Raw genomic sequence first — 72,089 nt, forward strand, 5'->3', positions numbered from 1 at the left:
TTCTCCTCACAGGAGTAGCATAATGGTAAAAAGTTGAGATCATGACTTAAGATCCAAGTTATTATCAAAACAAGATGTAAGAAAGAGGAGTGAGACATAGCTTGGATTAAGATTTAGAATTTAACCCCTCTAAGTCCAAAAGGCAGCAACAGCTCCTGCTCAACTGTTGTTACACAACCACACCTGAGAAGAGTTCTTCCAGAAACAACGCTGCACCTGGAAAAACGCTTGGTTATCTTCACCCTTTTTAATATTTCTGAAACAAATGCACCTGTATTTTTTTACTTCATTGTTCTAAAAACAGTGCTTTATGTTACATTATACACTAAAACGAGTACTGATGCAAACCACATTAATAATTCACTCTAGCAGCTTTCTTATTGTTTTTATCACAGTCTTTTAATTTTTCATGATTGTTATCATAGTCTTCATTAAACAGGGAAAAACAATGAAGTACTACCATTTTATGCACCTCAAGTTACAGTGTGAGTATCTTCTGACTGGGGTACTCCAACATGTTGCACACCACCCTGAATTTCCTGATGCAAGTTACATGTAGCCATCTTTTCTTCCTTGCAACACCAGCCATTTAATAACCTTTCAGAGGGTGAACTTTCTTAACAGAAAGCAGTTTCTGATATTTAGCCTAATGAATCTGCTCTTTAAATTCTGAATGACGATACTGGACTGTATAGAGAAGGAGTCCAGAGCGCAGTGTTTTCTTTCTAGGTTTTCCTCTTTTATGATACACCTTACTTCCAGTGCAATCATAATCAACTGGAATCTCAAAGCCATCATGCCTGATCAGCAGCAGTCAAAAAATACACAACCTGGAGCATGAAGGAAAGATGCTTTAACAAAGCGTACTTATACAGACCAGTGCTGTGTCACTGACTTCACAACGTGAACTATATCAACATAAAGCAAATTTCATATTCATTTTCAAATCAGTGACAACTTCAAAAATGTAAACGTATAAAAAAATCATAGAATTCAAGTGCAATAAGGTGTACAGAGCTACCAGTCATGACCATACTGGACCAGTCACCAAAGCATTGCAGTGAATTCTTAATTTGGATATTGTCAAATATAAATTTTGACTTTACAGAAAACAGTTGTTAAGTGTGTGCCATTTAAAGTATTATTTCTTAAAATACAAGAGTTCTGAGGATTGGAATGAAGTTTTATTTGCATGTTACACTATAAAGGTGGAATTAATTTAAGTGGTTAAGTGTGTAAAAACTTTATACTTTAGTGGTGTTATACCAAAATAGCTCTTGCACACAACAACCACTTTAATTCAGCATCTGATTCGGCTTACTTTGATTCTGTGGCTAACAGTGACAGATGGTTAAGGATGAGCTTCTACCAGCCTTGCTTTGAGCAGGGCCTTCAGGTCCGTCTACTCAGACATCTTCCATGGCATGACCTCACCAGTCAAGGGTGGGTTTTGAGTCTGCCACAGCATGCCTGCAGAATGTCTGTCACATCAGCATTGTTTTCCTGTCTGTATGGTTTATTTTATTTTGAGATCTCAAATCCCACTGGGGAAAAGCATTGCTAGAATTAACTACTTCCATACTAAAAGCCTTTTCAGGAAACAGCACAGCTGTACCAACAGGACTACACTGCTACAGCCTTGAAATGACAGATTAGCTCTACTCTGCACTGTCTGATGGGCTTCAATGGGAGTACCTGCAAAGAGCAGGACTATACCACACATAGCTGGCTTTTAACATTTTTCACACAAGTTCCATGGCTGGAAGACTTCCATGTTTACTGCACTCTGTTTAATGTTGACTGAAACATTTCTGCCTGCCTACATGTGGGTGTTAAACATTCTCAGACTGCTGGAGACAAGGATCATAGTTAAAGATCAAGTCTAACAGTGGCACAGAAGGTATTAAGTTAGCATTTCAGAGAGTAAAATGAAACAGGTACCAAGGCCTGAATGCATGCCTGATCCCTGCTACCTACCTACCAAGCACAGGTGCCAAGCTCCTTTGCAAAATCACATTTTCCCTAACTTGCAGAAATACTCGTTTGGTCATACAGTGTATTTGCATGCCATTTTAAAATGAAACCTTGTGGGCCACTGCACCAGACATTCCCACACTCTTTCATCAAACGTTGAAGTAAACTTACTTTTATAGAGAAAAATACAATACAGTAAATGGACTGTACTGGTAGGAATTCAATGTGTATTGTAATTGCTTGAACTAAGGAGCCAATATCACAAAATAAGCATCATCAATTCCACTAAAGTAATGATTGCAGAGTTACTGCACAACCAACTCTCTTTATATCTCTTGTTTGTACTACCTTCTTTGCATTCCTGGCTCCTCTCCATATTACCATTATAAACCGATTACAGCATGGCTTATTTTGAATTCCCTATAGTAACTGTCTTTTTCATTACATTTAGCCTCTGTATGTTTCCTAACCTCCCCTACACACCTTTCTCCATTCTTCCCCTCTGTGCACAGCTCAGACATTTCAGTGTTACCAATCTATTGCCCCAAAGGTGCTGAGAATTTTGCTAGACATAAAACTAATCCTAAACAAAACATTAGTAGTAGACTAAGCCACCCTCTAGGCAAAGGCAATCAATTCTCTCATCGGGTCATTCTAAGATAGTGTTACTTAGCTTTTACTACGTATCTTTCCAACTTGCTCCCACGCCTAAATCCAGTGCCATTTTTTTTCAGTAGGAATTTCAGATTTTTTTTGCTGCTGTGTAGAGCTCCTCAGACTAAGCAATATAAGCCTAACCTGATGGCTGTGAGTTGCACATCTACCAAAGAGATTCAACAAGCGTACCCACTGACAAATCCTTGGTTGGTAGGTGCTCACTCTGATATACAATACTTAAGAAAACATGACAAGAAGCAAAACAGGATTTAATAACTCCCCGATTTGTCTGCAAGGCACATTTGCTATAGTTAAAGTGACTCCAAGTTCTTTACATCCACAAAGACTGGAAATAATTTCAGATTCTGCAGACAGTAAGACTTACAATAACATTTTAGAACTACCCTGAGAGCTGATTTTAAGTACTGCAACAGACTAATAACATATAGCCATTTCTTCCCTACTGAGTAATTTATAAAATGTAAAACATTTTGCAGAATGTTCAGTGGATATACAGTAATTATACCAACTGTTCTATTTTCTTGGTTCCTCACATCAATTCTTCAAAAGGTAGGAAGGAGACTTAAAACAGCTGTCCCATAATTGCACGTGTGGTGTGGGCAGGCTATAATATGTTCACAAGAATGCTGTCACTAGCCTACCAAACTACCTTGTTCACTTAAAATACATTTCAATTTAGATGCAAAGTAATTTCAATAGCTTGGAGCCATTAGAAGTTTACTGGAAGCTGGCTGTAAGCACTCTCACGGGCGTGGGGAGTTCCCAGAACACACAAGGCATGTGATCAGCGACTTACTCCCTGGGCTACTATATCCTATAGCACTTATTGGGTTGGCAAAACAAACAAATCTAATCACAAAGTTCCAAGATTTCTCTCATACAATTATTTCTTCTTCAATTGTGAAACTGCAGGGAAAATAATGCTGTTAGCAATTAGCTGACATGCAGTTGCCTAAACAACTTTTTACGTAACATGACACTGTACCTACGTTAATCTTTGATACCGGAGACTGCCATACATCAGTTTCTAAGGCAGCACCATCCTTTGCCTAAGCAATTATTTTCTTCCAAGTAAGATGCACTTGAAATTTAACAGGAGTAATAGCTCACCTCAGACAGAACACCCCTGTTTCAGGGTAATCCCATAGAAAAAGCATAGGCAGGGATGTCTGTGCATGACTCCACTGAGGTTAAGAACACAACTGCTCTTACGGAAGTCAGTCTGAATACAGAAGACACGTGGACCACTGCAAGGTTAAGTGTCTTGTGTTCCTCGTTGGTTGCTTTCAGCCAGCACTGCCTTATCCTCACAGGCACATCAGTCCCTGCCTCCCTACCCCGACTCCCCTGCCAATAGCCTACTACTCCTAAGGATTATTTATGTAAAGAGTACATGCTCACAGGTGACACAGGTAACAACAAATGAACAGCTAGTGGATATTCTAGCTTTCTCTTTCATGGTTAAAGTTCTTCTCTTGAAGGTCTTAAAAAAAAATTACATTATTTCATCGTTGGCAAAGTGCATGCAACTCAAAATACTGACTTCACCTTAAAATGGTTATATTTTTCCCCTTTCCCCAAATTCAGAAGAGCATGACAAAGCAAAGACTGAGATCAAGGAATTTGCTATAGTAAAGGAGTACATTCCCTATTTAGTATCACAGCTTATTTAACCCCACAGTTGACCTCTCATGCAGTGGACTGAAGGCTTTTTCTGATCTTTTTGTGCAACCGTATGTCACATTCTCCCATTTTTACGTAAAAGAAAAAAAAGGGTAAACATTATTAGCACTGGTAATCCCTATAACTTCTACCATTTGGAGGCTTCCACAAAAAATGTTTGATAAGGTGTCTCACAAGAACAGACTGAAGGGTTTAAATCTGCATTAGAGGTTTACATATGACACATTGTTCTTCATTCTATGAAGGACGCTCAAAATTTACCATGATTTCAGTGTTGAGGTACATGCTATTGGATGAATAAGTCATCTGAAAGGAAGAGGATTTTTAATTAAGAATCCAGTTACAATCACTACTAATTATCCTGATAACCAATAGAATGCCAATATCTTCTCCCAGTCCACACAGCCCCTCTCCCAGGAGCTCCTCTGTTTTCAGTTTAACTTTCATTGGAAAGGACAAAGAACAACTGGTAGCTTTTTGTGCAGACTCCCCCCAACCCCTCTCCAGACAGTGAAAGGCCAGCAGTATGTATCGCTTCCAACTCGTGGAAGTGTAATGGTTTGCACTGCAGAATGCAAAGTCTCTTTCCAATGAGAATTGGAAATGCAAGCTTGAAACAAAACACTAGCGTCATTCTGAGCCTGAAAATAAACGTTTAGGCAGTCTTTCTGGCCAGTTCAGTGATGCTACAAAGCAGACACACAGACCGTAGATAAAAATCTCTTTCCAGGTGACTCTTGGGATAGGTACGGCCCTCTTAACATCTTCATTTCTAAAGAGACTCAATTAAGGGGAAGGAGCTAAAGCTATTAGCTTCCATTTAAGAGAAATCCAAAAGCAAACACCAAGTTATTTACCTAACCAAATACGTGCGCATTGAAAGGCTCTTTCATTCAGGGAACTTACCAGGCATACCCTGTACCTCTTCCTTTTGTTGCAGGCAAGCACAAGCTATAGTTAGCAGCAACGCCTTTTAACGCGTACCACTAGCGAAAGGAGCAGCACACGAACGCGAGCAGCAGCAATTAGGCGTTACAGAAGCGCGGCTCCTACTCATCCGCAAACTGCGAGGCACGCACCGGGGCTCCGGCACCCGGCCGCGGCCGCCGCCGAGGCAGCCGCTCCGTCCAGCCGGGCCCGGGCAGGCTCGGCCGGAGATGAAGCCTCGGCGCCCTCCCCCGCCAGCCCCGAGGCGCGGCCCCTTTGTTCGGGGTGCAGGCGCTGCCGTGCTCCGCCCTCCGCAGGTGCGGGCGTTGGCCGCCCTCACCCCGCGCCCTGGGGACGCGGCCGCGGCGGGGACGCCGCACCTGCCTCACGCCGCCGCCGCCGCTCCCCCTCCGGGCGGCAACAGGAGGCGGCCAGACCCCGCCGCCTCCCCACCCTGGTGGCTCCGCCGTCCCCGCCCGGCTCCCCGCAGAGCCCGGGCAGGCAGCAGCAGGCCCAGGGCCGGAGACCCCCGAGGTGGACGCCCGTAACCTTCAGGGAGCGGCCGGCTGCCGGGCCCCCGCGGGAGGCTCCGGGCTCCGCCCGCGGGCGCGCCCGCCTCTCCCCACACCCCGGGGTGGGGCCGGCAGGCACGAACCGCCAGCCAGCGGCGGCGGGGCGGCAGTCGCAGCTCAACGCCGACCCCGGGCCAGGGAAGAGCGGCGAGGGCGGCGGGCGCCCCAGGGAGCCCCAAGCCTCCCGCACGCCCGCTTCCAACGCACCGGAGCCCTCCCCCAGCGACGGGCAAGGAGGGGTCCCCGCCCCAGCGCTCTCCCCCGGCCCGCCCCCCACCGCGCTGCCCCCGGCTCACCCGCGGCGGCGGGGCGAGCTCCGCTGCCCGCTGGAGGCGCGAGTGGGGAGGGCGGGGCGGGCGAGGGGAGCCCTGGTGCCGCCTGGCACCGCCCCCGCGCGCAGAGCCGGCGGCGCGCGCGGCCCGCGGCGGATGGGCGGGGTCGGGGCGGGCTTACGCCTCACCCGCGCCGGCGGCCGCCGCAGAGGCAGGAGCGTCATCCAGCGCGGCCCCGCCCCCCTCACCGCGCGGGGGAGGGAGTCAGGCGCCGGGACACGCACGCGCAGTGCTTGTGCGGCCGCGCGCGGCGGAGGCCGGGCGGGGGAGGGCGTTAGAGGGGCGGGCGCGCGCGGCGGAGCAGGGGCCAGGCCTCCGGCGCGCGCGGGCGGAACCCGCTTCCGGAAGGAGGCGGGGCAGTCGGCAGGCAGCTGCTTCCGGCAGAGCGCGCGTGCGGGGCGCCGCGTGGGGTGGTGGCGCGGGGCCCAACCCAGGAGGGGCGCGGGGCGGGGCCGCGGGGGTGGGGCTGTGGCAGTTGCGGGAGCTGTTGGGCCGTGGCGGCGGCGGTGCGTGACGGCCTGGGGCGGAAAGCTGCCTCTGAGTCACCCTCCGAGAGCAGCTCGGGCTCTGTGTCTGGCAGCGGCCGCTCTCCCAAGCGGGGAGCGGGCCCCCCTGCCTAGGTCATCGCGGTTTGGGGGCTGTGTCTCGCTCATCCCAGCGGTACGTTAACTCGGGAGCCTAATGGTGGCAGAGTGCCTACTTCTCCACCTTTGTTTCAGATGAATCTTTTAAGCGAGACAGTGAGACAAACATCGTAGCTTCATGTGCGCTCCTCCTTCCCCCCAGCTAATCCCGAATCTGGCAAATAGATGAGGCATGTTCTGCCATGGTAAGGAGATAAGTTCCTGACATCTGTTGCTAGATTTATAAACACAATTCTTCTTAGAGGTGAAAGCAGAACATGAGCGTTCCTCAAGGGACAGGTACAAGCTGAGGAAACATTTAATATACTGAATTTATCTCTGGCAGATGGGAGCATGAAGCATTGAGATTTTTAGGGTTGGGTTTTTTTTATAGTCATGGGCCAATCTATGTGTGAAGGGTTTTAGAGATGCCGAACAAAACAGGGAGACATGAGAGGAGAGTTTCCATGTTAATAATTCAAATAATGATATTGTTGCCTTAATAACGGTATCTTTCACTCTTAAATAATTTACTTAAATGAGAGCTTTGTGTAAACACAGTATGATTTAGACTCATAACTTAAGTGATGTCATGTAAGCTTAGCATAATATAGAACTTGACAGCTCAGTTTGTGTTTTTGTTTCATCAGGCTGTAACCATTCAGGAAGGACACATTGTTTTGACCCCTCTCCTCCTCCTCACAATTACTTGGCTGAAGGTGGTTTCTAAGTTTTAATTTTCATTTTTTATCACCTCAGCTGGAAACCTTTGACCTCAATGTTCTCATCATGCAGCCATTGTGCTTTATATGCAAAGCAAGTGCACTTTAAAATCTTCTTTGTTGTTCTCTGTGCTCAGTTTTCTGCAACTTTTAACATCCTGGACATTTATCCAGTGTTTCGCCCATCGCCCTCTAGGATTTCAGTTTCTTGCCCTCACATTTCAGTATGACACAATTTCTGCGTATTCCACAGAGAAAGTGATAGTAATAAAGGAGCAATCCAGATGCAGTTTGTTCTGATTAAAATACCAAAATATGTCATTTACACAAAGAAATGTTGGATTCTCTAAATGGAGGGGGGAAGAAAGAGGGCAGGGGAAGGAAAGCTGGTAATGTTAAGTCAACAGAACAGCCAAAATAAGACACAAAACATTTTTGATATTTCATGACGGGGAAAAATGTGCATGCTAGCTATGAGTAGCCTTTTCATGAGACCACGAAAATGTTGGAAGAGTCTTAGCATGGCCCTGTACACATACTGATTCAGGGGTCTTCAAGAAATCCTGGCAGAATTTCTGCAGCTCTTTGAGTATCTATATATTGCATTGCTTCGTATTCCATAACACTTCTGTTGGAAGAATGGCTGAGTCATAGTTAAGGTATCATTAATACTGTGGTCTGCAGCCATTCAATGCTTCCTAGTACACAGAGAAGCCAAGAATGATTATTCCCTGTCTTCAACACCCGCATTCAGTCATGCCCTGAAATCACACAGTTGTAAAAATCATTAGTTGCAGAAAAGGTGTCTTCTCCTGACCAGTAATCATACCCCTTCCCTTCACATTATGTGGAAGGGAAGCTCTGTTGTTGAAGTCAGCCAAGTCTGTATTGATTTTAATAGCAGTTTGGATCATGCCTAGAAGGTACCAAAGACATTCTTTTGGTCATTAGTGTTATGGTTCGGATCAGGAGAGTAACTCTGAAACTAAGCTCTCAATTGTCCTGATTTACTCTGCTTTGATTGGCATTGTAGGGGCAGTCTTGGAACTGGCAAACTGGATTTGTAGGATGGGACACGGAGATGCACTGCAGGAGTGCACCTCAGGCACTTCCACTGCTAATGGGCTATCTGTGCGGGACCAGACTAGAGCTCGTCCAGAATTGCCTCCCCCATGTAATACATACAGCGTCATTGCCAGGACCTTGATACCAACCATTTCACTCCATGGAAATGCCCCTTTTGCACCATGCTGTTTGTTAATAGACACAGCCTTTGTCCTTTTGGTCTCCTTTTAGAGCTGTTTTGTTTAAGATGATGAATGTCATTTTATTTTGAATTTTTGTCTGGTGGCCCAAGCTGCATATCATAATGCAATAAAAACCAATTTATAGTATACCACTCATCCTCTGTTTGTGAAATGTGCCCTGGCACCTTGTCTAAACCAAGTGGAAAAAAGGCACGAGCTCTTCAACCCAAAACTAACAGAAATATTTCTATGAAAATGCATTACATTAATAATTCCTCTTCAATTGCTAGCAAGTGACCATAGTGAGAGCATCCCTATAGCACCCAGGACGTTTTGGGGAGTCACTCTGGCTCCTCAGTGTAAGAGAGCAGCTGGTCGGAGTAGAGTAGGTATTGCAACTATTCCACTCCATTGACTGCATAGGAACTTAGGGTTGGGCAGCCCAAGGTAGCAGCCAGTTTGAATTGTTCATTGCTCTCTGGTGTTTAAATGCTACAGCAGGCACCTAAAACCATGTAGACAAGGTAGTAGAGATTTGCAGCATGGCCCTAAGGACATATGTAGTGATTGTCCTTTGTTATGTATTAGCATATGTGCCAGCACAGCTCTGCACATAAAATACTTGCAGAGCAAAATTACAAAGTGTAATTAAGCAGAGATGTAATTAATTGTGTGCTAGTACTATTTGCATTGTGTACCATAATACAGCTAAGAAATCAACGGACTCTAACAAAAATCTCATTTATTTTAAAAAGCTAAAGATACGGTGGACATGTCAGACAAAACATGTCCGAATCTTTGGGAGAAACATTGATATGCAATTTCCTTTCCCAGGGAACAAAAAAACGCTTGTTCCCTTTACTTTAGCACACATTTTACATCATACAATATATATCTAAAGTATGCATAATTTAATACTGTAATTTTATCTTAGATTTCTGTTGACGTGAATGAATGAACCACGTTCTTTGGAAAACCACCTTATCAGGCATAAAACATGTATTCTTCCTTCAAGATTTCAATAAATCTTCCAGGGTGAGAAAGACTTCATTTTTCTAAGGGACAAAGTAGAAGGGGAACAAAATCATTATTGGTTTTTGAGGGCACCCTCCTATTTCAGCCCAGAATCGATTAGCCTGGCATCTGCTGGGTCTATGGGTGTGTGGGCCTTTGTGTTGTGAAGTATTGCTGAACTGAAATCAATACAGGGAGGTAGGATTTCCTGGTATTACATGTAATTTCTTCTCTTTTTTTGCTGGTGGCACAACTGTACTAGAATTTATTAGACAATGTTTTCTTACCAATGCATAAGGACACATGAAATGTATGTGATTTAATAGAGTTTCTAAGTAGCAGGACTGAAGGAAAGAAGCCACCCAACTCAAATCCACCATGTATTCTAGGGACAATCACCCCTGCAACAAAAGGAAAGAGCTAGAAGCTTTTACCTGCCCCCAGTTTGTGAGGAATCATAAGTAACAATGAGTGAATATGGTAAACTACTGCTTGGCTAGTTATCAACATACTTCCACATCCCAAGTTTGTAACTCTGTGCTTTTATGTGTGTGTGTGTAAGGGACAGTCAGGTTTGGGGGCCATACTCCGCTTGAGGTATATAACTGGCATGCCCAAGTGCAGACTTGCTACGTAGCTCCCACTTTCTGCACCAGAGTGATGGCTGCCTTGAGAGGGTGGAGCATGTATTGGGGAGATTGAATCTCTCTCTGCTGGTGCCTGTTTCTCTCCAATAACTAGCAGGAGAATCTGATGTGACAAAGCTTATTCTGGTGCCTGCGGTTAGGCAGTACAACTCCAGGTCTTCGGGACAGCCTACTGGACTGGGATTCAGGTAATCTTAATTCTACTCTGTGCTGGTTTGGGCTGGGATAGAGTTAATTTTCTTCATAGTAGCTGTTATGGGGCTATGTTTTGGATTTGTGCTGAAAACAGTGTTGATAACACAGGGATGTTTTCGTTATTGCTAGGCAGTGCTTACACAGCATCAAGGCCTTTTCTGCTTCTCACCCCACCCCACCGAGTAGGCTGGGGGTTCACAAGAAATTGGGAGGGGACACAGCTGGGACAGCTAACCCCAACCAACCAAAGGGATATTCCATATCACACAACGTCATGCTCAGCATAGAAAGCTGGGGGAAGAAGAAGGAAGGGGGGGAATGTTTGGAGTGATGGAAAGACAAACACCAAGAAACCATTACTTGTGATGGAGCCCTGCTTTCCTGGAGATGGCTGAACACCTGCCTGCCCATGGGAAGTGGTGAATGAATTCCTTGTTTTGCTTTGCTTACGTGCGCAGCTTTTGCTTTACCTATTAAATTGTCTTTATCTCAACCCCTGAATTTTCCTCACTTTTACCCTTCCGATTCTCTGCCTCATGCCACCGGGGGGCAGTGAGCGAGTGGCTGTCTGGTGCCTAGTTGCCGGCTAGGGTTAAATCACGACATGCTCTCACAGTGTCACTAATCTGCTCTGATCTTGGCCAGTCCACTGCCCGTCTATTTCCCATCCCAACTTTCTTCTGCCTTTTATATTTAGCGATAAAGCTCTACAAGGTAGGAATAGTCTTTCTTTCTCTGTTTTTGCAGCATATACAACCCAGGGAATATTTTTGCACAAAAAAAACATCAGGTATTCTCAAAATGAAGCCATCCAGTCCAGATTCTAAACACTACAAATCAACACACAAACACACAAAGGTTGTGTGAGCAGTTGCTCCTACCACTCTTGCTCAATGCAAGGAGATCTTAATTCTTCAGCTGATAGAGGAGCTTCCCGTCATCTGTGACTGCCTCCAAACTTGTCACATATGTCCCCCTACACTTGCAAAGAGATACATATTCCTTAAAAACAAGATAGTGAGATTACTGCAATAAACTGTTGGGTAATGAGATACTTGCATTTGCTTAGCTCTATTAGCTGTCCAAATGATATTATTCTCAGTACTCCATCTGAGCTAGTCATGGTGCTTAGCACTCACAGCTTTCTTACCATTTTGAAAAGATAATCCATCCCCGAATGCTTTGTGCCTATACAGAAAATGCAGTGAAGTGACTTAAAAAACAATGAATCCAAGAGTAATCATGAGTTTGCAGTCATTCATCTTGTCATTCAACAGAGCTAGGAGAAATTACATCATACTAGTAGGTGACTAGGAATCCAGAAATCTGAGATGTGAGGGTTACAGATGTGCAGTTGGTTTATGAGATATTAGAATAGACAAAAAAACATTATTAGGGACATAGTTCAGAAACCACCAAATGTCTAAAAATATACAGGCACTAGTATGTATAAGACAATGTCTATTGCATATATTTATAACAAGTCTTCATAGTTTAATTAGTTTTTATTTTAAAATATAAGTATGAAAAACAGTATCAAATTGCTTAACCAATACAGAATAATGTAAAATACGTAGTTTATGTGGAGTACCTGACTGGTATTTGTTGTGATTGAGATGCTTTATGGTATTGTCTTTCCTGAAAAATATGTCCTTCCCACATACTATTTTACTGAAATCAGTATTTGTCACTGAGTGCTATTTCTTTTTTTGGTCTGCATGTTATATAACCCATATCCTGATATATATTCAATCAGAACACTTAAGCCTAACAATCATCTCCAAACCCTTATTTGTTTAACATATCTCAAAGTAGACCTGAAGTAATTTCACTTTTCTGTCATGAAAATAACACAAAAAATACTGTAAGAATGTTTTTTCTAATGTTACAGTTGTCTATATAATTATTTCTCTTATCTTTTCCTTTTTATATCTTTTCTGCTTTCTATATCATTCCTTTTCTATTGCTCCATTTTTTTCACACTTTATATGGTTTCATACTTACTTCATGGTTTTGCATGTCTTTTTACAGCCTTTCCTCTTGTGTTTCTCTAGTCTCCTTCCTCGTCTCTTTCTTTCTTTCTTTGAAGGTTTCCTTCTTACTTCTGAAGTAGGGATGTGCTGTAGTGGAGCCTGGTAAACTGCGGTTTGGTTTCTAGTGTGGCAGATGCGGCCAGCTTCAGGAATCACTTCCTCTTTTTTTCCCAATCTGGAAAGAAAGCTGGACATCTCTTTCTTTCACAGTCTGGAAAAACAAGATAATTAAACTAGCCTCCCATGTGGTTAGCTTTGAGACAATACTGGTGGAAAGCTCCTTTAAGCACCATTATTCTCTTTCTCTGTTTCACCTCATCTCTACCTCAGTTACCACATCAATACTCATCTTGATTTTCAGCTCATCAACTAATTCTTAGCTCTCATTCTTCCCCCTCCCTGCTTCTAACAGTAACATTGTCACTGTGGACCTTCAACATATTATGGTTATTACTAATTCTGCAGATTATGTGCCAGCTGTACTCACTTTATCTTGAAGGAGAGCTGTTGCAGCTCTTAGGTGATGGGTTTCATTTATTTCAGCTGACTGATGTCAGTAAAGAACGAATGATGTGCAACACCTGATTCTAGTTATAAAAATGATGAAAAGAGTCTTAGAAAGATGAGATATGTGGGATGAGCAACAAATGTTCAGTTATGAACACCAGTTATGATGTCCTATGGAACCTTGTAAAGGCAAAATGTGCACATGTGAAGCCAGTCCTCCCATGTTTGTTCATGAGGTTATTTAAATCATGGTCACATGTCTCTAGTATCTTTGGGAAAAGACTTAGACAAGGAGGAATTGAATGTTAGCCATATCTTGTGTATGCTCCAAGGAAAAGATATACCCTGTCAGTGTGAATGCATTTCTACATCCATGGCCATTTGCCATGAACCTGTGAACAGACAACACCAAGCTGAGTGGTGCGGTTGACACACCTGAGGGATTGGGAAGTGGGCTTATGTGAACCTCATGAGGTTCAACAAGGCCAAGTGCAGGGTCCTGCACCTGGTTTGGGGCAACCCCCAGTATCCCCCCAAGCTGGGGGATGAAGAGATTGAGAGCAGCCCTGCCCATGAAGGATTTGAGGGTACTGGTGGATGAAATGCTGGACGTGAGCCAGCAATGTGTGCTTGTAATCCAGAAGGCCAATCACATTCTGGGCTGCATCACAAGAAGTGTGGCCAGCAGGTCCAGGGAGGTGATTCTGCCCCTCTACTGTGCTCTAGTGAGACCCCAGCTGGCGTCCTGTGTCCAGCTCTGGAGCCCTCAGCACAGGAAGGACATGGACCTGTTGGAGAGGGTCCAGAGGAGAGCCGCAGAAATGATCAGAGGGATGGAACACCTCTCCTATGAAGAAAGGCTGAGAGAGTTGGGGTTGTTCAGCCTGGAGCGGAGAGGGCTCCGGGGAGACCTTACTGCAGCCTTCCAGTACTTAAAGGGGGTTTCTAAGAAAGATGGGAGCAGACTTTTTAGCAGGGCCTGTTGGGATAGGGCAAGGGGTGATGGTTTTAAACTAAAAGAGAGTAGATTCAGACTAGATATATGGAAGACTTCTTCACCATGATTGTGGTGAAACACTGGCACAGGTTGCTCAGAGTTGGTAGACACCCCATCCCCAGAAGCATTCAAAGTCAGGTTGGACGGTGCTCTGAGCAACCTGATCTAGTGGAAGATGTCCCTGTTCACTGCAGGGGGGTTGGACTAGATGACCTTAAAAGGTTCCTTCCAACCCAAACTAAGATTCTCTTTTATGTCTGTCTACACAGCCTTTGGCTTTGAAGGATCTTAATCACTTTCAGTGAAGGAGTAGGAAACAGTCAAAGCCTGCCAATGTTAAGTGCCTCAGACTACAGTGCCAGAAGTGCTATTCAGTAAGTTGTGAAGTAAAACTGGTTCAGTCTATATGGCTGTATTGAAATAAAATGCAGACACCAACATTCTGATGTTACTCTCAATAACAAAATATTTACAGTCAGTAACTGTGGAGGTGATATAGAGAGTGAACAATAGATGACAAAATATATTGTAGTATTTATGGGTTGTAAAGCCATAAACTGTAGACCGTATCAGACTAAGCTATGGTTCATAAAAGCTAAGCAGCACTGGGTTTGGCCTACCTTAGATGGAAGAGCACCTAGGATAGATAAAGGAATTGTTTGAGTTCTCACCATTTTTGATACATGTTGATTCATGTTCCAATTACATGCCCATTTTATATCTCTATCACTGCTGATCACTCTAAAATCCCATGCCACTTTGTGAAAGAACACAATATTACCTCTCAACTCCTGAACGGGTATCAATTCAGATAATGACAGCGACACCTCTTACACAGCCTGCAGTTCTAACTAGAACCACTGTTTTTCACTGACTGCCCCAGGCCCCAGTTCTGTGTTTAGACTTACTATGGGCTGTTATATAGCTGCAGTTTCCTCTGATCATCAGTTCAGCCGAGGGCTTCTGGAAAGATGCAATTCCAAGAAAGTGCTGGAAGTAGGCCAGAGAAGGTACTGCTCATGATTTATTTTGATTTTTATTCTTCAGATGAAAAAAAAAAAAGATTGGGTATAAGGTTAATAGAAAAAAACAACTCACAGCCCCCCAAAAAGAAACCAGAAACCAAGTAGTACACCAATATTGCACTGAATATGGAATCTTTTCCATATTATTCAATTATTATTCCATTTTAAAATGTATCAACAGTATGCAAAGTTTTCCTTTGTTCTGTATTAAGTCTAGAGTATCTTCACTGAAACAGTTTACTTGAATTCATGCAAGAATATGAATGGAAAATATGTTGATCCTTCCTCAGAAAAGCAAAGTACCATTCAATGAAATGGAAAAATCATCAGAAATGGAAGAACTATGAAATTACAAAATCTTATTTTCATATGAATCACAATGTTCTCAGGGCATGCATTGTAAAGCATATTATGGAGACAGGAATTTAGCAAGATGCAGAAAACCATGACAAAAATAAACAAAGTAGTAATAATAATGAATTTCTCCAGAGGTCCCTAAAGAAGCATACTGGTTATAACCCTTTAAAAGAGGATAAGATAACTTCCAATTACTTGAGAGTAAGAGAAGATTTTCTCTGGGGACAACTTATTTTGTAACTGTGCACATGAAAGTTTCTTTCCGCAGCAGTTTTTGCTGAACACACAAAGAGAGAGTAATCTACAGCAGGTGGGCATGCAGGATTCATGCGGTAATTCCTATTATCCTTTACACTGATGACAATGCTTGGCCAGTTGCACTTTTTTTTTCATTAACTGACCCAGTTAAACATTTGTGTATCTAATATGCCTGAGATGCTATAATTAGAACATTTTTAATTATGCAACACACTTAACTCTTCTCTTGAGTGTGGTAATTCGATACGACAGTTCTGAATACTGGAATACCACCTTGATCCGAGGAGCTTTCTGACAATGTTTAAGCTGTTGTTTCTCATGCATGATCTTAGACAATGCTACAATTTTATGCAGGTATGAAGGCTACTACTTGTCTTGGAATATTTGGCTTGTTATGAAAATCTGGCACTATCCCTATCCTGGAAAAAATTATGGACATTCATCTACCTAAATACATACATTTGAGCACAACAGTAAAGGTTATTTTGTGTTTAAAAATTAAAGTGAATTTTAGGCTTATCAGCCATGCTGGACTGTGACTACTTAAACTTCAAATCCTCTGTTTATTTTCATAACAGCTATTGTGCCGACAAGATAATCAGTGGCATGTTTCCCTCCGTTATTTTGGAAGTGTTCTCTTCAAGAGAGTCAGCAAATAATTTACTTTTCTGCTTATTCAGGACATGATCAAACCACCGGAGTCAGTATTGAGATCACAGAGACTCCAGTGAGCTCTGGATCAGGGCAAATATTTATGAAAATTACCATAAAAATATTAAACACTACCAAGTTTTTGTATGTCTCATGTGCACATGCCCATTCACATGATCTGGACTGAGGCAACCTACTTACTTTACATGGGCCATAGAACATGTCCTTCAATACATTGCTCAAGCAATCTGAAGCTAAAATTCGTCTCTGTAAATGCTGAAAACATGTTTTAAATGGATGCACCAAGTCATAGGTAAAGCTCATGATTATACCTATAGTCACTTCCAATGTTGGTTTTAAAAATAAATGAATATTTGATAGCATAAGCCATGCTAATAATTTTAGGGAAGTGTGATCTACCATAAGTGTGGAATTACATCATCAATTTACTTGATCACCTTTCACCTCCTTGGTAAAAGCTGAAATGCAAACATACTTAACTCTTTCAGCTGCATTGACTTTCCCTAAGTAATATGCTTGACATCTGTTTGGAGACAAATACCACTTTTTGCCACATACCTTATACTTCTCCTGGGATTCCTAAGTTTGTACATAGTTTTCTCTGTAATCTTAGTGAGACCACTGGAGTACTTACTTTCTAGTCAGGTACCTACATACAAGTCCAAGATCATGTCCTTTATGTGTTATAAGACTAATTCAGGCACTGCAGCATGACTGATGACAGCTGAAACCAGAAAATATGCTGTAAGACACCCTGAAATGCTGCCACATAGGGTTTATGTAGGAGACATGCTCTTCTTGCTGCAGACCTGGCATTCCCCAGTGACCAAGTTTCAAGCTAGTGCCTGTATAAAGGTCCAGGGTTAAACCTTGAACCTCATACTGCCTTTGTGCACGAATTCCCATGTACAAGGAGACTAGCAACATGAGGTGGCCACAAAAGGATGCACAAATACAATGCAAACATTATAGATAGGTATAATCTTTTTTCTTTTTTCCTTCCCCTGAGCTAGACTAAAAGCTCCCTTATGGAGTGCTTCCCTGTTTTGCTGAGTGATTGTTGCTATCATACCTCCCCCCTGCCTTTCTCCCCCAGTTAAATTCAGCCTTTTCCTGAGACTGCTACACATTCTGAAAAGATGGGGACAGACATTGTGCCTTCTCCTTAGGACATAGATGTGGAAGATCATGACTGACAGGGTGCCTTGCCCCATCTAAAAATTAGCAGGGTGGAGAGCTGATGTCACTGTGCTTATCAAGCTTCTCAAGTTCAAACACTTACCCCTGGGGGCCAGTTTTGTAAGGGAGCAAGCCTTCTGCCTTGCACAGCACCTGTGGGTGCTGTGGTGCAGGTGCTACAAGTAGGAGCCCTGGTTGCTTGTGGTATGGATGGAGATGGAGGGGCAGGGTGGGCTGCAGCCCTCCTGTAGCCATCAAGGTATGGGTGAGTGGGAATGTTAGTAGGGGCCATGTTTCCTGGTAGGGATGCTCGCAAGAGTTGGTTGGGTCTGCTGCTTCCCTTTTCTCCAGCTGGTTGAGGTGGCCTGCTTTATAGGGAACTATGGTTCCTGCGCTCTCATCCTCCCAGCAGGAGGAAGATGCTGCCAGTCCTGACTCGCCAGTCCTGCTTGGTGTATGCAAGGGGTATAAAAGTCCCTCTCCTAGTCTCTCTCTTCCTCTCCCTGCAGTGTTGCTAGCTCAAAGGGGACGATTCTCTGTGGTTGTTGTGCTCTTTAGGTCAAAGACATGCTTTGCAATGTTTCTTCTGGTGCTAAGAGGCAGAGTAGAGTGGGTGGCATGTTGCAGGGACTCAATCTCCTCTTATTAATCAGTCTGGAATCTTCCTGCCTGTCTCAGGCTGATGTATTAGAAAGTTCACTCCAGGTTTCTTTCTGATGGAATTAGTAGTTATGGATGCACCACGTCTCAGCAAAAAAACTTTCTTTGAGCTTCTGGATTCTGTGTAAAGACAGAAAGCATATTTATAAGGAGACTGATGATGAGCTGAAAATGTTCCTTCCCCTGACCCCATTCTCCTTCCTTGCCATCCCAATGAGAAGGGGAAAAAGAAAAAAAAAGAGTTGCAACTCTCCATTGAGATTATCCCTCTGTAAAATCATAGAATAATTTGGGTTGGAAGGGACCTTTAAAGGTCATCTAGTCCAACCCCCCTGCAATGAGCAGGGACATCTTCCACTAGATCAGGTTGCTCAGAGCTCCATCCAGCCTGACCTTGAATGTTGCCAGGGATGGGGCTTCTACTACCTCTCTGGGCAACCCGTGCCAGTGTTTCACCACCCTCATCATAAAAAAAACCCTCTAATTTTTTATGTCTAATCAAAATTATCTCTAATGAGCTCTACGTGGGTGTAGAAATCTGGGTGCCTGAAACCCATGGCAAGGCCTTGGTATTTATTAAGAATACACATATGAGATTGAGCATAGGTAAAGAAATCCTAGTTGTTTAACAAGCTGAAGATTGGGCTGCATCTCTTTCATATTGAGAATACTTGCCTGAACAAAATCTCTCCACACCCTATTTCTGTCAGAAGTCTTACAAAAAATTAAGTATTTGTATGCAAAATTCAACTAAAACAGTTTTTTTTCCTGTTTCCTCTTTTGAAGCATAACACCTATGACCTTAGCAAGTTTTAATATTTTGCCTCCTCCACCTTCTCTGGTTGCCAAGGTAAATACATGCTATTATATTTAGAACATTTTGACATGTTTTTCAGGTGCTGCGACAGCTACTTCTACAAATGCTTTAATGGAACGGTTGCATTTAAAATACCAACAAAAAACATGGGCTGAAACTCTGAAACTTGTCCATTTTTGCATGGTAAGAATCACAGATTAGGTGAGAGAAGGATAAGTAGTGTAAGAGCAGGTTGCCAAGATGGTTCAAAAACTGCTTGACTTTGAAAAAACAAACAAACCCCCAAAACTCGTACCGATTATAACCTGGCTCCTGATTTTTCTTACAAGAGTGGACAAAAAAAAAGTTTCCTGCATTATTTTAATACCTTAAAGGTTGCATCTTGCATTATTTTAACTCTTCAGGAATTAGCGCTGATTGCCTAATACTCAGGTTATTTTTCATTCATTATCATTAGCACATTCAGAGTAGGTAAAGAAAATTTCTTGCCCATACGACTGGGCAGAAACTGGCCTGAAACCTGCTATCTAGACTCTCTCCTGCTGTGATATACCTTAAGTTGTCCATGCTCCCACCCTTCCAGTAGCTAATTATATTTAAGAATCATCTTTGTAAAAAGCAGATTCACACAACTGCTGTGAGCTTAGTATAAAAAGTCCCATTTGTTTCCATGCTGCTTCTTATTAATACTTAACTAAAGCCTTACTCTGAAAACAATGTCCCAAGTTTGAACATAGTGAAAGCTTTTCATCAGTGAATGTTCTTTGTGAATTGAAGTGTGAAGTATGAGAATTTTTCAGACAACAGCTAGAAGAGAAGCTGGGAGAGTTTGCTTGCTACTTAAGTTAATATCTTCAGCTGGAACTCGCACCCTGAGTCTAACCGAGTACACCTGTGGTGGTTACTGATCTCTCCTTTTCACTGGGGAAGATTCCTCCTAAAATAAAAGTCTAAGTATTTTCTTAGTTGATCTCTAGTGTCATGGTGAAATTAGCTGACATAGCTTGTGTTCAGCTCAAAAGAAAAGGGAATGGAAAGCCACTCCCTGCTCCAAAGGCCACTGATGAAATTACTCCACAATAGGGTCTTCGTGAATCCATTCAGTGCTGCCACTTTAGAGATAGCAACAATCATAGGTCACCTATGAAAAGGTTTCACAAAAAGAAATAAGTGGTGTTTTATTTTACTGGGCATTGGTGTTCTGTGTTTTGCGTGCAGTGATATTTCTCTTTGGCTAGTAATTTAAGGAGTCTTTCTCTGTCTCTCGTTTTCACAAATGTGCTAGGATAAGCCACGTCAACAGCCTGTCAGTAATGTTCCAGATGGTCCATTGGTCTCTTGCATGGAGAAGATACAGAGGACTTTAAATGGTAACGAGCTGTCAGATAACTCAAAGTATATTTTTTTTAATATTCTATGGAAACTACCCATCCTTCTCTATTGTTCTGCACAAAGGGGTCAAATGTACAAACACAGAAGTGGATGTGACACAAGAGACTTGTGACTCATCTTTGGGCTAAGCCTTCAGGCTATTACTATTCTCAAAGTCTGAGAATACGCGCTACCCAGCACAGTACTCGTTAATCATAGGGTAATAGTTGTCATTAATAACAAGAAGTCATGCAAGAGATACTATTTCCTCATTACCTAAATCATACCCTTTAAAGCAGGATAATACTGGTTCCACTTGCAGCTTGATTAAATAATGTTTCCATTTTTTGCAGCTAAATCTTTGTTTTCTGTGATGAACAGATTGGAATCTTTATCCAAACAAAAAGGGTAAGTTTGTTTATGAATAAATGCAAATGAACAAGCATGGCCCCAAGTCCAGTGCAGAATACCATCTGGATGGCTTGTCAACAATATTTTTTTTAGCTTGGTGTTCCAGTGGAGTGTATTACTTGGAATGGGCATAGCTGCCTATTTTGATTAGCCCTTTGTGGAGGAGGTTGTTGGGTGAAGAGAGGGCATGCATGCCTAGGTCCCAAAGCTGCAGACTGAGGTAAATAGTTTTCAGCAAATCAGCGTGATAATGCAAAGAGCAGAGCACAAATATATTGCCTGGTTGGATAGTTTTTAGAAGCTGAGCCAAGGAAGAGTTATTTTTGAAGCATTCCTGGCGTCTTTTCCCACAACCAAGCAAACTACACTCATTTCCTTTCTTCATGTGACAGATTTTTTAGATATATAAGCCTTTTTTTTTTTTTCTTTTTCTCTTTCTCCTCTCCTCAGGCTTAATGCTCATGTTGGCCCTAGTGGGACTGCCTGCTACATAACATCAAACATGTTTTATATAGAAGTTCAGCTGGAGAAGGATGGAAACGTGATGGATGTAAAGTTGGCTCACCTTGGAGAAGCTCCTGTGGTAAAATTAATTTTCTCTGTCTCTCACCTCCCTGTAGCCTGCCACCTGGCCTCCAGCTGCCATGTCAGAAAGTCTTCAGCTTCCTTTTAGTCTTGTCACACCTGCCAGCCTGTGCATGACACTACTTCCCTCTTTAGTCATCTGAATCGCTCATCTAAACTTATGACTTGGTCACGGATATTAAGTACTGTAGATACAGATATTAAATACTGTAGAGCTAAATATTAAGGTAAGACTCAGCTGACATGCCCACCTTCCAAGAATTTTATAGTACCCTGCATAAATATTTGTATTCTCATACTATGATATTATCAATATACAGTAAATAAGAGGGTCTTAAAATATTTTCCTGCCAAGATGTAGTGCAATATATATTACCAATGGATGTCTTGGAGCTGTTACCGGAGATTCTGTTTTTCCTTCTGCCTTGAATATTATGTCCAGGACTAGAGGGGCCCTGCCTCCAGCCAGGCGGAGGAAGGGACGGCCGGGTTTACCAGGCTGTGTGGATTTGATGGCCTGGCACGTCAGACCCACAGGAGTATAAGGCTGTAGTAGACACCAGTGCACAGCGTGTGCATTCCTACTAATGGGGATGTTTTTCTTGAAAAATTTCTCATAAAAATGCTGGCAAAATATCACTCTGCAGTTCACACACCATGTTCTGAAGTTGTTCAGTGTTACAGACAATCCTTCAGATCAAAGATATAACAACAAGCTGTTGCAGGGAGTGGGGAGCATAAACTCTGATTGTTATCAGTAAGTATCCAAATTGTTATATTAATTTGGAGTTCATTTAGTCCCTTTTTTCAGTTGCAGTCAGCCAGGAATTTCAAGTTGTTCTGTTTAGCCCGCACAGGGCTGTTAATCAGTGAGTGTTGGACAATATTATTAGGATGGAAATACATGTCTAGAGAATTTTAGCACAGTAACTGCCAAGAAAAGAAAAACTGGCAAAGATGCAATTTTTTTTCTGGAAACAATTTGTCAACAAACTCTTTCTGTTAATTTTATCCTCTTCTACAGGGCCTTTGTTCTTCTAATTATTACATGAATATTATGTTTTAACTATTATAGTGTTAGTCTGGTTTTTGTTGGTTGGATTTTCTTTTAAGCTAAGTGTTCAGCTAATTAAAAGTAATGGGCAACAATCTTATCGCTACCAATTAAATGCTTTTAAGAGATGTTTCATGAAGGATGGTAAGAAACGTGAAACTCCTCTCTCATTCCTGTAGGTTTGTGATGACTTGATGCAGCATCTAAGGTAAAGAATCATGTGCAGAGTCTCTTGTTGAATGGAAAGGAATTCAGAGTCTTGTGTTTCTCTGAATGTTGTGAAGTCAAGGCTAGAATGATTTCAGTGTAAGAATTGAAGAAAAATTAACGAGAAAAAGCAAGAATCAGGAAACAATAATAGGAATCCAGAAAACAATAGAACTGACACCTTTTTGGATTTTATTTCATGTGGGAAGTTGGTTCCAGTGCTCCGTATTGGTGGTGGTTGTAACTGTTATTACCTGCTTCGAATTTGTAAATTCATGGCTAAAACTGCAGCAAATATGAATTTGAAAAGATACTCCAGGCATTACTTACTTCTCAAGTCATTCCACGGAAAACAGCTAAATTGCATCCGCTTCAATGGAGTGAGGGGAAAGAGTAATCCCCAATAGCTGCCCGTTGAACACAGCCTTTGAATACTGGCATTTGTGTTGATTGCAAGAATTGTAGAACTACTTAGACCCATAATTCTTTCAGTGGACTGATGATGACCATTCAGAACTGTCAGATTTACAGATCCAAACCAGGTATTACTTTCCCCTACTCCTTCCATCAAATACTAAATAGCCTTTGTACTGTCCATATGCAAATGTCTTAACTACACCTCCTTCAGGCTTCTGTCACAGCAATGAAAGCAAGCTGATATCACATGGCCTGTTTTCCTTTGCAAATGCGTAGGAGGAGATGTTACTTTAATTTTCTCAGGTAGCAGTAGGGCACCTTTTTTTTTCTTTTTTTTCTTTTTTTTTTTTTTTTATTACCACATTTTGCTCTGTCTGAATAGTTGCTGCTCCAGGTCAGGCCACCACCTTACAAGTTCATTTAGAAGTTCTCCAGCCAATATGATCATGGTTCCAGGTTTTACTAATAATTAGTATATTTAAGAAATTGGATTTTATTTAATCACCTTGGCAGAACAGTTGAAAGGGATGGTAAATGGAGAAAGAACAATCATTGACCTTGCATATTTCATCTCTCTTCTATGTGGACCTGTAATGCATCATCAGTTTTTCCAGCCCTCTCTTTCCTCAGAAATGAAGTTGTATTAGCTTTACGGATGTAAACAGCTATGTCTTAAAGCTTTAACTTGCATTTTCCTAGGTTTTTCTCTCCCAGTGATGTTAACTGCCAGCAATTTGGCTCTGAGTGATAGTGTAATAGTTACCATTGGCACTGTGGGTACTACTTGTTTGCCCTCCTGTTTTTGGTTTGGCATGAAGAGCAAGTATTCCTTCCACACCTCTTGGTGTAGTATTTTATTTGGTCATAAGGCAGTTTTTTATATGTGTAATGTTTCTTGTGAGTCTCCAAGTACCTACAAAATCATGATGAACCAGCCAGCTAATGCATAAGCTGGTGCTAGGTCTGTGCCTGTACCTGCATGCCTACTTCCCTCCCTTTTCGCTGCTTCCCCACTAGTCCAGTTGGAAAGAGTCATGGAAGAGCTGAGTGACTTGTTTAGGTTTCTGTCTGGAAACGATTTGTCCCAGTGTGAAAGTCCAGGCAGGCTTATTTGGTCTCTCTGCTGATCCACATTGCAGCCACATCTGCACGGAAAGGGAAGGGATGTCTCCCTGAGTACAGCGCTCTGTGTGACTGCAAGCACTAGAGCGTTTAGTAAGGCTTGTAAAATCCACTTAAAATCCACTTAAGCAGGTGAGTAAATACCTGGTGGATTAAGCCTGGAGCTCTGCTCAGACATCACAGCTAGCCAGAATCTGCAGGAATTCTGGGTTTTGAGCAGTCTGAACCATTCCTTCACAAACTTATGCAAGCCACTTGTCTCCTGTTCTTTTTTCTGATTGATGTATCTATCAGTTGTATTTAAGATCTGTCTCTCTCACAGGGTTCTGTGAAGTGCAATATTAATACAATCCTTGATATAGCGATGAAAAGAACAATGTACAAGGGCATTGTATTGGGGAAGCGTTACTACATGACTAGCTTTATCGGAACATCAGGAAAAGTGCTTTGCAGCTGATGAGCTGTCAAATTTGTGTATTGTGAACATCCATTGCTTTCAGTAGTGCATATTTAACTAGTGTCAGCTATAATTACATTGCTTTTTGCAACAGAGCCAAGGATTCACATTTCCTGGTATCTTCTAAGAAAATTTTAAAGTGGTACTGCTACTTGCCAGATCTGATAAGGCGGGGGCCTATGTCACTCTGAAATGGTGCTTCTTCTAGCAAGTTAGATATAAAAGATTTATCTATATCTCATTTAGTAGCATGATAGCAATTGTTTCTTTTTGGTAGGATGAAGAACTATGATGCCTTTGGAAAGATTCTAGAAGACCTGTCAAATCTGTATCAAATTCCAGGAAACAGGTTGCAACTAGTTTTTACTTGAAAAATTTTTAAATTCATAGCCTAGTTTTTGTTTACTTACAAAAATAATAATAATACGTCTTCTCTCTCTCCCAGTGAAATGAAAGCTAAGGGATACCTTGCTTTGCAGGCCCTGGAAAAAGATCTTTATTCAATGTCACTTCTAGACAGGTAACTTGAAGTCTACCTCTTTCTCCCTTTTGCTCCACCCCCACCCCTTAAATTCACTAAAAAATAAGTTAACTGATCTAATTATAGAGCAGGATGTGGAAGGCTAATGAGTTTTCTCCCACTGGAAAGCTTGAAGCCTTGCTGCAATTTGCCAACCCCAGGCATGCCAACCAACATGATCTACTGAACCCCACTGCTTTATCTAAGAGACTTGCTGGGAAACTGGTTGGTTTCAGAGCTTGGGTGCATGTGTGCGTGACCACCCACTAGGAGCAAGCAGTGCATCTGAAAGTCAGCTGTCATGTTTAGATCTCCCTGTGGCAGAAGGAAGATATACCTTTTGGGGTCCTGTTCTTTGGGTACCTCATTTTGTGCTCAGGTTTTAGCTCTGGAGTAGTGAATGCTAGCTTTTCTCCTATACTTCCTTTTCTCATTTCTCTTTTCAAAAAGTAGAACTGCAGATAGATGGGGAAGAGATTTTCCTAAACCTTCTGGTAATTGTACAATGATTTTCATTCTTTTCAGAAAATCAGAGTTGAGGGCAGTGCTTTAGTTCTGGATTTTTGAAGCATTTTTTCTGATATCTTGCCTATTAAGTATTCTTGGCAAGCATGACCTTCTGTAACTTGAAACACACTCTTGGCTGCTTTTTGTACAGTGTTCACTTATGAAGCATACTACCTCCATGAACAAATAAACGATATCCTTGCTGATTGCTAATATCTCAGTAAATATTATTTATTAAAATAGATTATTTGTCCCATTCATGATATAAGTTAATGCACTGCACAGTTTTAATACACAGCTATGTAATTGTATAGCTGTATGTGTTCAGCTGTACAACCACATTTGAGGTTAGATGTGTTCTGTTTGAGTTAGTTAATCCACGTTATTTCCTTACTCTTTGCTTAACCCCTCACTCCAATATTTTCATCACCCCTCATTTCTGGTAAATAGCACATCAAATTGCAACATGAAACAACTCGGATACAGGGTTGAAGCTGGAAGCTCAAGTCCTAGGAGTAATGCATGAGTAGAATGATGGTGTTTTGGAAGCTGTCATAACAAATGGAGACACAATCTACTTCCAAGACAGCATCGTCTCCCTTTGATTAAGGGTGCAAATTATCCCTTACATTAGTCTAGCTAGTACTGCAAGTCAGGAAAACACTAATCAAGATGTGTTTTGAACTAGAACACAGGATGAAAACAGAGTTACTGAAGTACTTCATGGAAAAGTAGGACACCTGGTGCCAAGAACTGGAGGTGATTTTTTTTTTTTCCTTCATAGATTCAAAGAATTGTAATAAAAAACCCTACTGAGTTGACCTTTGTTTAAAGTAAAGAGTCTCTATTAGAAATAAAACATACTGTAGGGACTTACTGTGTCTGTGTTCTCAGATAGACTACAGACACACAGAAGGAGAAAATACAGACAGGCCCGGTGGTTTATCAGCTACTGCAACATTGACTTTGCAGCAGCCTAAAAGCAAAGCTAGCAATAATCTGAGGTTATGTGGGAAACCACAGTTTGGGAGTAACTGTGAGATGACAGCGGTAGTAGCTGAGATAATACTCATGTTGCATAAAAGGCAAATACAGTCAGTTGATAAGTTTTTTGGCTCATCTACACTGCCAGAAGTGAGCTTTAACCGTTAATGTGTTATAGTTCATGAAAGTATTTCTAATACATGCTACTGCTATCCTGTTGCACAGCTTGACGTGAGTGTCCCTTTTATGCAAATATTACAACTTTCCCTTCTATTTCAGACTAGTCACTGAAAGCTAGCAGTTCAGCTGGTGTTTTTAAAGCTGAACAACAGGTTATTGTGCAAGAGATAGAAACTTAGTCTAATCTTTTCAAAGATGTCTGATGACTTTATACACTGAGGCTTTAGCTGTTAAATGCTGACTAAGAAAATGCTGTGATTTGAACATATACTGAAATTAGAGATGTACTCTTATGAAGAATCCTCTTCTGCCCATCTACACTGCTCTTTTTTTTTTTTTCCCCGCTTTGTGTCAAGATGCCTAACACATTTTCTCTATTGACATGTGTAGTAACAATTTTTTTTCTATTCTTCAGGAACGCCAATGAACATTGAATTTTATATTTCCCCCTATCAAGTTTTGGAAGCAGAACTAAATCCTGGTAAAGCTAGAAAAGCAGAAATAACTAATGTGCTAACTTTGTCAGCACTACCTGTTTCATTAAGCAAAGTTAATTAATGAAACTCAGAAATAAGATTTAAAATTCTAGGTTAGCAGAATGATTTATGTGATGCACTTTAGCACAATTACAGCCTACATCAGGAAATTACTTTCCCACTTCTTGACTGTAGACCCAAATTGAAGTGAGAGTGATCTCAAACAAAATAACTGCCTATCCAGCATGAAAATGGTGGTTGCTTAATCTGTTTCATGGCACGTCCCAAAAGCAGCTGCTATCGTCATTGGGCAACTTTGGTGTTTTGGGTGTGGTCTGTACAGGCTTCTCCTTGCTGCCCAAGCCATTGTGGCTGTCAAGTTGGACCTGACCTTTAAAAGACATTACCATTCATGTTGTGTATGCGTAGGATTAATCTACACTGACACGAGGGAAATAATGCAGTTCTCTTTCTCGCTCAGGTTCCCAGGTATGTGGAACAAAAACAGTTGTAACTGTCGAAGGCACAGATATGCTCCACAAACTTCCTCTTTCTCCACTGCTTGTAGATTCCCAAGCTGGAGAGGACAGGTGAGGCTCTGCACACTTCTCAATACAGAAATGGATTTACAAGTCATTGGCACTAACCTCAGCATAACTCACACTTAGCCTCTGCTAAAACAGGAAGCTCTGTTTTATTGATGGCATTATGCTCCACAGCTACACCCTCTGCAACCTGTGGCTTTTACAGTTTTCCCAAATGGACTTTAAAGTTATTGCGTTCATATTTAACTATGTCAATTGCATTGAACTATGTATGGATTTATCCACAGATTTGAAGCCAGAAGGAGCCACTGGAACAGTATTACTTAACTTTCTAATATTCAACAAGCAACTCCTGCATGGTTTCACAGTAAATAAAGCATATATTGAGGGATATTATACCTTAACTATACAAAATAGTTTGTCATCCCACCATGGGTACTGACACCTCATCTCTCTCTACTTCAGTGCTAGGCTGGAAGGAAATTCTGAAGTCATTCTCCAAAATAAATCACTACAAAATGATTTATAGCAAACATCCTTGTGCACTGTTCCTCACTTTGTGGTGGCTCACTTTCCCTTTTTGCCAGTCCTCGCATTAACCTTGTTTTAAAATGTTAAAGGCTATAGTTGCATTTATAAAGCAAAGCTTTTCTCAAAGCAGAAATATATGGAATATACTAAACTGCTAGGGACCCGACAGGGTCCTTGTTATGTGAATTTCTGTAATAAGCTTTCATTCTGACTTTTTTTTTCCCCTTAGCAGCCCTGCTTTTTTGCCACTGACTGATGAACTCAGCGTGGATTTGCCAGCTTGTTTTGTGTTGAAGTTTCACCAGCCTATTCCTATGTCCTCATCCAGTATTGAAGAGATACAGATGCTCACAGGCATGTTATAATTGTTTTTAAGACTAAGTACTTATGTGACTATGCATTGCTTATTTGCTTTTTATTCCCATGTTAATGTTGTAAGAGGAAAAACTGGTTTCTGGCATAGAACGTGTTCTGTTCTCTCAACCTAAGTGTAACATTTTAGCAACCAGTGCTAAACATGAAAGTTCTAAGAAACATATGACAATTGTTTAACAGCAAAGATGTTAAACACTCTACCTCAAATTCCCATTAGAAAAAAAGGAATAAGAAAGGAGATTAATGTTTTTGTTTTTTCAAAACATGGCTTTTGTTTTTAATATTAGCTTTCAGGTACAGTCATAACCTAATTACTACTAAAAAAAAAATCACCTGGTTTCAGGTATTCAGATTACTGGCTTGAAACTAGCTCCTCTGTATGAGCTGATTGTTCAGTCCACCCTTAAAGAAAAATGCGGTGAAGAGTTGTCTACACATAACTCCTGTTTCTTTGTGGTGAGTATAGTGTGCATTCGACACACACTCTGCCTTTGTGCAAGATATATACTGAATTATATTTCCTCATAAGTAAGCAATGCAGATTTCACAGAATGCCAATAGTATTTAAATGCTCTTTAGGAAATAGTTCAAGTTATTTATGAAACAATATTAGACCCTTTCAAGTAAGCAAGCTTCTCATCCTCACTAATAAAACACTGTGAACGTGGCTGCTGAAGTCATACTAATTTGCCTGCGTGTAACCCAAATATTTACACCTCTAAAAATTGCTGAGAACTTTATCATTAATGCCTTAAAAAGAAGGAAACTTATTGGCTGGTGTGAGGAGCAAGTCCCAAGATGGTACTTACCTAGATTTTTTAAGGTCTTTATCATGCTGCATGTCACACTGCATATCATGCTTTAATAAAAAAGATTTCTTGATTAGGTAACACTAAGAATATTCATTCCTTTTAAAGGGACTGGCAGGAAGAAAAGTATGAAGTGTTACAACAGTGGTATCTGGAGCCATGGTCACTTAACTGTAGATGGCTTCCCTTTTAATAACCGTACTATTAAAAAATATTTAATTTAGGCTGCATTAGATGTACAGGAAAAGTTTTAGAAAATACAATGGTGGCTAAGATGCTTTCTGCCAGACTTATGCACAGGGCAACTACAAGACAAGCTTCAAAGATCTACTTTTTTTACTAGGAAACATTAATTTTGCAGTTCCTGACAAGAAAAGAAGAGGGCACTATCTCTTCTACTAGCAGTGTTAGCAGAGCTCATTGCCTACTTGGAGTTTGTTCTTGGAGTTTGAGGTGGTGGTACAGAAGGTATTAGTAAGTTTACACCATGCTAAAATAAGGTTTAGCAAAGCTTTCCTCTATAAAACCCATAAGACGGGATGAATTTTTCATTTCCATTAGATACACACAAAAGGCTTTGTAACTCTTCAGCAATTCCCTAAAATATTAGTACTTGCTGGGAGACTGTTTTGCTTCTGAGTTTAAAGATTTTATTTCTAGATGTAAATTACTAAATTGAATTTTAACTTTGAAAGAAATGCAGGGGAAACCCTTCTGCTCCACAAACACCCGAGGAAAAGCTCTTTTATTCCGCTCTTCAGCTTTTCCTAATGTAGACCCTGCTAATTAATTGCCCTACCCAGTTCTTAAGGTGACAGTTCCCATTTGGCAGCCTGAAGTAGATAAGACAATATTGCACTTCTAATTTTCTCATAGAATCACTGTCAACACGGACAGGTGGCAAATTTTTTTTACTATCATCTCCTCTTCTCCTCTTCAAATGAATCATCAGGAGATACTCTAGCCAAACATGCTTCTCCTTAAAGAAAGCAGTAGTGATTGAGGGAGGAACAACATATGATGCCCCGAAGAGATTTTGGGGAAAAATGCTATCCTGTTTGTACAACTGTCAAGCAGCACTACTATCATAATCTTCTGAGAGAAGATCTTGGTTGTTAACATTTCTATAGCCTACAGGGATCTTAAGAGCAGTTGGAAGAATTGGTGGCACTTGAACTCCTGACCACTCGGCCCTGGGAACATTCTCCTAATTTGGATGCACTTGGGAGGAAGAGTGGATCTCATTCAGCTTCCTCTAAGGATTATATTTCTACTGAAATGCAGAGAGACACGATGGACATGCGAGAAGTGTGTCTTCCAAAATTATTTTTGCTGTCGGATTGTGCAGTTGCCTAATAACATCAAGCTTTACTTTCTTGTTTTCAGTGTTTGAAATATCACCATATTTGTTGTTCAGTCTCTTCCAGATTGCCCAAAGCACTGTTACTTCATAAACAAGGGCTCAGAAAAATCAGATTTAGTAGGAGTCTTGGTCAGTAAAATCCCATTTAGCCATCCAAAGTGTGTGCCTGGCATAATAGAGATTCTTCGACATCAAGTGGCATATAACAGTCTTATTAGCAGCTGTGTCTCTGAGAAGCATGTAAATGAAGGTAAATTGTGTGCTTGAAAGTAATGGCGGAATATTAGAGAGGAAACTAGCTTCTAAGCTGGGTGTTAACAGATTTACTGCTCCCTTGCCAGAGCTGTCATTACTTGTGGAGTATTTTAAATTATTAAAAAATGCTTAATTCTAGTATTAAACTCTGTTGAGTATGGTTGTTTGTTTTTTTTGTTTTTTTTAATCTCCTAGGTCTGACACTTCTTTATAAGCATAAACTAAGTTGCCAAAGTAATGAATAATTAGATTCTACTGTATCTGTGTTTTTTAAATTCTGGCATGTGATTCAGCCAAGAAGAGTCCAGGTTCAATGGGTGGATATCACTAAATAGTAATTTTATTTCTAGATGATTCAGAACTGCTTTACTTTGAAGTGGTACCACACAAGAACACCAGCTTTTCTGTCTTTTTCCCTCATCCTGTGAAAGAGAATTTAGCCTGTGGTATGTGTGGAATAATTGATACTGTCCTTTCTATTGGGCTAAGGGACTTGGTTCTATCTAGGCTCTTCCACTACACTTCTCAGTGGGCTACTCTCAATGGTGTGCAACCCATGAAAAACACAAAGTAGCACTTATGTATAAATTGCTTACTACAATGTGTTCTGTATTCAGCATAAAACAGAAAGTAAATGCAAATATTCAAGTTCTATTCTGTCTTGGCCTGCAGTTAATTAATAAATTGTAACTTCTGCTATTTCTGATTTAAGTATATTAGGAAAAAGCAAGTCTTATGCAAGAGCGTTGCTGCAAAACCCCTTCCCATTGACTTCAGTCTTACCTCTCTTAAAGCATCAGAATGAAAGGATGGTTTTCAATGTTTATAAAAATGTTTATTTTGAAATACTTACGTTCTGTTCTTTCTTAGTGCTAATTGATGTAGTAACCTCCAGAGAAGTCCAATGTCACCTTCATCTAAATCCTCAAGATCCCACTCTAAATTATAGTGATGACTTTATAGCAAGAGTTGTGAAGCGGTAAGTAATTTTATTTTGTAACAATTTGAATGAACATCGGATGTCCATTTAATGGAAATACCATCTACATTCACAATGCCATAAACTCAGCAACCAGAAAACTTGACTCTAGTAAAAAGTTGTAATAGTGAGAAAAAGTTTCTTTAGTGTCTTAAGTATCTCTTTCAAAAATTTTAAACATGAGTAGTGCTGGAAAGTGTTTCTTTCTAGTAGAAAGCATGTGGGGCAGGGAAACACTCTTGAATGAAGAGAGTTGTACCTTTTATAAAGACACTTTTTTCATTTGTAAACATGCTTTTCTGAACACTCTAGTTGATGACAGTCTCATGTCTGGTGTACTTGAAATAACATGGAACGGACTTTTTCCACATCTACCTAGTACAAATCAGTGCTTCTTTTCAGAAAGTGAGGTGTATATGGCACAGCTACAACACTGTCTCTGGCTTTTCTGAAACAAATTCCAAGAGAGGCAAGTTGCTGTGATATATGAACATACGCTAGCAAAAGGACTGAGTGCACTAGTTCATTTGGCATAAGCTAGTATACAACTATTATCTATTTGATGACAGCAAGATCACTGCAGGCTAGATTTTCAACCTGTTTAATCATCCTGCCCTGTCTTAAGACACAAGATACCAGATACTATTCCTGGAACCAGGCAACGCTATTGTTAGAGTAGGAAAAAAACCCTCCTCTAGTGTAGATAGTTTTTGAGAAGATATGCTCTGTACCTGCCTTATATTCATTCTTACTGAGTTTTAGAATTGTAACTTTCATGTTTTGTGTATTTCAATATCATTAGTTTAGGTTTTCATTAAAAGCACCCTTATGACTTCCCCTCCCCCCACTTCTATCAAAGCTTCTTTGCACTGCTAAACTCAAAGATCCAGCACTTGATTTCATTGTGTCAACTTGTGTTTCTGGTATAGCACATGTAGTTATACTGTAGTTACAGTGTAGGCTTATTAGGCTGTACAAGGCGAAAAAATGCAAGGAGGTAGTGCTGTTTTTCACCACACGTATCATTCAGGTGTGAGCCATGGTTTATAAAAAGTAGTACGTTGCAGAATGAAGTCTGTAGCAGTAACTAATGTAGTAACTACTACTACTGTTAATTTCCTCCTTCAGTTGCATGTCAGTTCCGGTTGTCATGAGAGCTATTTTCAGGAATGCTGCCAAGGTGAAAGCTGATAGTGAAACACAAGACACAGAAGTAGACACAAAACAAAAACCTGAAACACCATGTGAGCAGATTAAGGATTCTAATAGTCTTGAAGAAAGTCTTTCTGTGGCTGGTCAGCAAGATTTGGTAGTGACGGATAAGCCAAGTATTACAGACAGCCCAAAAGAAAACATCGCCACAGCCAAACTGGAAACTTCAGGTGTAACATGGAAAAAAGTAACCCCACAGTCAGCACAGAAACTGTGCAGAGTGGAGGAAAGCAATTCCACAGCTAGTACAGAAGCTGTTATGACAGAGAAGTAAAACAAACAATCTACTGTTTGATAATCAACCAATTGATTGATTATCAAAGAAATATTTTCCCTGGCATAGATTGCTTTTGCACAAGTAGTTGGAGAGAACTTATCAAGCTCACTGTCTACTTAGTAATTTGTGAATGAAGTTTCCTCTTCGTACACTATTAAATAGAAGTAATAGTTTTGAATTTGCATTTTTAAACTTACAAATTTGCAAGTCTAACACTGCTCTAGTAACCTTTATTTTTGTCTGCACCACATTCTACCACAGTATGGAAGAAGTTTCTAACATATGTGATACAGGCTATAACATAACACATGCACTTGTAGACAAATAATGTTTATCCATGTCAGCATTATATTAAATAAATTGAGAAAGAGAAAGTTGTTTGAACAAGTTTGTATATATGTAATTAATGCAGACAGCCCTATTTGTCCACTAGTTCAGAAACAAGTTCAATAGGAGACTCTCAGTTGCAGTTCTGTTTTCCCCTAATGCAAAAGTGGTACTGAACAGCAGACAAACTTACAGTCTACCAAATCTGTGGCAGGGTAGTAAGTGTCTTCAGCAAGAAAGTTGTAAACTCAGTCTCTAAAAATCAAGTAATTTTTACTTTAGCTTTTTTCTGTCCTCAAAGTATAAAACTGTTTTTTGATTTAATTTTTTTTTTTAAGAATTATAGTTAAGTCGTCTGTGCAAAATTTCAGTTTGTCTCTGTCTAGAACTGCTTTGCCTCAGACATGAAGGAAAAGTTACAAGCAACTTAAAACAAGTAAACTCCTAACAGTAAATCAGTTTAATTAGTGTAAAACAGAGATAGGTATTCACAAAGAAACTACTTCCTGCCCAGAGCAATTTGCAGCTACAGTTAAGGCAATCAACAGGAAAAGCAGTCAAATGTAGAATGTTGGCACAGAAATACGAAGTTGTCAGAAATGTGCATGTGTGGCTGACAATGTCTTTCTAATAAGCCTGGCTAACCTGAAGAGTTTGGTTAAAACACTATGGGAATAAGAAAAAGAGTTCAGGCTAGAGGGATTGGCAAAATAAAATACAAAAATAACAAAAGGAAGTTCATTAAACTGGAAACGTGTTTGGTGGGGTCTAACAGAGTAAGAGTAGATGCTCTAGCAGTAAAACAATGGAATTGTCAGTAATTCTGCATTTGAAGAGAATGGTGTGTTTTCAGCAAAAGTGAAATAAATAGAACTGTATGAGAGGGGAAAAAAAAAAGCTTTTAACTGTGAAAGTGCACTGCATAGTGGTTACAAAAGATAAGAAGTAGAATTTGACAAAAGATGAAAAATTCCTATATATTATATAGTGACTAGAGAATCACTGCACTCTAGAAAATCAGCAGCAAATCCTGTTCTGTTTTCCACAGAGTTAGTGTATTGTGAACAGCAGTTTATTCTGCAAGAAAAGCTTGTCCATAGCATTGGGCATTTATTTTTTAGATATTAGACAGGACCTATAAATGAGGCTATTTAAGGGACCTACTCCATTTCCAAACTGAAGCCAAAAGAGAAAGTGAGGGTTAAGTGATAGCTTCTGACACAGAACAGAAACATGGCTAGTAAATCTTTGTAGAGCTTTAAAAGTCATTTCCCCTTTCAGTGAAAGTTATGTTTAAGATTGAAAGCAGCAAGGGTTTTTCTGCCAGGAAACGAAAGCATGGTGTAGGCTTACAGAAATTACCTCTACTGGGAAGTACGAAAATCGGATTTCCCTAAAACAAAGTGATGCATCAGCCTGTACGTAGTCCACAAACTGAGAATCAAATCCAGTTGAGATAATTTTAAATACAATGAAACAGAAAAACTAATGTTCCAGTTGCTGGACATGATTGAGCATATCCAGTGATAAGCCCAGTTGCTCTACTAGCCAAATAGTCTGCTTTTTGACCCAAGCAAGGGTTGACCTTTCAGGATCTGTGCAGAGTTTTGCCTTGCTGCACTCAGACTGCAAGGAACCAACCTCACCATTATTTCCACAAATGTTTTCACCAGAGCTGCCAACATCTTCATGTTTTCCAGCTTTAACTTCATGGTACTCTGTCCCAGCTGGAGCTGTGTGATTAAGGTCCATGTCCTGAACAGAATCTAAAATGTGTCCGAGATGTGGCTGTTCTTCAACAGAATTCAGATACTTAAGCACATCTTCTTCATGCTTGCCAACCACATCAAGAAGATTATTTATCTTACTTAAGGCAGAATCGTGTCCATTAAGATGACACCAAGATAAGAGAGCACTGAAAAGGGAGGAACAAAATAAAAAAGGGATTACATGTATCCACACAGACTTCCAGTTGCTGAAGGCAGATAGCAACATGACAAGATACCTATACCATGTAAATACATATGTGTTTCATTCATATTTTCTGGGAAATTCAAGCAGTAGAACTGAATATTAAGCTTAAAGATGTAGGTATAGATAATTTTCAAAGAACAACTGGAGGAGGATTTTTAAGAACGATCACTCTACACCCAGGTAGGCAATTCCCTGTATTCAAAACCTGACAACTCTCAGGTTGCTCACTTTGGACAGATTCACAAAGCACTTTTTTTAAATTAAAACAAACCAAAACCTGCATCCATGCTCCCTCCATCCACATGCACACAACCTTAAAAAGTTTGTCACTTACTTCAGCATTCCTCTGAACTGGCCACAGGTAACCATCAGCTCAGCACCGTGTCTGTAACCTTGATTGAAGCCTTCCTGGAGTGCAAGCTCTTTCCCAGCCTCAATTCCATCCCTATAGCCTTCCTATAATAGGAACAGGTTCTTCACAATGTGAAAAATTTGATCTATGATAATTTTATAATATAAAAGCTTAAACAAGTATTCAGTCTCTTAAATTACAGATTCTAGGTTTGAACAACCCTCCTAGCTACATGCCCACTGCCAAAACAAAACATGCTTTCTGCAGTGCATTATGATTTACTGACTCGCAAGATCCAGTTCTCTTCCAAAAGGATCCCCAGCAAGGTCAGAAAATGAGAAAAGTATTTTTAGAAACGTCAAAAATTAAGACAAATCTGCAGGAAAGCATGCTTGCTTTTGTGATGACCAATTCCCTCATGAAAAATTCCTTGATGGTTATAACCTCATACAGTTTTGTAGACATTTAAAAACAGATAGGCTACAAAACCTCCCCTTTAGCACAGGTGCTCTCCCATCCTGCAGACCTGTTTTCACAAAACAAATTATTGAGCCTCCCTGCCCTATTTGCTGGATCTCACTCAAGAGTTACATGGGAAAAGACATGGTCATGAGAGAGTCACATATACACATAATATTGTAAATGCTTTCTGTAAGAAAGAGCTAATGATTGTAATGCAAATTCATTTCTTTATATTCTAATCACATTACCATATAACACAGAATAATTCTCAACTTTTTTCACACCAAAATTGCAAGTTGTAAGAGTGAAAACTTCTATTTGCTCATGAGAGAAGAAAACTGGTGGCCTTGCTAGAGAAATAGCCAGGGACAAGAATGTTTCTTTATTTTACTCAACATACAGCTCTAGCCTCAACAACATTTTATGGTTTTGCACTATCTGCTCATAAAATACCAGAGAGATTTGCGTAAGAACACTAAAGAGCCTCTTAAGAAAACCAGTCTTTTAAAGGGACTCAGCTGCAGGAAAGTTTTCCTTGGAGAATAATATGGCAGCTCTGTTGTAATACCCTTCCTCATCAGCAGCCTACACAACAGCTTCCATTCATGTTCTTCAGCCAAATGCTCACCCCTGAGCAGACGAGCCCTACTGGCCCCATTCTGAGTGATAATGTATCTGTTGAAGTAACCTGGGTTTATGTACTTGTTTTATTCCCTGTAGAATTCCAGGGAGGAAAGGGCTGTGGAAACCTGCTTTCATAAAATATATTTTTCACTAGAAGAATAAATAAGCCACAGAACTACCCAAACCGCAATGTCCAGTTGTGGTTCCACATGAAGTCACACATCCTAAATCTGCCTAATGAAGAACTCTACTTAAAAACCCAAACATCTCATCTTTCTTTATTAGCACTGTTTAGCTCTGTCACCCTACATTTACTAGTGGTATACCTACAAGTATGAAGCAAATAGCTTGCATCAGAATTTTGCACTGCCTTTTACAAATGCACATTGTTGTAGAGAGGGAAACAATGTCTTTTAGTAAAATAGTACGTTGCTCTGATAGACTACTAGGACAGAGTTTCTGTAAATCCTTGCTAAATTTTCCTGACATTAGGAAAGACACAGAAGAAACTAAGTCATAATACCTTTTAAGCAGCCATTTTTAGTTCTCCCTTTAAATCAGCTATGTATATCAAGGTATGTATCACTAAATCTAAAATCATTTAAAAGGCTATTAAATCATTCTTACAGAAATACCTGCAATCTTTTTTTCATGGTGCTGTTCCATTCTTTCTGTAGTAGATACATCTCATCTGCATCTTCATCAAATATATCCTCACTGGATTGTCTGACTGCAACTTGTACCCAGGACATAACAGCAGTGATGACTACGACCTCTGGTTATGTGTTAAAAAAAAAATACTGAGAGACTCTCAAAAGTCCCTCTGGCTAAAGTGTCAGATTAGAAGTATTGGCAAAAAATGTGAATTCTGAAGAGAAATCATGTACGGAGCTGACTACACAGCCTGTGTGTTTGTTTCCACATAGAAAACGGATGCTGTTTACCATCAGGGTGCATCTGTCAAGAGAAGACAAGTCAGATCATCACTGCTAAAGCAACTTCTGTAATTTACAAGGACAATTTAAGACATTAGTTTCTTCCCTTCATATGGCAGTGACATGCATATGTATGTCAAATGAGCATTTCTAAATGTCATTAGTCCATGAACAGCAGGCGGAAACAACTTTATGACTTGATTCTGACAGCAGCTGCCAAATAGCCCCACATAGCTTCCATGCTGTGCATTAAGTTATACACATAGCTAATCGCCTGCAGAGTTAATAACTGGCAAGAACTGTCATCTTTGATTTTCAGCGTCCTGGTTATGCCAAACACTTAACCATCTTATAAACCTTGACTAGAAATACTCTTTTATATTTTGAATAAAAAATTAGCTAGATCTACTGCTGAGGGAAGAAGGAATAATTGGATTATTTAATCTTTTCCACTGAAAAAAGTGCTTAAGACACCACTCACAGCTAATTCATTGCCTCCGTGGAAACTCTCACAGCCCACAAATGCTGTTTCTTGCAGAGACAGCAGCGGCTCTTCGGCAACCGAGGGCCGTAAGAGCCACCCGGGGCCCTGCCGCGATGCTTTTCCCGGGACACAACCGGCCAGAGTCTGGCAGCCCGACGGCTCCCACCCTGCGGCGGGCCAAAGCAGCACCCCGCCGTCCTCACACGTTTACAGCCAGCGTATCGCAAAACCGTGTCTCAACGCGCCGGCGCCGCCCTGCCCAAACCTCGGCCGAGCCCACAGGCCCCCGCCGCGGCCCCGACCCGGGCCCGGCCGCCACCCGCCATTTCACGGCCGGCCGCTCAGCCCGGCGGGCACCCAGCTCCCCGCAAGCCGCCGCGTTGCAGGGAGCTTTCCTTCTCCCCTACCTGGCGGCAGGCGCAGCCTCGCCTCGCCTCACTCCGCCTCGCCTCACTCCGCCTCGCCTCTCCCGGCTTCTCGCTCAGCCCCGCGCTTCCTACCCTCACCACCGCCGCGCCCCAGCGCACCGCCTCTCTCGCTGCGCGTCGCCATCTTGGCTGAGGGCAAACTAGCTTCACTGCCATCGGAAGCAATAGGGGAGCGGCAGCCATGTTAGCCTAGGGCAAGCTCCGCGGAGGCCGCAGGTATACAGACGCCATGTTAACCAGCAGCCCTGTGGCTTCAAAGCCCATCTGAGACACCGGAGGCGGGCGGCCATCTTGAGTGTGGGTGCAGCTTCGTATCCTTCTCAAGGAGGCGGGACGGGGTGGCCAGGCCGCTGGTCCTCCTGCCCGCCGAGGGGTGTGTGTTGGTGGAGGAGGCCGAACGCTGGCGGGAGAAGAAGCTGTTAGTGTGAGTCCTTTTCCCGGCCCTGCAGGGCGAGGGGCGTGTGGCTGCCCCAGGCCTTGCACAGTGCCCGCAGGCCAACCCGGAGGGAGAGTGTGTTTCCTGGGGCACAGAGGTTTCATCCTCTTTTCAGTCTTAAGTTGTGGATTTTTTTTTAAAAAAAGCCTTTTTGGCTTCTGAATCCTTAAGGTCCTTAGCTGTCCTCGACAAGATTCAGGCATCACAATAATAAATCCTTTTTAACATGAAGGGTGCCAGCAGGAGCCAAGTGTTCAATTGTTTGCTTCTATTAGAGAAAACAGCAACATACTTTTGTCATATATACAACAGAATAATGTGTTTTTCTTGGTGTGTGCTGCATTTAGCATATAAGCATGAGCTTAAAATTGGTTAATCTTCATACTATACATCAACCTTGAATTCAAGTCATATGTTTCTCCAAATTGCCAACTCCTGTTACAGTAAATGCCCTCATGTACTAAGTGCTTCTGTGGGTCCCTGAGAGGGAGCATGTTTGCCCCCCACCTGGAGAGGCTGATTGCCTGTTTACCAGGCTGACCATGGTGCCACACTCACCTCTCTGGCAACTGCCAGGTGTCCCATCTCGTGTCCCACGGATGGCTGGTGAGATTCATTACAGCAGGGCTAGGGACACCGCCACAGATGACAGCAGAGCCTGTCCTCACACTGCAGGTACCAAGAGACGAACAATCCCGCAGTGCTCTCTTCATTCTTGTCCCTTTTGTTTTGAAGAGACAGCCTGTCGTCCTGCTCATGGCCCTTCTTGGATGCTCACTGCTGGTTGCATGCTGAGGTATGAGTGGCCAAGTAACCCAAATCTGCCTAGAAACTGGTGTGTCAGGGGATGAAATGACACTGGTGCCTCTGGATGGCCAGAACTGTGCATATCTGTTCCTCAGCAGTTACTATACATGTCCATGACTGCTGATTTCCTAGCTCAGTTCTATCACTTCCACCTCCTATGTGGTAGAGGCTTATTTAACTTGCTCTGCCATTTTTTTAAAACGGGCAACAGTGCTGAATATAGCCTGCACACACAAATGCACAGTCACAGAAAAACCTTCTAGCAACAGAAAGTCATGACCCCTTCATGACCAGTCATAATGGCACTACTAAACCTGGGTTAACTCTTTGCTTATCATCTTGCACTCTGTCCCCTCGGGCTCTTGCTCTTCTGGAAGAGATAGGCAGGTCATGCCTTAGGGTCACTGTGAGTTTTCCAAATTCAAACTATCTCTGTTTAAATGTCTTAATATTTACCAAAGTTGATCATGCTATGCAGATGTTTGTGTAAAATAAATCCTTATAACCATGAGAAACAATGAAGAAAACTTATATTCCCATGAACATGCTTGGCTCAGCAGTTTTCCCTGCACACCTGGAGTACTGGGAGGAGGTTCCAAAGGGGCCAGTACATAGTCACGCAGAGCTTAGGACTACCAAGGGGTTGCGTGAGATCATTACAATTGACATTACATGTCAGCTTCATCTTAACGGTAAGGTTTGCCATTAAGCAATCAGCCACAAGTGGTCGACAAAAGTAAAATATGTGAACATACTGACATGGGCTGCTCGTTTACAACTTTGTTACTGTACATAATGCTTCAGATAAAGCATTGCTCCCATTCAGATCATTATTACACACTCTTGTCTTTCAGTCATCAGTGCCTCAAACCCAAACTGACAGGAGCAGGCAGTTGTTCATCATAATGCACAAAGATCCCTCAAGCTTTAAAGCTTTTTTGAAGGGTGGTTGATTACCATAGCCAGGACTTGTGCTGTCTATGGGCTACTCTGTGGGGCAGGATGATCACATTCTCACTAGAGCAATTTCTACTTCTGTGTACTGCTGCCACTGGCAGAGTTGAGGTGAGGCTTGTGATGCTCCCAGGGCAGAGGCCTGTTCACACTGCAAGTTATTCTCCAATTATACAGTGCTTATTGTTGTGGACCGACAGAACCATGTTTCATTTGCTCTAATTTTTGAGTAATAGAATCCTTTTAAGAAATCACAGCTCTTAAATGGTATTTGGATGAATTTCAGGAAGACTTAAATCACTGTTCACTTGTTCTCTGTAGTAAACAAGACTAAAACATAATGGAAACAAGTAGCCTATTGAAATGTGAGGAGAATGAAAACCATCAGTATTTAATAAAGACGGTATATGCATTGTCACCAAACATTGCACAGTTTCTGAAGAGCCTTAAACCATAAGTCACTCCCAAAATATGTATTCTGCATGGTCAGATTCTAGGCTGTTTTCTTTGAATATGGTGAATAACAGGGCATTGGTAGGACTGCCTACAACAGCAACAAGAAAGACATACTGATCCTCGCATGCAGCCTACACCTCTGTCTGGTGCTCTGTGCATTTTTCCTTGCTGTGAGGGATGGTGGGGTTGTGTACTGCTGGCTGAATGTTGCAATAGTAATACAGTGACCTTATTAAATCCTTTGCTTTCAGACCTACCACCGAGAAGGAAACAGTGAGCTAACAGGTTAACTGCAAGGTCATAGGCTTAATGAGGTTTTAAATATTGCAGCTCACAGCACAGGAGACTATAATGAAACAAGAGGGTTAAAATAAACCTCTAGCATCAATGATGATTACCAGGTTATGGTAATAAACATATGTTTCTGTGTTTTGCTATAACATCTCTCATTTGGGATATTAAGGCAATTTACTAGTAAAGCTCTATCACTCTCTTGTGATGAAGCTAAGAAATACATAGGAATCAATTCCCTGTTTTTGTGAAATCACTTGTCTCTTCTTTAATAGCATATGATAATATTATACAACACTTTGGGTCAAAATGTCTCATTTAATGTCAGAAGAAAATGGAAGAATATGGAAAAGAGCTAGAAATTTATGAATATATCAAGGGTAAATGTCTAACATTCATTTCAAAGCACCACAGGAATCTTAATAACAATTTTGCCATTACTTCTCACACAGGTGTTCTCAAGGGAGAGGATAGTTTGCTGCCTCTTTCTTCCCCCATATTACCAAAGCACAGAACTTTGATAGTTAAATGTTACAACAGGGCAGTTTTCCTACTTGCAGAATCATTACCATTTCAGATCCTGGCAAAGAAAAGAAAGCTTTCCTGAGTATTCCATGGACTGCCAGCAGTTTGGCTTGTATTGAATTGTAAGTGGAAGTGGTTAAGCAAAGGAATATTTTTTTTTTCTCCCTGCTTTCCCCAGGCTTGCTTTGACCGTCCCCAGGGAAGCCAGGCTTGCAGTCTGAAAAACTACTCTGAAGTGTTGCACACTAAACAGAGCAGCAGGTACAGTTTATTAACACCAACGCAGTTCATCTCTGTCTGTCATTTCTCTTGGTTTGCTCCTCAAATGAGTGATATTTGTTGTCCCCAGATGTAGTTCATATTTTCATTCCGGATCTTCAATAACAACTCTAACATTGCAAAAAATATGGTATGGCTGAGATGAAATGAGCTATATACACATTCCAGCTCAAAATTAAAGCTGGCAGAACAGAGTGTAATATGGGACTACACTATCCTTTTTAGAATACACAACAGAGAAGCAAGGAAAGAATATTCCTAATTGTCTTCAATCTGTTGACAATGAGCTTTTTAGAGTGTGAAATTCCACATGAACAGAAAAAGGTTATGTCAATAAGGACAAGAAAATATAATAATTTTTACATTTTAGTTGTGTAGCTGAATCATATGTCTACTGAAATTGTAATATCAATGATGAGTCTGTCTGGTTTTGTGTCATCAATAAATCAGGACCCTGTAGCTCTGTGACTCAGATATCCTTCAAGAAGATTTTTCTACCTTGTTGGTTACACTTTTGGATGCAGAGCTACCTTTTTTGTTTGTACATTAATTGATCACAATATGCAAATAATTACTGTAAATGTAATTGGTCAAAGAAAATGCTGTATTCTACTGAAGAATTTCCCCAGTGAATTGCATCTCTATTCAAATCACACAGACTTTTTATCACACTTGTGTTGCCTCAATGGGAGAGAAATACCAGCTCTTTTCCCTTTGGCTAACAGATGAATTGTCCTCTCTCATTTATCCCTTGTATAAACTCAGGCAAATGACGAAAAATTGCAGGAATAGCAGCTGTACAGTACTGATCCAATTGTCTAAAGTGAATAGAACTGCTAGAAGGCATGAAACTCGTGGAGTGCACTGATTTCTTTGTCACCTGAAACCCTGAGAAAACAATTGTTTTGGTGACAATGCATGGTTTCTGAAAGGTTGAGGTTATGACAAGGGTGGTTAAACGATGGCCTTTGAATTGCATGTGGATTGTGAACAATTGTGAACAATTCCAGTACAGCATGTATGCCACATCTGCAGTGTATAACTGGTTGTTTGGCTGTACTAGCACAAAGGCTGCTGGGCAATTCATGTCCTTAGCTGCAGAAGAAAGTGAACTGGCATCGCTGGGCCTCTTGGGACCCAGCTATGCATGGGGGCTGCATGCAAAGCCACTGCCACCTGTAAACTGCTACTGGAGCTCTCTGAGGAGGGCCCTGCTAGGTGAGACAAAGCAAGTGCCCAGGACAGTGTATTGCTGGGCACGGCAAAATGTTTATGCCCCTTTTGCCCATTTTTACCTTACGATTGCTGCTGCAGCAGGGTGGGGTGTTAGATGTTACTGCACTGCCCCTGGCAGGTCAGTTGGGCAGTGACTTTCCCTTCTCCGAGGTCCTCTCTTTCTCCCATTCTTAGTCCTATCCTCCTTCCCAACGCGGGAAGAGCAAGTACCACTTTGCTTACGGTTCTGGCTCTGAGTTATGCTCAGCCACCTGGAGGTGATGGCATGTAGCTAAATGCTCAGGAATTTATTCTCCTCCCTTCCCTTGAATGTGATCTAACCACTCTCCTGGGTTACTTTCTTAGACCTGCAAGTACAGATATGCTCATCTTTCACAATTATCATCGGTGTCAGTGGAAGGAGCTATCTTCAATAGCAATTGCAGGTGCCATGCAGCTAACTGAACAGGGAATTTGACATTTAAACAAGATGAACCATTGCATGTGGCATGTCTTGAATATTACTCACTAGTGTGGAAAAGACTGAGCATGGTTACTCATAGTTACTCCAAATTTATTTCACATGACAACTATGTACATTTACATGCAGTATATGTACATATATACTTTGCCATTGTATTTTGCTCCGGAACAAACAAATGCAGTTCAGCTGACCCAGCAATAAACCACCATCTGAACAAGTAACATCAGGTACTTTTTTTTCACTGAATTATTGCGGTCAGTATCTATCACCCTGACTTATGCTGAGAAGCACATTGCTATTCAGGTAGTTGTTGATTTCTGTGGGTTTGGTAACGCTGTTCTCAGCATGCAGGATCACAGAGAAGGTGAACTTTCTCATCAAATTTTCAGCAGCTGAAGACTTGCTAAGCTCTTTAAGAAAACTGAAACAGCAGTGGTCATGTTACAAGCTCAGGCCCTGACTTTAGAGTAATCTTATGATACATTAAAAGTCTGAAGCCGCCTTTTTTTGCTCATCCAAAAGCTGCAATGAGTAGCGAGGCTCAGCAGGATACATCAGGCAGGCTTGGCTCATGTTTTAAATAGCAATAAAGAGCTTCAAAGTTCTTCAAAGGACTAGAAAAAAAGAGCTATGAACTATCCTTCCGTTTTGTGAAATAAATGAGGTCACACCTTCAGCAAAACTATATTATTTTGCTACTGACTCAATGTATCAGATGACTAATTGTGACTAAACAATTTTACAAGTAATGCAGCAATTGCATAGCAAAATCAGAATGAATTCAGCACCTCCTGGAGGCTGTGAATCAAACTCCATGGCAATGTGACAGGCACTCTAAGTTACAGGTGATGAAACGTAAGGGAAGCTGATTTGAGGCAATTTGTGCACAGAGACAGCAAAAAGCTCTCTATAGAAATTGGCTACTTCATTTTATTTCTTTCTAAACCCAGATTCCAGTCATTTCTCTTTCAAACTCCCACACAGATATCAATTCCTCTGAGAAACCTATCTCACTGCAATAGCTTTGTTTGCATAGTTCAACCAAGGTGAAAAATACATCTCAAAATGGGAACTGTGTTATAATTTTAATTATGTAGCAATTCCAAGCTGATCACATTGTATATTGTATTCTAGAGTATCACCTGCCTGTGGAATATTAGTATCAGGGTCTATTCCTGTTATTTATAAATATGGTATAAACTGAAATTAGCTGTCAGTTCTGTTCCCAAAACTTTATAAAAATTCCACATTTTAGAGTCTTTATCTGAATAATGTAACTAATTACATTTTTTCTTTTTATGAACTATCATATTCTATTGAGGACCACCATTTGTCACAATGTTTGGCAAAGGCATTTTCAGTTTATAAAAGAGACTCTGTTTTAATAATTTGTCCAAGGAAAATCTGCAGATCCTCTGAGAATCATCTTAGCACATGTGGAATAGGCCCCTTTTTTCTAGCAGGAAAGAAAGTAGCATATAAATGTTTTACTAATGTGCTGAAGGCTACATTTTATCCTCATGCAATATTAGCTTCTGAAGAAAATTCTCAGACTATATTAAGGCATAAGGTGGTATAGCCTGTGATTACTTGGAAAAGTAAAACCTTGTTTTGTCTGTCACTCCTACCCCCATCTTCCTGTGCAATGGCTGTTTTCTCTTTTCAGAAGCTAAACAACACAGACAAACCTTGTTTCCTGAATGACTGATGGGGTAATGAAAATTAATAGTAGCCCCTACAAACACCATTGATTTTTTAAAATCTCAAAGACTGACACCTTATCATTCTATTTGAAACAAGCGTATGTCTGTCTGTTGTAATAAATGTAGTTATGCGTGTATACCCTGATACCTATGAGCATTTTCTGCAGACTCTGAGGCGCTCAGGGGCATATTTCAAATTCACTTCAACAAGGGCACCAGGCTGTGTTATAAGGATTTCGTAAAAAATCCATCCCTTAGAATCTTGTAAGTAATCTCTCGGATATCCTACAGGCTTTCTTTCATAAAGCTTTCAACACAGAGTTGAGTGGGCTGCGCGCGTGTGTGTGAAGCTGCCCTGATTGAAATGCCAATATTCTCTCTCTCTCTGTGCTCTGAAATTTACTATTGCAATAAAACGGAAGCATTCCCCTGCATACCAAACTGAAGTGGCTGTGAAGAACAACCACTGTAACCCCTTATTTATTTCATGGTTTCGGTTTAATTGACAGCATTCAATCCTTCCTACTGGCCCATCATTGTCTCCCTCTCCTGGAGATTCAGTCTGGATTCAGTGTACAGCGAATTCATTACTGAACCTTCCCTCTCAAAGGAAGGGGAAAGAAAGAAGTCACACTGTAGTTAGAATCACAAGCATCTAACATTAGTACTTTTATCTACTCTTTTTTTTTTTTTTTTTTAACTTTTTGGTATTTCCCAAAACACCTCCCCCATCTCCCAGTCTAGATCTCTGTTGAGGGAGAATATGTTAAGAGGATATCTATCTATCTCCCTGACTCCAAATAACCAGTGCCAGAGACAGCATAATACAAGTATGTCTGAATAATTCATGAAATGATTGATGGGCAAAAAATATTGCAAACAATGTATTTTAGGCACATTATTTAATCAGCAGCAATAAAATTGCTCATTTTGTAAAGAACATGAATAATTTATTTTAATACTAAAGGATGAGAATTCCTGTAATGCATGATTTGTAAGAATGACCCAACCACCTCTAATCAGAGACCGGGGAGCATGTGCATGAGTAGCACGCAGTGTACAAATATGCAGGCAACAATGAGAGGAACAATGAGTTGCTCTGAATGGTGAAGGGTCACTGGTACCTACCAGTCCTTCTGCAAGAATGGGGCCCAAAAACTGTTTGAATTAGGTAGGAGAACTGGCATGGTGTAAAATAAAGAGAACAAGGAGGCAGATTTGGTAAAATTTTGCCTTACTTGGGGAAATAAAAACAAATATTACATGTAGAGAACAGGCAGAATGGCGGGGGGGGGGGGGGCGACACACAGCACATGTAGTGCAGCTGCTACATTAAAAAAGTGTTGGGGAAGAGATGTGGTAGCATATTAGGGAGTACTGTGCTACAGAAGGTTTTTTTAATACTGAACACACAACACTTCTAATGCTCTTTTTAGTATAGTGCAGACCGTGTCGGGGAACAAAAGATCCCCCAAAATCTGGCTTTCTGGTAGCTCTCTCCTGTTCATGGGACAAATCCTCTTCTAGAGTTCTCTCTGACGTGTATGACAGTAGTTGTTGCCTGTGGGGACCACATAGCCTGGTAGGGATAGTATTCTGGAATAAGATGATTATGGACCCTAGGATAACCACTAAGAAACTAATTTATTCTGCACTTACAGCTCACCACATTTCTAAAATATGTCAAAAACATGGTAAAATTTAGGGACATTTGCCTCTGGGATTTCACAGCATACCAGCATGGGGACTTCTGGTGCAAGCAGAACTCTTGATTTTGAATCTTTTCTTTGTAGTCATTAGCATTAAGAGAAAATGGAAGAACAGTGTATAAATCATTATTTATTTGAGCAGACTATCAGGAATGGAAAAAAGAAAGACTCCTTGAAGTGAGAATAAACCTTTCTTTGGCAGATTAGCTGCTGGCTTCTAAATCTTCCTCCTGAGAGGAAAGTACACAGGAGGTAATAGGATATCATGTCTTTCCCTTCAGCTAGCTGTTAGCAGATTTGCAAGAAGTCAAGATCGTCCCTTTGGTAGCTCTCATGCCCTGTTTTCAGACACCAGGGTGTGATAAGTGAGGCATGGGCCTTGGGTGAAACTTTGGCTTCGCTGAGGTTGATTCAACAATTCGTTGACTTAGGAGGCAGGATTTCAACCCATGTTCCCCACACAAGGCACAGGCCAGCCCTTTATGTTTAATTATAAGGTGTGGATTGTTCAGCAGCATTTTACACCTGCAACAAAAAGAATCTTCAGGCAAATCTTCATGGGTAATTGATGTGTTACTCCTCCTTTGCTGGATGAGAAGTAGTGGCTTGACATTACCCATGTCACTGTCTTTCTGCCATTTTCCGCTCTGTAACAGAGAGCAAGGAACTTCACAGATTCTGAAACTAAAATAACAAGAATTTGTGTATGCATATGAAATGCGTTTGCCAGTACAGTACCATAGATAAAAATCACAACAAATGTACTTTAGAGTAAATGAATGAATGAAATTTAAGACTGAAACTACAAAATAAATTTGGACTGGCTTTTTTTTCCCATGGGGGGAACTCATTAGACTGTGAAAATTAATCACACTGTACCTTACCCCACTGGCAGGACATTACTCACTGCAAAATAATTCTGTTGTTTTGGGACTTTGCATGTATAGTAGATTGATGGTGATTCAGTGTTTATTGAGATTTTTTGGTTCACATCTCATTTTTGTTTATGCCTACCAGATAGTCTTTATTTGTCATATGATTTCTTAGGAAATTTTTTTTAGCTCAGATTTGAGTGTCTGCATGATGAAGATACTCTATAAGTGAAAGAAGAAATTGAGCAATATTAAACATCACAGAAGACAAGTGATTGCTAAGGGTAAAGAATGGAGATTATGATTACAAATAATATTTTAAGAGAAAAGCCTGAACCGATCTGGAGTTTGATTCTAGGCATAAGATCTTCAACCAAAGTGCATATCTTTCTGTGTTCCTAGTCTTGAACTTGGGCATTTAAAGTTAGGAAAAAAGCTAAAGTAGGTCAATTTCTAAGAAAATTTTTTTGATAGTAAGACTTCTTTTCTTCTAAACAAGCCATTAAAATCTCATTGCCTGAGACATTTATGTGGAGAAGCCCAGAGTGCCTAACACTGTTTTATAAGCATAATATAGAAGCAGTATAAGAAGCAATATCTGCTGAACCCTTTTAATCCCTCCTCCTCAGCATAGTAGACTGGTTCATGTTAAATCCACTGGGCCCAGGTTCAGTCCTCACTGTTGAGTGTTGCAGAGATCAGTGTTACAAGTTGGCTTCTTGTATGAGAAACAAATATTGCCCCCTGGTTTCCAGCGAGAGACATTGACATTATGGTATTGCTTGTTTGGGCAATATTGGTTGTGCCTCCCCTCCCTTTCTTGAGTCCCCTTCTGGAATAGGAAAGGCACACAAAGATGTTGGAACCCGTGAGAAATCTTTCCTCATTTCAGGTAGCGGAACAGTTGTTTTAGTCTTAAATGGCTGAAGCTTTATGAACAGGAGGTCATGCATCAAGAAAGAGTTTTCTCACAGTAGATATCAGAAAAGCTTTTGAATAAATTCCCAGCAAAAGGACATCTTGCTCTGAGATACCCTGATAATTATTCCATGTACAGACATAGAAATTGGCATGAAAAACTCCTGGGTCTGTTAATCTTGCAAAATTCAGCTAATAGTCAGATATGCTCTTCATGCAAATTAAAATGAAAATATAACTAATACAGCTCCATAAATATATATAGGGAGAATAGCCTTAGATAAACCCATGAGGCAAAAATACTAACTCCAGAAGTCCTTTTGTTTCTGTCATGAAGTTAACAATTATTTTCCTTCAACTGTGTATCAGTAAGTCTTGAGACATGATGCTGAAGGAAGATTAAAATAGAGTTTGGGACCATACACCATTGTCACAAAAAAAAGACAATGCAAACAAGAATTAGTTGTATCACAGCACTTCGTTAAAGTTTAACAGTGAAGAATAGGAGGCAGTGGTACTAATTGCTTGGTACAGGCTACGAGAGGAAAATTGTTTTCTGGTAAACTGAATTAAATCCAGAGTGACCAGAGGACATAGTAGATGGAGTTGGTAGTGAAATATATTCAATAACCTCTAAATCTGTCTCCTTAAGTCACTTGGTAATGGCAATATTAATAGCACTCATGGTTAGAAGTCTTTCACTAAAATGAATAGAGCTTTGGCTGGAGTCTCCACTTCTTTCACAGAGTAGGTTACGTAGTTTTAAATAAACTTCCTATTTCCTCACCAAGGATATGGTACTTCCCATTGAGAAGTACTCAGGGTTACCTAGGAAGAATCAGAAATGGTTCTATGAGAGGAAGAACGGGGGACAAAGCAAGCAAAGATTGGGAGATCTGGAAACACTGAAAACAGACATCAGATATTTTGCCAACAAAAAGAGAAAAAGCATTGGTGTATGTGGAGTACGGACAGCAGCTCTGATGACTGATTAAGACTGTGGTATGTCTATACTGTACATTACTAAGAGCTGAAAAGCAGAGAGTGGTTGGTGTTTATTCAAGTTGATCATTTCTATTCTAGCTTTTACATGTACTGTATTATCCAAGTAGTTTCCTCAGTAATGTGACACATGTTTAAGGAGCTCACAGGAACAAGAGACTGGTGACATTTCTGAAAAGATATACCTGGCCTTCAGCAGATAATATTTTATGATGCCTTTTCTATTTCTTGATTCTGTATTGACACCTTTCCACCCTCCCCATGCATTTAAGTTCTCCTGAACAAGTTTTCATTTTGTAGAGTCACTACTGAAGCTGTAATCACAGCTGGGTTGGGCACCATGTCATACCAGCCCAAGGCAACTCAAATTCATTGTTTTTGTGGGACCCACTGACAAACAAGAATTACAGCATCCCTTGCCCTTATTAACACACACTCCTTTTTTTCTGACCTCTTTCAATTTGAGTAAGATAAAAACTGTCACAACTGTCTTCAGGCAGTAATTTTTCAGTAGCCATTGGTGAAAAGCACTGTATTTTAATATCTGTGCATTCTTATGTGGAACAATGTAGCTATTCAGAATTAATACACTTTCCAGGAATTACACAATCCTTTTGTAAAGTTCTTTGTCACAAATCTACAGCTATGTCTTTAAACATATCCTTGGAGAGATTTAGGAAAGCACTTGTTTGCTCCTTTTTAAATTAGAAAAAAAAAGAAGAGCATGTGAATTTACTACTATTATTAGCTTTGTAATACGAGTGGTATATACCTCATCATAAAGATCTTTTCTTGCAATGGAATGGGCAAGAAAAGGGTTTTTTTGTTTTTTCTTCCTAAAAATCATCACTGTTTTGCACAGCTCTCCTCTGGCCTGTAGGTGTCATAGTCAGAATATGGATGAAATAGATAAATATTAGTCTACTTACATCAAATAACTTTCTGAAAAGCAATGCTTTTGCTAAGTAAGTAGTATTATTTATTGAAGCTTTGGAAGTGGAGAAACTACTCTAGTGTATAGACAAGCATACAATATAAAGGATTTCACTGCACATTCCCTACCTCCAAAGGTGAAGTTTTTCAGGTTTCTCAGCTAAAAAATTTTTTTCTCTTAAAGTTTTATCCCGAGGCCTCCAAATCTGAACTTGCTTGTCTTGATCCCAGTCTTCATCCATTCTCCCTCTCACTCTTGCTTAATATCTCTCTATCTTGGATAAGACTCAGAGAAGTGACTGAGAAGACTGAAAGAGCAGCATGTACCTCCTCCCCTTGAGAGAGTAGAGTTGTGGGCTTGGCTGAAATAAGGCCACAGGATGAAGCTGAAGTGAGTATAAGGGAAACATCTAAGGAACCTAGTAGTATCAAATACCAATTCTCATACTCTGTTGCTTGCTAAGTAGTTAAGAACACCAAAGCTTAGATTTACCCAGGCTAATTTCAAGCCCTTTACTGAACACTTTAATTAAAAATGTTATCACACTGTATAATTGATGCAATGTTCAAGCATTGCCAGGAGAACACTGGGCTAACTAAGAAGTCAAGTTCTCTCCAGCTGCAGTGGAAGCTAATAATGAACTCCTGACATGACATCCAAGGTAAATATACAAAGTCACATGGAGTAAAACTAGGCCAGTTTCACATTAACAATAAGATATAATAGGATCTGATAATGTGTAGGCTGCTTACATAAATGCTATTTAATCTACCATTGCTATGCAAAAAATTTTTATATAAATAGAGTACAACTGCTATTCTGCTTGGCCAGTCCTCAGCTACTATGATTTGTAGAAAGAGCATATTTTTTTTTCCAGTGGAAGTTTCAGTGGGAGTTCTAGTTTATCAAGGACAGAGGCATTGGAGCCTTGGACATTTGTAAAACATGTAAAAGAGTGAACACTTGGTAACAGCTTTGGGAATGTCAGTTTAAAGCTTTCCCTTTAACAGCTACCTGAAAAATGGGACTAGAAAAAGAAAGTTCTATATCCTATGTGTAAATGTGCAGTGCAAGAAGAATTATAATTTAAAGAAGATTTAGCCATGTGATTAATTAGAATTGTTAACTTTCTGTCTTGAGCCTTCTCCTCAGAGGCGAGAAGAAATGGTAAACCATTCTTTGATATCATTTGAAAAATATCTGATTTGTGATGTAGGACCCAGGGTGGTAAAAACAGAATCCTTGGTTAGAACCATGAATGCCTTTTCTGGTTTACTGGATAAATCAGTAAAAGACTTCCATGCTTATTACTGTAGACATTCATTTATAGAAAGACCTATTTAAGGATTTCTAATTATTGCAGCATGAAACCAGACTTTAGTAACTCTGAATAGGAAAGACCCATGAAATATATACTGAGGACCCTAGATCTTGACATTGCTATGACACATGGATCTATGTATTAATTTACTCATGTATTTCCAGATAATGATACAATCTTGTGCAAGAATTTTAGGATGCAACTAGAAATCACACTCAGTTGTTCTTGGAGCTGTATGGCTTCTTCAGCTCAACATTATTATTTACTCCTACTTTCTGGAATAAAGAATTTAGCATTTCTGTAGCTGTAAGGAGCTAAAGGCTGCATTTGGAAGAACTAATGGGTGTTTACAGTAGATTTTCAAATCCAGTTTCAATACCTGGATATTTCCGTTCTGATCCAAATATTTTAAAACCTTCTTAAAGTAGTCTAAATGAGACTTTGAAGTTCATGCTCTGTAACAATCTCATTGCTGATCCCATTACACAGTGAAACACTTCGCCATGCATTTACTCCAGACTGTTAAAGGAGTCAGCTGTAACACAGTGCAACTTGAGGCCATTTCCTCTCATTCTATTGCTAGTTACTTGGCAGAAGAGACCAACACCCATGTCACCACAACCCCCTTTCAGGTAGTTGTAGAGAGCAGTAAGGTCTCCCCTCAGCCTCCTCTTCTCCATACTGAACAACCCCAGTTCCCTCAGCCGCTCCCCATAAGACTTGTGCTCCAGACCCCTCACCAGCTTCATTGCCCTTCTTTGAGCACGCTCGAGCGCCTCAACATCCTTCTTGTAGTGAGGGGCCCAAAACTGAACACAGGATTCAAGCTGCGGCCTCAGCAGTGCCGAGTACAGGGACATGATCACTTCCCTACTCCTGCTGGCCACACTATTTCTGATACAGGCCAGGATGCTGTTGGCCTTCTTGGCCACCTGGGCACACTGCCAGCTCATGTTCAGCCAGCTGTCAACCAGCACCCCCAGGTCCTTTTCTGGCAGGCAGCTCTCCAGCCACTCCTCCCCAAGCCTGTAGCACTGCATGGAGTTGTTGTGACCCAGGTGCAGGACCCAGCACTTGGCCTTATTAAACCTCATACAGTTGACCTCAGCCCATCGATCCATCCTGTTCAGATCCCCCTGCAGAGCCTTCCTACCCTCCAGCAGATCAACGCTCCCACCCAGCTTGGTGTCATCCGCAAACTTACTGAGGGAGCACTCGATCCCCTCATCCAGGTCATTGATAAAGATATTGAATAAGACCGGCCCCAGAACTGAGCCCTGGGGAACACCGCTTGTGACCAGCCTCCAACTGGATTTAACTCCACTCATCACAACTCTCTGAGCTTGGCCATTCAGCCAGTTCTTTACCCAGTGAAGAATGCACTGTCTAAGCCATGAGCCACCAGTTTCTCCAGGAGAACTCTGTGGGAGATGGGGTCAAAGGCTTTACTAAAGTCCAGGTAGACAACATCCACAGCCTTTCCTTCATCCACTAGGTGTGTCACCTGGTCATAGAAGGAGATCGGGTTGGTCAAACAGGACCTGCCTTTCATGAACCCATGCTGTCTGGGCCTGATCCCTTGGTTGTCCTGCACATGCCCTGAGAGCACCCTCAAGAAGAACTGCTCCATAATCTTCCCCGGTACCAAGGTCAGGCTGACAGGCCTGTAGTTCCTGGCATCCTCCTTCTGGCCCTTCTTGTAGATGGGTGTCACATTGGCAAACCTCCAGTCATCTGGGACCTCCTCTGTTAACCACGACTGCTGATAAATGATGAAGAGTGACTTGGCAAGCTCCTCCACCAGCTCCCCCAGTACTCTTGGGTGGATCCCATCAGGCCCCATAGACTTGTGGGTATCCAGGTGGCATAGCAGGTCCTTAACTGCTTCCTCCTCTATTATGTGGGTTTATTCTGTTCTCCATCCCTGTCTTCCAGCTCAGGGAGCTGAATACCCTGAGGATACTTAGTCTGGCTTTTCATACTACTCAGACTAGTACTGGCTGAAGGAAGAGCTGCTGCCTGTCCATCTGCTGTAGAAGCATGTTTGACTTTGTTATGCGAAGTTTCACTCTGGCTAAATTAGAAGTGTGAGTGACACTAGGAATCATACTGTGCTCTGCCTATGTTTGAAGTCTGTGTCTAAAGCATGTTTTTTGGTCTGTTCCTTGGAAGATCTCCATGTCTTTCAGAGTGACAAGACCATGATAAAACTTACTTCACACAACTTTAAGTTTCTTCTGTAGAGATATTTACACATCTGAAGAAGTCATCCTTGGCTCCCCTTATAGATACTGGGTAGAAATAGATGTTTTGAAGGCATGATTTTTGACATAGCTAATTGTTGCCTAGAAGTGTCCATTTTTCCTCCATTGACTCTAAAGGTGCTCAAGACTATTAGCTCTAAGGTAAACCTGCATTTGCTCCCATAAACCAAAGAGCCTGATCCCATACAACAAAATAACTAGGAAAAGTCCCAGTTACTTCAGGTAAGTCTGAACACATGAAAAATAAGCTGGAAGGTTGGATGATGTGAAACTTCTTGCATGTTTCTTTTATAAAAGGAAAACAATAAACAAAAAAGGTAAACAAGAAAACATTTCCCAAATGCTGTATGAGACCCGTATCAGAAGACTTTCATTATCTTCATCAGAAAAAACAGCTTATCAGTAAACTGAGTTCAACAGCCTTATTCAGTAAAGCAACCTTACCCGTATAGGCAAAAATTGTTAATGCATGTAAATTAAATTGGTGACAAGAATATTCTAATGAGCAACAACTGCACCGATTCTTGAGATTTCTTTTTACAAAACAAGAAGTAATCCCTCAATATATCTCAATAATACTGGAATGTCTGTGGTTCAAATGCACATGTCACTTGGGAGACTTACCTAGCACTATAGCTTTTATACTCAGATAACTAATTAGCATCTGATTTATGAATACTTCATGTCAAGAAAGAAACCTGAAGTTATTGGAAAGAGTCCTTGTCAGAAAGTTGTCCTTAAGTAAAACTTTACCGGGTTTCTTTGCAAGCAGCATTATTTCTTATCCTAAGAGGGAAAGAATCCTGTAGAGCTCTTTTAAGTCCCAGGTAACTTTAGAATGGGGGGTGGGGGGTGTTAGTTTTTGTTTGTTTTAATGTTTCTTGGAAGAAGAATTGCTAGGTGCAGCACATCTCAATCATACTTTGACTCAATATATTTTTGTATAACATTCTGACAAGCAGTGAGAATTGGTTGGTTTTTTTTTTTTTTTGTCAAATTATTATTTATTTAAGGGTTTTCTATGACTTAATGATGCTCCCATTCTTCTAGGGAACCTTTTAACAGAAAGAATGTCAGAACCTCATGTTCCAATGTGCTACAGTATGCAGAGCCTCTGCTCTCAAGAACATAATGTTGAAATGTTAACTAAATAAAAATAAGAGCTCTTTTGAAGGAACTGCTGCAGGCTGGCTATTGTGTGTCCTCCTTAGTATTAATATGGGTTTAAAAAAGTTTGGATCCTGACTGAACTGCAGCAATAAGAACAGACGTGAATTATATTTTTTAAATTATTTACAACTTCACATTGTCTGTGGCTTTAAATTATTGATGCTAGTGACAACAACTGTCAATGAGACAAAGCTACCACTGAAACAGCAGCACGCTATGGTGCTGGGGACTAGTTTGGTTCAGCCCTTCCAATCCTTCTTATTAAGGAAAAAATGTCACTTCTGTCATGTTAGGAAAACAGAAAAAAAAGGAAGGGAGATCATTATTAAAGGAGAAGATTCCTGCAATACTCTTTGATTACAGTGTGTGTCTCAGAACTCTTGGGATAGCAAAAATGTTCTAACTGAGCATGAAAGAGGTCAATCTTCACAGTAAGTGACTGTATAATGTTTGCTTTAACACTTTTTTACATTTTTTTCAAGAGGTCCCCACTGCACCACAAAGGATGGTGTGTTAGAGAGACTTTAGGGGGCACATTTGTCCCCACCTGTGCCCCACAGTGCATTGTCTAGAGTGGTGTAACTCCATGTTCAGGCAATACCTCCAGGACAAAGGTATTAACCTCTCCAGATGTGCTAGAAGCACTTGCACCTCTGTTGGTATAGCAGCGACAATCTGGAGTACTAGAGATCTACTTATTACTGCTGCTCTGTCCTGCTGACCTGTGTGTCCGTAATCTCCTGAATCTATCTGTCTATGCCTGACAGCATCCTAATAAAGTTTAGGTGCAAAAGGACATGCCTGTTTTAAGTATGGTGGTGTAGGGCTTTGGTTTTCCTACTGGTTTATTCATATTCAAAGCAACAACACACTAGGTGAAATTCATGAAGAGAAAAGGAGTACCTTGTGTCATTTGGATTGGACCCATTACTGCTGGAAGGACAGAAGATTCCCGATATGAAAATGTCAGAGCGCCATGTGTGTGCTGCATATGTACTTGCAGAGTGGAAGAGAGCTGTTTGGAATATGCAGTTGCATCCTGTACTGCTGGGGACCAGGTGCCAAATTGTATAAAGACAAGTGCTGTATTAAGAGTGGGGAAATGACTGAAGAAGAATCTCTGTAAAGAATGATTTTCAGTGAAGGAGGAGAATCATGCCTCTTTTGTGTCCATTTATATCCAGATGGAAGGAGAGAATCAAAAGTCTTCTGCTCTCATTAGGAAACAGATATCTTAATGAGTTACAGAATAGTAATAGGCACATGGACACATACCAAGGAGCCTGTGAAGCCTGCAAGAAAATGAAGTGTGCTTTTAGGGTTCAGGTTAAATCTCACTAAAATGGACTTGGATTAACATTAAGGCAATGGCTGCCCTCTTGTTGCAGATTACTAAAATGGCAGGAGTTCCACCACCCCATGGGATCTAAACGGGGCTCATCTGTGTAGCCTAGAGGGGCCTCCAGCTGCAGCTTTACATTGCCCAGGGCACTAGCCTCAGGGGGCTATCCCTGGCCCATCAGCCATGCAGAGGAGAGTGGCCTGAATCCACATTGCTCAAGGGACCAGTCCCTTTTTGCAGCAGAACAGCCATAATACATAGTGTTCGACCTGAGCCCCAGTGTAGTGGCCATAATTTTAAGAGATAAAAGGTTTTCCTTTTTTCCCCACCCCTTCAAAATACCTGAAGTAATGACAGCACTGTATTGTAACAATATAATGCAAGTGCACTAAGGATAATCAAGAGACAAGGACAACACCAGCTTTTTTATCATAAGATCCTTCCAACAGCTTTTACTGCAGTTAATAGTGAGACTGCTGATGTCATAAGGAAATAGGTCACATCTTCTCTTTGGTTCTGTATAAAATACATAGTGTTCAAGGGCATTGACTATAGAGTACTGACATCACGTAGCACCTGCAGACTGAAAACATTATGGTTTTTTGATACTAACTTGCAGGATCCAGCAAGAATATCTCATTTTGTAGTTTGACCAGTAGTTAGTGGCATAACAAAAGAAGAAAATGTAAAGACTTATTTTCTTTATATAAAACATTGAGCAGGGGATACTAATAAGATCTCATTGGCGATATGCCATGAGGAGATGGAAGCTAATGAAATAGAACTATTCGTACAGCATGGTGCAAAGAAAGCATTTGTAAGCAGAAAAACAACATTTCTTATTTATCTAAATCTATCCTACAGTTCTCTTTTAAAAACAGAAAATTCACTTAAGTACATACAGGAATTCATTACGTTATAAGAACCATTGCACTGAATCTCTGTAGTGACATACAACTGTGTTCATTAGGTCAGATCTTTCTCACTCATCTCATGGGTTTATTGTCCTTGACTGCCACTGAACATAACTGGGTCTGAGGCCTTTCACGTATCTTGGGTATAGTGAGGGTTCTCCGCAGTGACAAAGCTCAAGTGTGTCCAACTGTATAGATTCATCTATCAAATGCAAATAGATTTCTCCAGGATCTGGCTACCTGAGCACTTCAGTATTTTTGACATATATTCTCATATCTTCAAGAGGGTTAGCACAGGACCAATACATAGATGCATTCTTAGCAAAATAGGAATTGCTGGTCATGTCTTACAGGTGGGGAAACTGAGGAACCACACAGTGCCCAAAATTAACCAGCTGGAGAATGGCAGAGCTAGGAACTGCAGATCTCCCGAGTCCCAGCCCAATACAACATCCATTGGGCACTGCCTAGTTTACATTTTACAGAGGAGGGAACTAAGACAGAGAAACAAAGATTTTTTTTGTCTAGGTTGTGAGGACATTCAGCCACAGCAAGTAGAACCCACCTCAAGACTCCTACTTAAGCTAATGCTTGTCCCACTGAATACTACTTCGTTATGGACAGAAAGATCCCAGACTGAACTTACCTTGCAATAGCATGATGGAGGAGGCAGAGAGCTGAGCAGGTGCTACGGTTCCTTCAGCTCCGGGGAGAAGAGTTTCTATTTGCACAGTGCCATGGCTGGAAGGCTGGCCTAGGGAACAAAACCCTGGGTTATCACAAGTGAAATACTTTCCACACTCCAGCTTCTCAATAATGCAGGCTCTTGTCCATACAGGTCTTGGGTATGAACTTTTTCCCCCCTACCTAAACAGAATTTATTTTTTTAAATTTACATATTTTTAAATAGTTCCTGTACAGATAAGATTTAAAAATGCTCGAAAACCACAGCAGTGAACAGTAGGTGGTGCTGCAAGACTTGGATTAAGCAACCCTCCTGATTCTAGCTCTCTGCAATTGCCACTAAAAAGTGAGGAAAACATGCTGAGCTTTTCCTCTTATCTGTGTACGAGAGGTTTATAATTAGAGATTATGCAGATACCATGACTAAGATAGTTGCACTCAGAAACAAAAATAAATATTAAGTCGTTTTATACCAGTAATTCATGTGGCTACTTAATATCCTGGAAAAATGTGGTACCAGTGTCAACCCAATTCAGAAGAGGCCCCTTTGTTCCCTGCTTTCAGGCTACTCAGTCTCAGGGTGAATTTTCGCCTGCCAAAAAAAAAAAAAAAAAAAAAAAAAAAAATCACTGAACTCTACTTAGGAAATGGAAAGATAAGGAAGTGGACAAGTAGTAGAAGATTCTTACTTTGAGCTCCAGTGGAAAATAAATGGGAATTTTTCTTTTCACCTCCCCTGCCCTAACTCTTATGTTCTCTTTCTGTTTATAGCCATGAGAGAATAACAAATCCATCATAAAAAAATTTTCAGTTTCACCACTATTAGCACAGTGCTTATTTGTTGTCTCTTCAGGCACCTGATCCCCAGTGTAATACAAAATGTAGTTTTATACTTCACTCAGTTTCACAAAGCAACAAAACCATTTGATTTTTAACTTGTACCACCACATTAAAAATCGAGTTTTAATTAGCTCCTCACAGGAGCCTGTATCAAGCTGCTCAGCCAAGTTCCCATGGATTGAAGCTATCCCTCAGCATTTATATGGGGTGGAATAATGTTGTGTTACATTTTAGAGGCTTGTGCCTTTTGCAGAGGTCATTTCTGTGGACTACAATGTAGAAAAATCTCAGAAGAAATGCAGATTTCAGTAACTGCTATCAAAGATCTAATGCCATGTAGACATGCATAAGAATAGCTTTATATACCAAAATTATTGTACCTGTATCCAAAGCATTAGGATGAGAATCTTTACAAAGACGAGAAAGGGGAGAGAAACCACCCAATCTACTAATGCCATTTCATAGTACCTTAAAATAAATAAAAGTCAATTTAGTTTTCATGTTTTGTTGTTAGTATCCAATAGATCCTATAGCAAACTTGACATAGGAACTGACAAGGAAAGGCATGAAAACTTGTGTTTAGTTTTAATAACTAAGAAATATTCATGCATTCAGTTAGTACAACAGTTATACTGCTTTGTCTTCCATTTGTTTTCCTATAGGGGCAGAACTATAAAACAAAGACTCAATGTTAATAGCTGACAGTTATTTTAATATCTGTCAGGAAAAGTAATTTGCAGGTGTTTTTAGTGGTTTTGGTTTTTGACTTTTTCAACACAGGTAGAAATAGTGACATTTTCACTGGTTTTGCTCAATGACAGAACTGTTTATAGTTCCATTCTTAAACAAAATCATTCACAGAAATTTAAACATCTATTTTAGAAACTCAGAGTTAAAAATTTCTTCCAGAAGAGAATTAATTTAGAGAGGAAACAGAAAAGTTTGATTTTCACATACTTTTCAATTTGGGAACAGACACACAGGGAAATCCCACAGATAAAAACTACCAATATCACTCTTCTCTCACAACTTTTTTTGCTTATGATGAAAGACTGAATCAACAAATGCTTTAAAGAAATATTAATGGGTTTTATCATCAGAGAAATTCCTGTGTCCTATTTTGATGCAACAATATTGTAGGAATGCATTGACTGATTCCCTATATTAGAAACAAACTGGAAAATCTTCATTAATTCCTTTCACATTCATTGAAGTATTTCACATGGCTTCGGAGTAAACCTCATATGAATTTTCTTAACTGGAATAGCAGCCTGTCTGGCTGACTGCCTTTAATTACATGTCAAAGGAAACTTACTTGTAGACTCCTCTAAGCAGAAAAATATGTGTTTAAATACAGGATTCCACTGCTACTATGTGTGCTGTTATTTCTGGTAGCTCTGTAACTGAATGTTCAGATGTAACGTTTGAAATGAGAAGTCTGATTTTCTTCCTGTCTCGAATGGCTGTTTAACTGCTTGTGACTTCTCCCTGCTAGGCAAACACCCATCCCAGCAGGAGCCTCATTTAGGACTCTATTACATATGAAGTCTGTATACTGCAACATCATTCCCAACTACATTTAGAAAAACCTGTTGCATATTATGTGCCTTTCCTCTCAACTGTTCTCAGTTGTTAGTATGGCTTCTCCAGATGCTGTTACATTAAGGACAGCAGCTTGCTTTCTTCCCTTCCTTTCTGTTCTTGTGGAGTGAGGTTTGACAGTCTTCCCTAGGGACTTCAGACTAAAGTTTTACAGTTGAGAAAGTTCTCACAGAACTTCTGCCTTCCTGATACCCTCTGCTAGTTTTAATCTTGTTATTATCTCAGCTCAACACATGTCAGCTGGGAAGTGCTTGAGCTGAACATGTTTAGGCCATATTCCCTTCTGATGCAAGTGTGGGAAAGTACAGACCAGCCAATCTGACCTTGGGTCACCTAATGTGGCAAGTGTAAATCTTTAACTGAAAAAGCACAGATAAAAACCTATATTTCATGGCCCCTGCATAGAACCAGGGCAAATAAAGGTCACAGAACAGGAGATCAAACTCCTTGCATTTACTTACCTGTACAACTTACACCTGTCTTAACAGGAGCAGCCATGGTGTAAGGTTGCTCTCCTCTGCAGGGAAAGAGGAGAGCTGTAGTTGTCAGGGAGCAGCATAAGCAGAGCTACCCATGACAGGGGCCAAACCAGGAGCCACTGGTGACCCCAGAACAGGCCAGCCCCTCACCGATGTGGCACCATCCCACAGGGTCTAAGCTGGGTGAGCAGAGCTGGAGATTTGAAACAGGGTCCATCAACAACCTCTGACATGGTGAGGAAATAAGCCATGTCCAGGGTCTGGCAGAGACAGGGCTGGAAACAAGGCTGCTCAGTGGGTCCCACATCCATCCAGGAGGTAGGGCTAGAGACCAGGTATCTAGAACACACATCCAAGCTCCATCCAGGAAGCCAGGCCAGACTCAAGAGCCAAGACAGACACCCCTGTGACTCAACCTAGGCTAGAAGCAGGTATGCTGGGCTGAGCTGAAATAGGGCTCCCGGGCCAATGGGCAGAGGGTGTGGAGAGGCTCCAGGTGAGGCTGGTCAGGGCTGTTAGAGCCCACAGGGCCTGGGCCCTGATAATAGCAGCTGAATGCGTAGCTCTTTTGTGATTGACAAGCGTATGAACTGCAAAGCATATGTTCCTCAGCTAAGAAAAGAGCTGATGTACATGAAACAATAGGCACCAAGGGCTGCATGCTTTACTGATTTGAGGGCATGTGTCGGAGCCAGGGGCTGATCGCCTACACTCTCCATCACCCACCGGGAACTGCCATTCCCTACTTGCTTGCTTTCAGAGCTCCCAGTGACTTTTGTCCCCTCTTCCTTCATGCCAGCAGTTGTATGTTCCTTCCTGGCATATGGCAAGAGTCCTTGCTGCTTTGCTCCCTCTGACTGCACACAAAGCAGCTGGCAAAAACAGTCAAATAAAGCAGAACTCCAGTGGGAATGGTAAGCTCTGAATGATTGCTGATCACCTCGTGGTCTTTGTAAAATGGAGCAAGGAAAGATCTGGAGTGAAAGAATGGAGCAACTAAAAGCTCCATTGGAGCCAAAACTCTCTAGAGATTTGGAAAACTCACAGGAAGTTTTAAATAGCATGTCATGCTGTGCTTGCAAGCATCTGTATTAGGTTGCCAGTAACAGAGTAAATCAGTTAAAAGGTTGCCCTATTTCTAGAATATCTGTCTTCAAAGTGCTTTATGTGCCTAATAATTTCCATATAATTCAAACGAAAGGAAAGCAATGCTACAACTCTTAGAAGGGAATTTGAAGAGTATGGCACCACACAACTGCAAACAGAAAAAATACAAACTGAAGGTGAAACCAGAGAACAGTCTGTGACAGAACTGAAACTGAAGAGCAATTTTTAAGGGCTAGGTATGTCCCAGCAGGAAATGAGTCTGGGAGCAGAATCAAAAAATTCTGGGGGCTACTACAGAACAAAATCAGAATCACCCCTCGTGAAACATTTTGAGTTCACCAGGCAAAGAAAATCAACCAGTCCACAGTAATACTATGGAGGATGGTCAGTGCTCTGAACTTGAAGACATCAGAAAATCCAAACCACTATGAGCCACCTGAGGCAGAAAGTCATGCAGAGCTCAAAGTTTCAGTCTGGCAAAAACAGCAAGTGGAATTGGCATGTATTCAGCTCCCAGGGTGTTTTATGGGGAAATTCATCAATATTTTGATGGGATGGAAAGCATGAAGGTTTAATGGAATGACGTTTTGATCTGGGAAAAAACACTAGCTGAGCATGGCCAGCAGCACAGAGCTACTATGGACAGAACCAGAACTAAACTAAAAAAACCCCCTTAAATCCTGTATGATGGAAGTAACATACCTGGAAGAGATATGCATGCAGATCACAATAAAGCTGAAGGTATCACTAACATAGCTTGGAAGGGATATGCATGTAGATCACAATAAAGCTGAAGGTATCACTAATATAGATCTGATTGATAGATAAAAAAGAAGGTACGAAGATTTGTTGAAATGCTTAAATTATGGAGGGAGAATTGCCTCTAATCTGCAAGTTGCACATAGAGCCCTAATAAGGGGTTGGAAAAATGAAGTCAGCAGCAGCTCAGAAATAGCTCCTGGAAGATGAGATTATGACTTTCAGCATGGAGCAGCCACCTAAGTGCATTCCCAACCCAGCTTGCTAATCAGAGAAGAGCTCTCAGTCTACTTGTGTGAACATCTGCAGTCAACATCTAGGCTCTCTAATACAGCTCTGACATCTTTTTGACAGTTTGTCATCATGCTGGAAGCAGACTAAAGCACATTCAAAATGTGTACTGCTATCATATAACTTTATAAACAGAAACAGTAGAGGAGAAAGGCTAGAAAAATGGCTAGGGACCAGCTCCAGGATGGTTTTTGTCAACTTTCATTTTAAACCATAAACATACAGTTCAGTCCTGAGCTGCCAAATAGTCTCTGCTTGCATGGTGGTTTGCCTGCTATGTTTACCACATAATAATTTCCTTTGATCATCTGGGAGGAGACTGACCTGGAAAAAACATTGATATTATTTTAGTTTCTGATTGTCTTTGGGTCCAAATCTCTGCTGAAGACAGTCAGTATTGCTTCAGGAACTACAATGTTCAGTTGTGGCAATGGCACGAAATCTAGAAGAGTTCAGAAATAACAGTAAATATTTTTGGAAAAGGGTTTAAATGGGCATGCTTTCAAATCCTCTTTCATCTGGCAGCCTGACAGAAAGATCAGAGAATCTGGAAAGCCACGGCACCTCTACTATATACATGTTTCATTCCTAGCTCAGTACAGAAAAACTTCATGATCTTTCAGTAGCCCTTGATAGGCTGCTGGAGAGGGAGAAATTGCCAGGCTATAGACAGTGTTCTGACATGTCTTTTCTCTTGACATGGTAGAAACTGTAAAGCCATTAAGTTGTGTCCTGGTTTCAGCTGGGATAGAGTTAATTTTCTTCCTAGTAGCAGGTATAGTGCTTCATTTTGGATTTAGGATGTTGATAACACACTGATGTTTTAGTTGTTGCTAAGTAGTGCTTACACTAGTCGAGGATTTCTCAGCCTTGTGCCCAGTGAGAAGCTGGGAGGGGGCACAGCCAGGACAGCTGACCCAAACTGCCCAAAGGGATATTCCATACCATATGAAATCATGCTTAGTATATAAACTGGGGGGAGTTGGCCAGCGGTGCTGCAGCTTGGGAACTGGCTGGGCATCGGTCAGCAGGTGAGCAATTGTGCTGTCCATTACTTGTTTTCTATATTATTATTATTCCCTTCCTTCTCTGTCCTATTAAATTGTCTTCATCTCAACCCATGAGTTTTACTTTTTTTTTAATTTCTCTCCCCCATCCCGCTGGTGGTGTGTGGTGCTTAGTTGCTGGCTGGGATTAAACCACGACAGTTAGAAAGTCTTACATGTAGGGAGAAATTATCACGCATGGACAAGGATCAGTTGTCTTTTCTTTTCTTTGTCAGTTTTCTTTGTACTGGCAGAAAACTGCATCGGAAGGAACTGGAATCTGTCAAGGCCTTTCATGGCTACAAAATGAGCAATCAGAAATCCAGCTCTGCCTTACTCATGATAAGAACTTGGTAGAAGAATTGGCATGACACAGCTATATAACTTGTTAGCCATGATGAGAATTTATGTATTATGCTGTACATTCATTTCAATATCAAATTTAAAAGGAAAATAAAGGTATGATTGTATTGTCTTACTGTTCTGAATTCTACCTCTGATTGCCATTGTTCTGCCCACATTGCTTTATTAATGCATTTTCAAACAACTCTTCTCTATCATCTATGACAAATTTAGACTTCTGCATGGTGCCCTAAAACAAACCTCTTTGCCCTCCAGCTTTGAGTTTTAGAACATTTACATGGTAGCTGAACTTGCTGATTGTCTAAATAAATGAAAAAAGTGAAAGCCCTAACTTCTGTGATGTGGCCAGGAAACATTGTTAAGTGATGAATACTTCTAATAACACTCTTCTGTATTTTCCCAGACTTTGCACTGAAACAAGGTGAGACTTATCCTGGCAATATCTATACTGATGTCATTGTAGTTACACCACAAATGGATGTAGCCCATCAACTACACTAGTTACATTAGACATGAATCAATTTTTATGTATATTGATCAGGATTAGGTCATGATCTTTCCATGACTATACACTCAAGAACTCAAGGATAAAGTTGAAGTATAGAATCAGTCAAGAGAATAAATACAACAATTTTACCTCACATTAGCAGCGGTAGTGTTTTTTGAATATAATTGTATTTTTCTGTTTTTCACAAAAATTTCATCCCATCTTGTGGGATGTGTACTAAGAATGTGCCTTATTAATATCTAGGTTCATGTCAGGTACATTAGTCTATTCATCTTCTATTCCAGTGAGGTCCTTTTTTGTGAGAGCTTAAAAGATGAATTTTTAGTTGTAGCCTAATGAGATAGCCTGTGTTTACCTTCATGAGAAGAGGTGGAAACATCCGTTTATATGCAGTGAATAGTAGTCCAATTTTAACTATAGATAACAGGGCATTGAGAGTAGCAAGCATAGACTCTTCTACCCCTACGTATTACAGATATAAAAATGACCCTTGCAACTTTCCCCATCAATGGATTCTGCAAAGAACAAGTATTGGTTGAACAGGTGCCACCTTTTAAGACTCCAAAGCATTGGCAGAGCAAACTCTACCTGATGCTATCCATTGTGTTGCTTATCACTGCTTAATCTGCCCAGATACATGGTATGATAGTTCAACTGAGGTCATGTTGATATTCTTGTCATACTGGATATCAGTGGATGGCAAAATTGATAGTGAGACCCTCTAATTTGGACAGTACCACTAATTTTCCTTTTTTTTCATGAGCCAATAGTGCATTATTCTGCACAGAGAACTGCAAAAATTCCACGGGTGATGGGTGGTTTTGAAACCAGAATTGCCTAAGTTCACTGAAGTCTTTGTGTGGACTTGAACAGCTCAGGCATCATTTAATCCTGAGTTGTTTAAATTCTCCTCTGGTAATCACAGTTCCCTCCTGTTATAATGCAGGTGTACTGCTGTGACTCTATTAGTTGTTATCCCTGGAATTTCACTACAAATGATTACTGGAACAAGGAGCATCAGTGGGTGGGGGGCAAAGATTTATTGTGTAACAAGATGATGTACTCTGTGTGGCTTCTAATGCTACCTGTGTCTGCTCAGAAATTAGGTGTGATATTTCTCCTTTTCATGGCCAAACACAAATTCAGCTGTGGTATTCATGCAAGCTCATTTGTAAAATATATGATACTCTATATGTTCTACACACATATTTTAAATGGTCCTCAGAAGTTTTTTGTTCCCTTGTCATTTAGCATCTGCTTTAACTAGTGGTCCCTATTCATTTCCTACCCTGCTAGCTATACTTTCACTGAGCCATAGAAGCTAGAGCTGGAAAATAAGACACCTAGCAACTTTGGGCTAGCAACTATCTCACAAATGCATGTTTTTACTTTCCTAAGTAATATACAATGCTTTTGTGAACCGTGTTCAGACAACCCTTCCTCTTTAGCTAGTCACATAACTCCTTGATACTTTTCCAACTTTCCATCTGATCTATGTCTTTTTAATTGTGAACCCAGCACTCGATAGCAGTTTTCTCTTGCTAAAGGTCACCTAAGTCTTCCTCCTGGGCAAATCCCAGAACTTCTTGTCTGTTTTCTCCTCTTTAGTCTTCTGGCTGCATTTGGTACTACTGGTCTCTCCTCTCTTGTAATCTGTTTCCTTTCTGGCCTCTCTTGATTTTCCTCTAGCTATTTCCACCATATTTGTAGGATATCCCTCATTGTCTGCTACATCCCTCTCTTATCTGTCATAAGTGTTGCTGAAGGCTTTGCCACTTGTCTCATCTCTCCCTGCATCTATTCACAAGGAGAACTTCTGAGAGCTTCCAGCCTTGTGTTCTGAAATAACTTCGCTGCAATTAACAGGCTGCATGCTTATATTCCCAAAAGGTTAGAGACTCACTTTTTCTAACTTGTTTACTTCCATTTTGGGGGATTAGAGAATGAATGTGGTGAGGGAAACAGGGAGTTACAATATAGTCGATATAATAGGACCCACAGCCCATGCATTGTAACAGCTGAAACCACCATTAGCTCAGTTATCCAGGAAACTTTGGGATAGAGAAAGTCAGAGAAAAACAAACCTAGACATAGTTATGATATAGAAAATATGTGCTAGAATCATAAAAGTGTCATTTTACAGTTACCATAATGAGAACATCCTTAGATTTTCCATTTCCACTTTATTCTTTTTTTACTACTGAAGTCAGGAAGGTGGGGACAAAAAGAGTACAAGACAGTGTAATAATAAATTACAGACAAAAATGATACCCCAAAATGTACGTACTTTCAAAAATTTCACCAACCAGCTGTATACTTTGCTTCTTAACATTCGAAGCTGTCCCTGCTTTGAGGATGTGCAGGGTGGCTGAACCATATGACCTCCTTCCAAAGTTACGCTATTGTTCTAAAAAGCCAAAAGAAACCTATTTTTAAAAAAATGCCTTTTCACTGGCATTTTCATTTAAAGCCTTTTAAACGGTTTTACTAGCTTCTTAAATGTTTTATTTCGCCAAGACAATTGTTATTTAGCACATCCTTTACCTCCTCAGTATCCTAAGCAAGGCCTTCTTGCAGATCCACTGCTTCCCAGACTGACAATGTTCTGTCACTTGTGATTTTCATCAGTTATGAGAGATGAAATTTACACCTCAGCTGGACCTATCTGTGAAAACTGCTCTAAAGCAGACATAAAAATGACTATAGTTTACCCTCTTCAGTTTAACTTCTCTTAGCAAGTTTCATGCATACGCATAAAAGTCAAATCTATATGCTACTCATGTTTCTTTCCTACGAGAAACACATCTAAGGGAATGGTTATAGTTATTTCTGTTTTTAAACTTACTTGGTTCTCAGTTGTTATAGTGAATAAGACAAATATTGCCTATACCTTTGTCTGAGATAGGTAGGTTAGTCGCAGACAACTGTAAAATACAGCAGATACTTTTTGCAGTGACTAAGATCAAGTATTTTATATATCATATGACGTTTTCTTTAAGAACACAGTTGTACTGGAATCATTAATTCTCAGCTTTTGTCCAGCTTTTTTGTTGCTAAAGATGCATAACATATGTAGATGACAAGGCCAAAGTTGTGTTGTTAATGTGGATGACTTTTCTCATAGGTTCAGCTTTAGCTGCTCAAATCAGGCCATTGCCTGTGATTCTTAGAAATGTAGTTTGTCTTTAAAAAAAGGCTCATTCCTTATCTTTGGAACAAAAACCCCATTAAGTGTGAAAGGTAATACCTCCCCTCCAGGAAGATCTCATAAACCCCTGCAAATTCACTACTTTAAAACTCTCATTTTTATATATATTTTTTCCCCAGGACCCATAGTGGCAAAGCAAACCAAGAAAAGTAAACACCCCCCCCCCCAAATCCCAAATCAAATTGGATTCCCTATTATAACTACAGGATTTTAGACAGATCTACAGCAAGGATGGCTTTGGAATCATTACATGAAAACATGCCTTATTAATAAGGTAGAGCCTTTTCTTAAAAAAAGTGTTAAAAGCAGACGAAAAATTACTTATGATTCTGCTTAGATTTCTGTCTTAGTAATACTTCTGACTACTTTCTGAATGTGTTTTATGATAGTGAGTTGCTATTAACGATCTACTAAAGCTGAACTCTGCTGTGACAGATGTTAGCACTTTAATTAGCCTATTTGAAAAACACAAACATAAGAAATACTGACTCTGTCCAATCCCTGTGAATACTACAGATTTTCTTTCTCCAGCCTACAAGGCAGAGACCACAATGTCTTATTGAAACACAGACATGCAGTTCCTCCAAGATACCAGCCAGAGGTGGAATGTAAGAAAGCTCTGGAAATTGCCATCTCAGAGATGCCCTGCCGACTTTCACTGCCTCCAACAATCTGTTCCAAATTCTCAATTTTCATCTTAAGATAATGCTTTTATATTTTTGCAGTGGGCAATTACAGGCATCACAGATCACAGGAAAAACAGATGTGCTGCTGACCAGTTAACTTAGTCTTGCAGAAAACTGTCTACAGCCAAACAACAGCAGATGGCAACTTACCCCTGTTCCACTTCATTACCTCAGTAAGGTGTGAATGGCAAGGCTTGTAATTTGTACCACTTAGATACTAACGTTTTTAAGCACAGGGAATTTCTTTCTTTTTAAAAAACAAAGTAACAGCTAACACACACCTTCACTTTTGTGACAGGTAGTCAGAACAGTTTAAGCCATGAACAGAAGAAGTACAAGTATCTGAGCTTTCAACAACAGAGCCTCATAGGTTACATGGGTTTCATACAGTATGTAGGGCAGGACTCTGAGCTCTGTGACATGGGTCAAAAAGTAATTTAATTACTGTGGAATTAAAAGCAACTGTATTACACTGCAAAAAAAAAAAAAAAAAAAAAGTGAAACCAAGAGCAGGAAGGAACTATTGCTCTATTCCTTTCTCTCCCACCCTCTGAGCAAGTACTAATTCTCTGAATTACTTATTAGTGTCCTTGCAGAGTAGACAACCAGCCGTTTTCAGAGATTGCTTAGAAACAGTCACTAGGACAAGTAATTAGTGTACACAATCAAGATCCTTGAAAGCACTTGGGTGCCAAATTTTGGGGGAGCAAATTGCCTAAAGGATCTTGCAGTGTTTGAGCTTGAATGGCAAGGTATAACCTGAACCTGTCATATACTGACTAGCTACTGGTAAAACAGATTCTTTTCCAGGAAAAAAAACACGAAGTGAAACAGAAAATATGGAATGATGACAATGAAAATGAATAATCTCAAAGTGCATAGTTCAGTTATATTTCATAATGATTTGTTCTAGGAGCCCATATAATAATACTTCAGCAACATCTGTTCCCCTGGGGAAAAAAATGTAGATTTACTGGAAATCATCAATCAAATTATAGAGATTTTTGGTTAAAGTGCTCATAGGATCTACTCCAGTTCTATTCCTAGAGTTTTTTGCAAAAATAAGTGAGGGCAAAATATCAAACATTCTTCCAACATAGCTGCTGAGCCTTCTACTGCTAAGCAGCTCTAGCTCATCTGCACAAGTCTTTTCACTGAAATGCCTAGAAACACCTTTGGTGCAAGCAGACAATGGCATACAATTCTCCTGGCTCTCTTTGCTCAGAATGCACAGTCACCCAAAATAATCCTCAAACAAAGGAGGTGGGTTACCTTTCAGCAGTGTGGGTGGGATGCAGCTGAATTCAGCTAAATGTTATATTTTTCCTTCCATTTGAAAGAAGAATCCCACAATCAGACATTGCTTCACAATGGAATTCCTCCTTTGTTTTTGTGAGAATGTGAAACTTACATTTCCAGGTTGCAGGTGTTTTTAATGCATTTTGATACCAGTATTTCAGCTTCTTTGAAGAAGGCAACTGCATGGAACTATGGACATGCTTTTCTTATAAAGATTTTAAAGGGTATAGTTTGCCACATTATTTAAAACTGTCTTTTTCAAGTTGCTTGTAAAACTGT

The 72,089-nt window shown here is 40.6% G+C and overlaps 2 protein-coding genes across 2 annotated transcripts; one reads left to right on the forward strand and one right to left on the reverse strand.

Moving 5' to 3' along the window:
* Positions 1 to 3,817: 3,817 nt before the first annotated feature.
* On the forward strand, positions 3,818 to 32,007 carry LOC309402606 (uncharacterized protein; the record flags this gene model as incomplete). Its single annotated transcript, XM_081996467.1, has 16 exons — positions 3,818 to 3,906; positions 5,326 to 6,557; positions 19,199 to 19,302; positions 20,405 to 20,489; positions 20,844 to 20,898; positions 21,352 to 21,484; positions 22,720 to 22,748; positions 25,021 to 25,092; positions 25,189 to 25,263; positions 26,459 to 26,529; positions 27,350 to 27,415; positions 27,892 to 28,000; positions 28,716 to 28,840; positions 29,205 to 29,317; positions 31,088 to 31,283; positions 31,639 to 32,007. 16 exons carry the CDS (start codon positions 3,818 to 3,820, stop codon positions 31,860 to 31,862), a joined length of 2,778 nt encoding a protein of 925 aa, XP_081852593.1. The 3' UTR covers positions 31,863 to 32,007.
* Positions 32,008 to 35,568: 3,561 nt separating this feature from the next.
* Positions 35,569 to 38,381, reverse strand: YAE1 (YAE1 maturation factor of ABCE1; the record flags this gene model as incomplete). The annotated part of the gene is made up of 3 exons (XM_082014774.1): positions 38,131 to 38,381; positions 36,392 to 36,513; positions 35,569 to 35,998 (listed from the first exon to the last, which is right to left on the reverse strand). Exons 1-3 carry the CDS (start codon positions 38,245 to 38,247, stop codon positions 35,569 to 35,571), a joined length of 669 nt encoding a protein of 222 aa, XP_081870900.1. The 5' UTR covers positions 38,248 to 38,381.
* Positions 38,382 to 72,089: the final 33,708 nt, after the last annotated feature.

This window comes from Phaethon aethereus (genome assembly GCF_964289735.1).
Source record: "Phaethon aethereus genome assembly, chromosome: 2".
Lineage (NCBI taxonomy): Eukaryota > Metazoa > Chordata > Aves > Phaethontiformes > Phaethontidae > Phaethon > Phaethon aethereus.